The 72,089-nt window shown below is 36.6% G+C and overlaps 1 protein-coding gene and 2 pseudogenes across 1 annotated transcript; 1 reads left to right on the forward strand and 2 right to left on the reverse strand.

Moving 5' to 3' along the window:
- Nucleotides 1–6,686: 6,686 nt before the first annotated feature.
- On the reverse strand, nucleotides 6,687–7,589 carry LOC101418196 (BTB/POZ domain-containing adapter for CUL3-mediated RhoA degradation protein 2 pseudogene; annotated as a pseudogene).
- Nucleotides 7,590–11,991: 4,402 nt separating this feature from the next.
- On the forward strand, nucleotides 11,992–16,436 carry LOC101417761 (cyclin-dependent kinase 1 pseudogene; annotated as a pseudogene).
- Nucleotides 16,437–19,908: 3,472 nt separating this feature from the next.
- On the reverse strand, nucleotides 19,909–37,536 carry ANXA1 (annexin A1). The gene is made up of 13 exons (XM_023590669.3): nucleotides 37,424–37,536; nucleotides 30,453–30,532; nucleotides 30,259–30,367; nucleotides 29,267–29,361; nucleotides 28,308–28,421; nucleotides 27,821–27,911; nucleotides 26,042–26,121; nucleotides 25,790–25,846; nucleotides 23,699–23,792; nucleotides 23,198–23,293; nucleotides 22,661–22,719; nucleotides 21,175–21,297; nucleotides 19,909–20,258 (listed from the first exon to the last, which is right to left on the reverse strand). Exons 2-13 carry the CDS (start codon nucleotides 30,516–30,518, stop codon nucleotides 20,202–20,204), a joined length of 1,041 nt encoding a protein of 346 aa, XP_023446437.2. The 5' UTR covers nucleotides 30,519–30,532; nucleotides 37,424–37,536; the 3' UTR covers nucleotides 19,909–20,201.
- Between the last annotated feature and the right edge of the window lie 34,553 nt (nucleotides 37,537–72,089).

The raw sequence follows: 72,089 nt of genomic DNA on the forward strand, positions 1-72,089 counted from the left end.
ACAGAAGAGACGACACACCAAACGCAGAGGGTATTACCCCTTTTAACACTTCTGGGTTCCCTTAATTCTTTACCCTTTCCTTCTGTGCCCTTTCTACAAAGTATACCTAAGCCTGGCAGCATCAACACAAATGGTACTATTGAGAGCCAATACTTTTTGTGGTATTCTAGCCTCACACTTAGGCAAATTTTTGTCCTTTGTATCCTTTCACTCAAGCAATACCTTGATGTCATTCTGGACCTGTGGATACAAGGACATTTTTCTGATTTTTACCCCAAAGAAATTCTCTTCTCATTTGCCACCCTCTTCCTTTTCTTTACTGACAAAAGTCTCTCTACAATGGATGTCCTATATTTTACCCTCCCACTCCTCTTTGTACTAACCTCTCAAAAAACCCCTTAGCATCCCCTTACATGATGTGGGCTATGGGTGGGAGGCTCTTTGTCTCTTCAGAGATAACCTAAGCTGTCTGTCCTGACTTGTGGGTGTGGGATGGTAAGAGGCTGCAGTCCTGCCCTTGGTAACCATGGCAATGACTCCAGTTCCAGGAGACAGTTTAGCAATGCAAACTCTATAAACTTTAAATATTCAGGGAAAATGCAAACCAAATGTGCTAAAAGCTTATCTAGAATGTATAAGGTCCATGCTAAAAGCTTACCTAGGATGGGGAAGACATATGCTAATTCAATCCTATTGAGCACTGAAACAAAGAACAATTTAACCCTTCCTCTCTGTATAAAAGGAGCTCAAAATTCTTGTTCAGGGCTCGGGTGTGAAACAGAAAACACCCAAGTCCGGCTGGCCGTCAATAAATCATTTTTCCTTCTCAAAATCATTCCTGAGTCCTGGCCTTTCTATACACAAATAATTGAACCTCTCAACTTTTACAACATACAGACCCTATCCTCATTTCTTTCTTACTTCTGCTCACCCCTAAAATCAATCCTTTTATCCATTAAAACACTATTACTGATAGTATTGTTGACTCTCCTTTTCTGTCCTTATCTCTTGCAGCTTCTCATCTGATTCATACACTGAATCATACAATCAACAACTTAGGAATATGTGAACAGTGTCTTTTTGCAGGGAGAACAACAATACCACCCTCTGCAAGACCAGAAGCCAAAACCCACAGGCAAGATGGAAGAGAAGCCCTTTCTGCCACCTTGAGAGCAGGAAATAACCAGATTGAGTCAAAGTCCCAAATCCCCTCACCCTCCTGTTCTGCCCAGTACTACCATTACTCAAGTCCTTCATCATATATAGATATAATCAAAGAGTTAGGAATGGTAGAGATTTGCAATGATTAACAGGTCATAAGACCATGACCCAATTCCCCCATGACATAAGTTGAAGAAAGGCAGCCTGCAGCCATCACCGATTGAGCAAGCCATAGCCCATGGGCTAGGAGGCAGCCTGTCCCCTCCCAAGAATAAACAAAGTGGAGCAGATAAGGGCTTTCACCACCTCCAGGCTCGAGCACCACCAACCCCTCCCACATTCCAAGAATACCCTACCTCCTAGACTAGCCCACATCCTCCTAGCCATTTAACCCCAGGCTGTACTCAGTTTCCCCACCTATTGGTGTACTATGTAAAGTCATATCCACCACCCTCACGGGGTGGGCTGAAGCCTATTCTTCAGACTCTCTCCAATGGGAGAGCTTCCGAATAAAATTTCTGCCAACAATCATCAGTCTCCACATGCTAGTTAGTGCCTTTTGATTCTTCTGGGTGTATCCCTAGTAGTCAAATTGCTAGATCATATAGCAGTTCTGTAGTTAGCTTCTTGAGGAACCACCAAACCATCCTCCACAGTGGCTGTACCATTCTACCTTCCCACCAGGCAAATAATATTTAAAAACAAGAATATTCATTTAAGAATTGGGATGCTTTCTGCCTGATGTCTTGTTTTTTAATTGCTGAGTTTTAAGTGGTGTTAATTCTTATTGGTAGTTAAAAGACACCAAAGTGCTTTTGATTGTAAGTCACATCCCATAAAGCTAGTAAAAATTAGTTTTCTTTTGCTTGCTTACATTCCTAGATGATAAATATTGGCAGCAACCAGTGCCCTCACTACTGTGCCTGTGAAGTTTCTGGTAAGAGGTTTCCATGTCTTTTCTGTTTCTCACAAGCCCATTCACTTCTCCAGCTGGCACAAAATTCACTTTCTGAAAGTAAGGATGTGGTGAGTTACAGATCCCCATGGGACATCCAAGTGTTCATCAGGCCCATAGAAGTGCAAAGCTAGAGCTCTGGGAAGTCAGTGCTGGCAAATTAGATTTGAACATTATGAAAATATAAGTAGAAGATCAAAACATAAGAATGCATGATAGCATGTGACCCTTAGAGAACCAAGTATACCACCTTGGATAGACTTTAAGAGCAGAATAGACTTTAAGAGCAGATAAAGGAAGAGGAATCCTTGAATAGAAGTAATGGACTTAGAACCAGCAGGGAAACTGATGGTTAGGCTAATGCATTAACTTGGTCAGGTAATTGTGCCCAGTTGTTTGGTCAAGCAAGCACTGAGCTAACTGTAATACAAGGGCATTTATGGACTTTAGTCAAAATTGACTTTACTGCAGTGGTAACTCATAGATAGCTGATTACAATTGCATCAATCAGGGAGATTGTCATCAGCAATGAGTGAAGCTTATCCAATCAGCTGAATGCCTTAAAAGGCAAAGTGATTCCTGCACTGAGAATTTCCCAGCTTGTCTTTGGACAGCCAACATCGCCCAGAACTCATCAAGGACCTTCACTGGACTTTCATTGGAGCCCCTGGTTGCAGCCTGCCTGTAGAACTTGGACTTATGCATTCCCATGGTCATGTGAGAGACTCTGATAAAATCTCTTACTACTGACAGATATCTCTTGTTGGTTCTGCTTCCCTAGAGAAACATGACTGATACAGAAAGAGCAAACTGAAGCCATGGGAACTGAGGAAAACAGTAAGATAACATGTCAAGAGCCCTAAAGAGATTTACCTGCTTGAGACAGTTAATGGTACCTTCAGCATCTTAGTTAATTAACCCTGAAGTTCCCAGTGTGACTGAGATATACTGGGCATAAAGACATGCTGAGAGGAAGGCAGCTGAAAGGGACCCCTGATCTGCTGGTTGTCATGGCTTGACAGGCAGCTTCTGGATACTGCTATCAAGCCATGGAAGGTCCCAAGGACACAACAGTCCTGGAGGACTCAGAAGATCACTTTGGACCATCTCACAGAACTGGTGTTGGAGAAAACGGGTTCTCACTGGGACATGGAGACTGAGTGAAGGCAGAAAATATATTGGGAAGCTCTCCCAATGGAGTTGGTCTGAAGAATAGACTTCAGCTTCCCGCCGGCATGGTGGGGTCTAAAGAGAGACTTCAGTCCACTTCTGGAAAGGGGGAGTTAGAATTTGTACAGTACATTCCCAGGTGGGGAAATGATAGTCAGTGGGAGGGATTTGAAGGTCCAACTGAGGTGCAGGGGCTAATAGAAAGCTCTAGAGGTAAAAATTATCCTTGTATGGCTAGAGGGTAGTGGGTTAGGGAATTATGTTTTCTTGGAATGCTCGAGGAACAGGTGTTCTTTTGATTTGTAGGGAGTAAATGTCTCTATCTACCTTCATTCCCCTTTTCAACATGGTTTCTTTGTTCAACCTTTGGAGAAGTGCCATGTTTTCAGACACATAGGCACATATGGGGGGCTTGTCCTTCCTCAATGCTTGTCAGAGGAACTAAGTCAAAGCTTGTGAATTATTGCAAACCTAGTGAGATGGAACCCCTAACAGCTGCAAGCCCATGATGTGGGCTCCAAAAGACATGGTGATTCTGAGCATCACCCACCAAGAGTCCATCACTGCCAACAACTGCTCTACCTCTGCGAATTACAAAGTGGGTGGCAACTTCACCTCTAAGATGATAAACCACAATACACAGCTTGATGACTTGGGACTCATGAGATGCAGCATCCAGAACAGTAACTAGTATACATTTACCTTCCTTTCAATCCAAGTATCACAAAATTCTATTAGAAATTAGTGTTTGCTTCCATGACTCAGGCCGGACAACCAAGTGTTACAGTTACATGACAAAGGAAAAATTCTCTCTTGCCAGGACCTGTGAAATCTCCCTGGCAGGTCTGGGTCAAGACACCAAATTCAATAAAACTCAGTACTGATATGTCAAGAGCAGGCTTCCAGCTTTCTCAGAAACCATTAGGAAGGTTCGACTTTCACCCATGTTTTGTATTCAGGCTGCTTAGAGTTGAAATTTTCAAGGCAGCCAAAAGCTTCTTTCTGAATGGGACTGGGAAAAACAAACTAACAACAAAAACTCCTCAAACCCTTAACCTGCAAAGTCTGATCAAAGAAGCTAAGGCAAACTCGATGAATTCAATGTTGGTATTTTTCTTAAGACTAAGGAGATATCTCATTCAGAAAAAGTGTCCTTTGGTGGAGTCCCTGCCTACTGTTCTTTCTCAGGAAGAAAGGCCAGTTGCCCCAGAGACAGCTGAGGATCTGAATGTCCAAATAAGTGCAGGCTGAAGGGCAAGGAGAGACCAAAGAATAAGCAGTAAAATTCCTCAGTGGGGAGCTGGGAATTTGAGTAGAAAAGGCTTCCTGGGAGCCCTGAGGAAACAGGTCAGTGGACTCAGATGAAACATCGCAGGAACCTGTAAGGGCTTGGCATTTGCCCCTAAGCTTTGTGGGCACAGCTGCTTAGCTTTAGTAAGAATAGTCTGGAGGGATGAACTTGATAACCTCTGCACAGTTTGGAGCAGATGGGACAGCTGCTTTATCAGCTTGGCTGAACAGCTTGCTCCCTCAAGGCATTCCCTTGGAAAAGAATTTAGATAAGCTGATTCCCAAGCTCCAAAGCCAAACAAAAGGAGGGAATGGCAACTAAGGCACTAAGAGGAACTCAGACCTTGGCCCAAGGGCTGGTTCATTGCAACTCCGTGGTCAAGTTACAGGAAAGGTCTTTACAGGGTTAAGGCTGCACATCATCCTTTATCTGGAGACTCACCCCTCAGGAGAACCACTATGGAGCCAGGACACCAAGAACTGACTGCATGGATGGGGCAGGAGGGGTTATGTCTGACCAAGCAGGTGCCTTCTTTTTCCAGTGGCTGCCCTAGAGAATGCGAGAATGGGCAACTCAGCCTTCCCGATGTGCCCCATGCACCTGGTCAGAGCAGCTCCTGACCCCTCTAATGCTCTCTGGTGTTAGGTAAGTGAGGACAGCATGCCTTAGGGCCAAGGGCACTCAAGGACACAAGAATCAAAAGAGAACAGCCATGATAGGAGTCAGTTATGTGACTGTAAGATGTGTAGATTAAATGTGTTTTCCCAGACACACCATTACTGAGGCAGGTTAGTACAGGGTAATAGAGGAGAAGACATCCCACAACATGGCTGACAGACAACATGGCCAGCAGACTGCATAACCAGCAGACACCATTACTGCAAGACCTTGCTGGGACCTTGAGTTTGACCTTGAGGTCCCAGTTTCTCTTTCTGGAACCTCCCCTTGGGTCCCGGTATTCTAAAAAGGCCTCACCATTGGCTCCTACAAAAGGTAGGGTAACCAATAACTGCTGGGGCCCATCCACTTATCATTAGCAAGGGGGTGGAATAATTAACAGTTTAAAAAGTAATCACATGAGTCAGAGTCTGCTCTCTCTGCCTAGAGGGGCCTGCACCAAATCTTGGTGTGTATTTCCGTTTTTCTCATTTCTCAGCAAGCATTGTTCTTCCTTCATTTCCCAAATAATTTCTTTTTACTGGCCTAACTAAACTGGCATATTCATAAATTCTTCTATGCATCATAGCCAAGATCCTAGAGGAATCCAAAGCTTCTCCATCTCCATCCCAGCCATTGAAGGCATCCTCTCTTCCTTGGGGCTCTTGGGGCTGGCTACTTGGCAAAGCCAAAGCTGATCAGTTTGTTTATTGCTTCCTCTTTATCTCTCCCCTCAGACTGATTCTGGAGGGAAGAGGGGATTAGGTCAGAAAAGGAAAACATGGGTCAGGACAGAATACAAATCTGAATAAAAGTACAAAGTGCTTTAAAGGAACAGACCCCAAAGGCATCAGGAAGTCAAGGGTTCCACTTCACCCAGGGCATTAGCAACTGGAGGGGTGGCAGACAGGCCTAGTCCCTTCATAGTTGGACTTAAAACTAGTCTTTCCCTAGATTGTTTTTTAAAAATGAAACTCTCCCAAGTCTGTGTTTAAGCTCCTTTGGGAAAAAAGGAGTCCTGCCCTCTAAGAACCTGGGCTTCCACAGCACCGGAAGCTGCCTTTCTTGCAGAATGAAACCTGTTCCCATGGGCCTTAGCTGAGGCCTAAGGGTGGCCGTTCGGGAAAGGAATGGGGCCTCTCAAAGGGTGAGGGGGATGTTCCTAGCAGGAGGTGGGTGAGTAGGCCTTTCACCCATGGGGCCAAAGCTGTTCCCCGGCAGGCAGTAAGGGAGATGCTGAGCCAAGAGACAGAACTCAGCCATCTTGACATGTTCTGGGGAGCAGATCAAAGGAGTATTGTCCCCTCCCCTGCCCAGACTTTCTGACCTCCCAGGTATGGCCTGACATGCCCCTGTGTGCTGGAGCAGAGACTCAGCCAACAGCTGTGTACAGTAGCCAATGGGGCAGAGATTCAGAGGAGGCTTCCTGTACCTGACTTCCTGAGGGTCTAGTCAGTCCTGATAGGCAGACTGGTGGTCCAGCTGCAGGTGCTTGCCATGGATGCGATGAACTCGGTCCTGTAGTTCAAAGTTCTCCCCATCTTCACTGGGGAAAGTTTGGCTGAGGTTACAGCTTGTGGCCCCCAACAAGGAGCTGTCAGGAACTTGGGGGTTCTCATAGAGTAGGACATTGAGTGTGTCCTTATAAATTTGGTTTGCTGGAGATTCCATATTGGTCTGCTTCTTCTCCTTGGCCTACATGATGGAGATGCAGAACACCTCTGCCAGCTTAAAACCTTGCTATAGAAGCAGCAAGTCTCGTTGCTGATGACATCCTTCATGAAGAGCACATGACTGCTGAAACACAGGGATAGCTTGTCAAAGAGCTTAATGTTTTTCTCCATGTCAGAGTTGCTGGTGGAGGACTATTTGTTGTTTCTATTGCATAGCAGCTTCACTATGGTCTTGGTAGAGGCTTCAGTGAACTCCTCCTCCTTGAGGGATATGATGATGGAGGTGTTATATACAACCAGTAGGGTTCCTTCTTGTCCTGCAGGGCAGCATGGAACATGTTCGCTAGTCCTGAATGAAGCCGTATTTTGCTTCAGCCACCAGTTCCTTGATCTCTTGCTGGTTTTAAGGGAGAGTGAAGGTGTCATCTCAGAGGTAATTCAAAATGGTGTCAAAGTGTTCTCCTTATTGGGCTTTGGGGATCTGGCCTTCTTTGCCAGTCTTTGAGCACCAGCTGAACATGGCTTTGAGCATGGTGTCATGCTATGTTAGTGCCCACACTAGTGTGATAAAGAGAGTCACCACACTCATCTGGATGTGCTTGTTACCTGGGCCTCCTCCTTTGAAGCTGCTTAGCTTGGGCTTGGTCTCTGAGGCTGGGCACAGGCAGGGATCCCCCAACATCTCCCACTGCAGGTAGCTAACCACAAGACAGGAAACAGGCTTGGAAGGCTCTGCCATGGTGGAAGCAGTGAGTGGCCAGTGAAAACCAAAGCCTCATGCTCTCAAATTGTCTCTGGTGATGCCTCCCCTTATTTAGGTTGTGAGCCAACTCCATGCTGCCCTGGACAGTAGCTGCCCTCCCACCTCCCTAACATGCCTTTTTATATATTGCTAATTACTATGAATTTTGTTTTCATACAAATAGAAGAATAAGTATCTAAAGAAATTAAAGACTTCTCCAAAGTCACACAGAAGGAATTCCTAGTGCTGGGATAGAGCTAGATCATTTATCCTTGTTCTTTTGGTCTAAATGCCACTTTGTTCTTAGCAGAAGAATTGTTATCTGACCAACAGGGTCTCTCTCTGGGAAAATTCTTGAAAAAGGAGAATCAGGATTGGGATATTCCCCCCTAAGGTATGAACAAGAAAAATCAAGAGAGCTTACATAACTTCAAGTGAAAACATCCAAAATCAATATGAAAATTCTAGGCATCATCTTTGTGTAAAGTGTCTGCATGCTACTGGATAATGTCTGTGACTGCTTAGGGAGAAAAAGTTAAATCCTAATTGTATGCATAAAAAGGAAATGCTTGACATTGTTATATTTGTCCACTTATTGCCCAAACCACCCATTATTAACACGCGAAACTCAAGACCTACTGTGCTGTGAGAGCTGGAAGGACTTGAGTTTGTTTTGTTAACCGCAGCAATATCATTTGTCCCCGTTTCTGTCATCTTAACCCTCTCCATCAAACAAACAGTGAATGAATGAACAAATAAAAGAATAAGCACAAAACTCTTTAGCCTTATGGGACAAATCCTTTCCTCATCCATTGTTGTATTTGTAGCAGTCCTTGATTTAGCAAAGGTGCCTTTCTTATTCTAAGAGAATATTCAGGAAAGGAAAAATTGGAAACCTAAAATTTCAGAGTAAGAGGAGTTTTTGGAGGTGATGGAATTCAGTGTAGTTTGGGGAGTTGTGGGCATCTCCTCAGCCCCATCTAAGGTGGTCTGTGAGATCAAACCCATTTTCATAACAAAGCTAGACATTAGTTACCATTTTCACTGTCATTGTCACATGACACAGGGGAGTTCTCCATGCAACATTAGGAAGGTCTGCTTAACTCAGCGAACCAATCCTTGCCCATGGTCGATGCATCACTGGAAATCATGCAGGGTGAAAGATCCATTCAGAGTTCCAGTTATAGCAATGGATTTTAAAGTAATAGAGTATGAAAGTCCCTCAATAAAGTTTTAGACTCCATAGTGCATCTAACCTTTAAAAATCATGACTTGTTGAGTTTTGGCATGGTACCAAAGAAGAATATCCACAATTATCTGAAAAGGTTATTAAATATGCCTCACTCTTCCAATCAGATATCTGGGCAAAGTCAGATTTTCTTTCTATACTTCAAATGAAACAACGTATTGCAACCAGATTAAATGCAGAAGCAATATGAGACTCTGGCCAGACATTAAAGAGATTTGCATACATGTAAAACCATGTCACTCTTCTTACTGGTTATTTTATTTAAAATATAGTTATTTTTCATAAAAACTAGTCATGTATGAAAAAAGAGAGAGAGAGAGAACATGTCCAATGCAACAAAGGATCCCAGGAAAAAAAGGAACAAAAACGTTCATTTTATTTTCAATAAGTTCACTAATGACTTGACCAGAACCATTTCAGCAGAGGGTTCTGGAATAAATGAGAGTGAAGAAGTGAAAATAGTTCTTGAAGACTGTTCCTTCAGGATTTGTGAGCATATGGGGAGACAAAAATGATTTGAGTGATTTCTAAAAATTATGCTTCATTAATAATGTTGATAGATAATGCAATGTAAAAATTAACTAGGGGAAATGGATGTTTGAATCTTCATTAAAATTTCAAATAAAAACAAATAATATTAGAAGGAACCACAACCCTTTGTTCTACAATACAAATATAAAGAGATTTCCTAAGTTTGATCATTTCTTTTACTTTCTTTTTTTTTTATGTTCTGCCAGTTATTTAGGGCTTTATAAATTTCTCTTAACACTGAATTGCAGTTTTCTGTATACAAGTGCTTTACATCATTGGTTAAGTTTATTCCTGACTATTTGAGTTTTATCTATCATATTTTATTTTCACCACTCTTTTGACACTTTTCATTACTTTTATTGATATAATCTTCATTTCCAGACTCTCTTCCAGGCCCCTCTCTCCCATCTTTTCTTTTCAGGCCCTAGCACGCCCTCTAGTATTTCCTGAAAATCTAGTATCTTGCTTAGAAATTCTCTCAGTTTCTGTTTATCTGTGAATATTCTAATCTAGCCCTCATTTTTGAAAGACAGTCTTGCTGGGTATAAGCCCGGCATGGAGTTAAGATGGTAGCTACGGGCCTCTTTCTGGCTTGGACAGGCTCAAACCTCAGCTGTTCTTAGTATTATACTTCAGCCCGCTGAATTTACTACTCATTAGCTGAAGTTGGTGCCCAGCCGTCTCTTCCTCTCCTGTTTTTTGGAAGTGGAGCTTTCAATCCCAGCCACGGAACAGCTCCCGAGGCGACTTGTGCTTCCAGTAGAGGGCTCTACTTATGAATCTTCTCTGCAGATGAGCAGTCTCCTCTTTCCATTCCTTCAAGGATGTTGCAGGATGCTCCTCTGGCCTCTTGGAGCTCCCAAACAGGTGCTTCAGCTAGCTCCAGAGAGCTCTGGGTGTTTGCTAACTGTCCTGTAGCAGAAGCTGACTCTAGGAGCTCCTTACTCTGCCATCTTGCCATTGCTCTCTCATATTCTTTTAAAACTGTTTATCCATGCCTATACATATGTCTCCTTGGCTAGACTGTAAATTCTATGAAAAAATATAACATTTTGGCTAGTTTTTTTTTTACATTCCCTGCAGAATTCCTTGTATTTCCTGCATATAGAAAGACAGGTAAATTTCACCCAGTTAGGAGTACACTTAGGAGAAAGTTTTAAAAGTCTACCACTAGATGGTGGTAAATATCAAAAGTTGTGGGAAACAAGAGCAGAAAACTTCCACCATGAGTAATAATTTTGAAATGAATTATGAATTTGTACATTTGCAGTAGATATAAAAATTGTCTCTCCCATATACTATAGCTAAAATATGACCTGAACTAATATTCTGACATACTATTAGTGCTTAAAAAGTCGCATTTCTTGGCAAAGACAATATCGAAACCCCAAGATTAAAAAACATGACCTAGTAATGATGCGGCTGTTTGTATGACAACTTTGAGTTCCGCAATTCCCTAGAGACAAACTTACAAGCTTTATGCACACTATAAGAATATGCCTAAAATAGTAAAGTTCAATTCTGCACTCTCTATGCCAGAAAACATGCAGTTCCTGGAAAAGTCTAGCAGAGGAATTTCTTCATTTAGTATTTCAGCATTCTTTGTTCTAACATTTTCTTTATCTTTCAGTACCAGTTGACTAATATAAAAATATAAAACAGTATTAGGGTGGAACATAATGTTTATTGCCATATTTAAGTGTTTATGTTTTTTGTTTTTTGTATTTTTAACGTAAATTCACAGCTTCTAATTTTTGTGTGAGCATTTTATTTTAGAAAGGCTATTGTGTTCTTTCCACACACAGGCAGAAAAAAATTAACTTTGAGTACTATTTTGTTTAAAATCCAGCAATGACATACCTTCCAGGAAGAAATGAGCAGTCTTTCACATCTCAAATTAACTACTACATACTTTGGTCTCCAGTGTCAAGTACTACCCAGATGGACAAGACATGTTAGTCAACAGAATGGCCAGAGGACAAAAGGTCCAGAGACCTCAGTCCTTACCCTCCACAATGACACTGCCCCAGGCTACTCCAAGATTTTAGCACAAGTAACATATGAGGAAAGGTGGAAGAGAACCCAAGAAACACTCTCTTCATTCTAGACAGATGGGCGAGTACTTAAGAGAAGATTATAGGACAGACTAAAATCCACACCAGATGGCACTGAAAGGTAGTTTTTCCCCTCCCTAACCTGAGTGTGAGGCCTCATGAACGAAAATAGGCTAATTTTAGACAAAAGGAAGATGATACATTCAGGACCAGTTCCTCGCGGCTGGGGGAGTGCCAGTTGCACAGAGCCCCATGTTGGGACTTCAGAGCGCTGGATTAATGCTTTGCTCTGTCTGCCTTGAAAGGCTTACTAATTTGGGGGCAAGGGCTCCCATATTTTCGTTTTCCCTAGGCTCCACAAATTATGCATCCATGCCTGGAGACCTTTTATCTGCCCTTTCGGATTGTGTTGTAAATTCAGTCTGTGGTCCCACTGAGATAAATTAATGACTTTGTTTTTCTTCTTTTTTTCTTTCTGGAAACTAACTTAGAAGGTTTTTCTATGACTATGCAGGTAAGTTTTGTGTCTCTGATGCTTGTCTTCTGAGGTAGTAGATACAGAAAAACTAAAGTAGAGAACTGAATGTGGAGAATTTAAAAAGAAGAGACACAGATACTAAATAAACCAGTATAAATATATTTCAAGTATAAGCTTGGCGACATTTGGAATCAAGAGCTGGTTTGCATTTTGACAGCACAAACTTTCCAGTGGTTACAGACATGAAAATGGAATGAGGATAATTGTTTCCATTTAGAAGCAAGAGAATATAGTATTTGTTTCCATCAGACTGGCCAAAACCAAAGGCTATTCTTTCCAGATGGGTTGCTCCCTCTATGACTCAGCTTGGAACTCAGCATTAATTTACATGGAAATTTCTTTTAGCCTGGGGCCTAAAGAAGTCAGTGAAACTCTTGATGTATGGATATATTCAAGGAATTTTAATTTCCTTTTTTTACTTTCCTTTCCATTTTTTTTCTGCTGCTTCTCATGAACACTTGTTCAATTACTACATTTTATCAATTCATGGTTTCATGTTCTCAGAGAAAGACAGCCTTTAAATAGATTTTCCACTACTTAAAGACTGACATTGATAATAATCTGCAATGAGACCAAATGAAAAGAATATTATCCATTATTTAGTTTACTGAATGTGAGAAATCTTGTTCCATTTATCTATGCAATAGCCGAAAGTTATCCAAAGTTTCTGTCTTTTTAGGTTATTTCATAATACATTATCATATTATAGGGAGGTAGCAACAGCTACTATGAATTAATATTTATCATATGCTTCGTGCATGTCAGATGCAAATGATCTCATTTTAGCCTGCATCCCTACAATCAATATTCTCATTTTACAAATAAGTAAACTGAGACACAGAGAGGGTAAGAAACTTGGCCAAGCCCCACGCTCAGTAAATGAGGAGACTGGCATTTGAATCCAAGCAATCTGACTAATTCTGAATTAGATTGTGAAGATAATTTTTCTGAGTCAGTCTTCACAACCAAAAAGTAAACAGTGGTAACAATTGCAAGAAGGCACATTATTATATTATTCACACATCAAAGTTTAAAAAAAGGATTCGGTACTAGAAGGAAAGCTAAAAAATGTAACATGGGACTGTATAACGTAGTGAAACCTCATGTAAAATACAAATATAGTTGATATTCCATACTAGACTGTTTTTACAAAATACAAATACCAATAAACTACAGAGAAGCAAACAGAATAGCTGCTATGTATGGCAGGGAAAGCATAGATTGAGAGGTAATGCGTTTTGTTTGTTTAGTTGATTGGTTTTTGTTTTTTAGTAATATTATTACTGGAATAATGAAAATCCTCTGCTAATGATTGGGGTGATAAGGCACAACTATGTGATTATACCAAATACCATTGATTATACACTTTGAATGGATTTATGCTTTATTAATATGCATCAATAAAATTGATTTGTTTAAAAATATATATATATTTTTTCATTTAAAAAAGGTCTAAGGCAATGCTTCAATTTGGTTCATAAATTGTAACAAATGTACCTCACTAATATAAGATTTGAATAAGAGGGGAACATTTGTGTGAGGTTAAGGTAGTTGTACGGGAATTCCCTATACTTTTGATATAACTTTTTTGTAATCTGAAACTTCTCTAAAAATAAAACATAATAATAATTGTTAAAAAAGGGTTTGGACAATGGATTTCTTTGGCCACTGAACCAATATCCTAAGTCTTTACTGCTGCAAACAATTTTAAACCTCTTCTGAAGCAAAGGAAATAGGATCATTTTCCATATGAGTGCATTTTTCCTTTCCAGATACTACAAGCCATTTCTCTTCCTGTGTTCTAGCTTCAGGTGGCAGCAGGTACAATAACTCCTGAAAAATTAAAATTCACTCAGTAATATTGATTATTTGACCTCTCTTTACTAATTATCCTAGTATTCGGAAGCACTGACATTTTTCCCCTAATTTTTCTCAGGTGTTTTGATAATAGCTATTCCTCTCATTTCTTATGTACCTACTAACCTAAAAAGTCATTTAAATCTCCTATCTCTAATTTTACAGTAATTCTGTAAGGCAGATATTATTATTATTATTGTTATTATTTTATTGATCACAAAACTATAGGTTATAAAAGGTAATTACTATTTTCAGGGTAAATTAATGATGAAAATGTGATTTGAATTCAGATTTTTGGCTCATAAACCACTATCCTCTGCACTACACTGCCCCCATGTTATAACAAACCCTTAGCAAATATTTACTTAGTTCTTTTCTTTCCTTCTTCTCTGGTAGCAATGTTTCCTGACTTTCACAAAGAATAAAAAAGGTGATATATCTCTCACTTATCATTTACAAAGTACAATCTTCTATATGATGGAGTTGTGCCAAAAAATGAAATATGCCCTTTCTACACTCTCACAAAAGTATTTCCAAAAGTAATTACCTATTTTTCATATTTAAATGGTCAGATTAGGAAAACCATAACTTTCCTTTTTAAAGCAATGACATTTCGTGAACTTCCATAACCATTCAGTGGAGGATATTGAAAATGATGTTATGTGCAATGTAATGAAATGCTATTGTCCTACTCCTAGCAAATTGTGTTTTCTAAAAGTGGCTAAAAAATCTCTCTATTCTTTCTAAAATCATCTAGGTCCTTGACACTCCTCCTTTAAGAGGGAGAGTCTAATTTCCCTCCCCTTGAATCTGATCAGGCTTGTGCTAGGTTGTACCCAAAAGAATATGGCATATCATCATATAGGCTTCCCAAATATGCGTGTTTGCTTTGTAAGTTCACAACTTTTACTGTCCACCTACTGTTTATGATGTGCATGTATGTATGATATACTTCAATAAAATTTCATTAAAAAGAAATAAAAAAATATAAGAATGTGGAAGAAGTAAAGTGGTGTGACTTCTGAGGCTAGGTCATAGAAGGTGATGAAGCTTCTGCCTTGAGCTACTGTGTCAAGAGCCTTACTTCCTCAAGGCTGCCATGCTGTCTGGAAGCCCAAACTATTCTATGTGGAGAAATCAACTTGCAGAAGTTCTGAAATTATTATATGAAGAAAGTGACAACTGGATAACCATCAGCTGCTCCAACCCCCTCTACCCTCTCCATTTGTCCAACTCCAGCCAACTGCCTGCAATTGCAGGAGATTGCAGAACTTCCTCACAGGGAAGAAGAGGTCTGAAGACAGAGGGGGTCCCTGCCCAAGAGGACAATAGAGGTGGTGGACTTATGACTAGGATATTCCCATGATGCTCTCTTGATCTCTCTGGATACTTTTTTTTTTTTAATTTATAATTTTATTGGAATAACAGTTGTTCACAGTGAGATCTACACACATATACAGAATTATTATATTTAAATTCATATAGAACAATATTCACAATTTTAAATTGCACTTTGGAAATAAGTAGAGGAAGTACAGCTTAAGTTTTACAATAAAGAAAAAGAAAAATACAAGACAAAAACCCAGACAGGGTTAACAGTAAAAATATGACCGTCTCTTCTTGATAGAACATGTGGAAACTTTCTGTTGGAAAGCTACATTTTCTTTATCAGTTTGTCCAAATCATCAAAATACAGATGATTCAGTGCCATTTTGCCAAAAACTCATTTGGCAGGATCATAGACCAACATTTTTGAGAGCAAGTCCAAACCATTTTCATCCAAGTTTTGACATGAGATGCTAGGCTTCCTGGTTTCCACTTAGGAAATATATTCTTATAATCTTGTAAAGATTCCACTTCTGGCCATACCTCATTATTGGGGGCACCTAAAGCTCTGAAAATCCTGAAATGTTGATCAATCTCTGAATCCCGATGGAAAAGTGGTTTCTTAGTTGCTATTAATAATTTCACAAATGTAGTACCTATACTCCAAATGTCAACTAGAGTCGAGTAGCGAGCTGATTCCAGCAACACTTCTGAGGACTATACCAAAAGAGAGAAAATTGGGGAAGGTACTTATGGAGTTGTATAAGGGGAAACACAAGACTACAGGTCAAGTGGTAGCCATGAGGAGAATCAGACTAGAAAGTGAAGAGGAAGGGGTTCCTTGGACTGCAATTTGGGAAATTTCCCTATTAAAAGAACTTCGTCCTCCAAATATAGTAAGTCTTCAAGATGTGTTTATGCAGGATTCCAGGTTATAGCTCATCTTTGAATTTCTTTCCACTGATCTCCAGAAATACTTGGATTCTGTCCCACCTAGTCAGTTCATGGATTCCTCACTTGTTAAGAATTATTTATACCAAATCCTACAAGGGATTGTGTTTTGTCACTCTAGAACAGTTCTTCACAGAGACTTAAAACCTCAGTATCTGTTGATTGATGACAAAGGAACAATTAAATTGACTGACTTTGGGTTTGCCAGAACTTTTGGAATACCTATCAGAGTATATACACATAAAGTGGTAATGCTCTGGATACTATTTTACTTTAAATAGCTCTACCTCAGATCAGCCTAAATCTAGTATTATAGTGCAGAGGCACACAGCGGAGAGCTGTTATCTGTAGGTGAGAAGAGATTGAGTTAAGGCTGAGGAAGTGTCCTTGAGGCAGGAGAGAACATAATAAGAAGTAGGGACTGTAGAAGGTCGGCATGGGTGGAATGCAGAAAGTGCTTGAGAGCATGGTGAGGGAAAAGGATTTAGAGCTTGGGAGCTAGGGCAAACCAGGTCTTGCTGGTGTCCAGAAGAAAGTTAGCCTTTATCTGAAATGCTATGGAAACCATTGAAGGAGCTTTAATTTTGTGTGTCATGGTAGTAATTAGATTAGCAATTTTTAGAAATTCCAGTTTTATATTTCCATTTTTGCAATTATAAAATATTTTAATTGAATCTTGTTAATATTATTTTATGAAAATGAGTGCAAAGTGGAAAAAATAAAATGTTTACTAGTAAACAGTAAAGAATTCATAAACTTAATCCAATGGAAATGGAAATCCTTAATTGAGTAAAAATGTACAAAACTTTGGGTTCAACCATATTCTTATTGAACTAAAGGCAGCTGACTCAGTGTTCAATTCTGGGAATAAAGTTTAAACAATTGAAAAATATGTGCAAAAATCTGCAATTTTTGATACATATTAAATGCATGGCAATGGTTGGCTACCTATGAAAGTACAAAATACAAAATTGATCAAACTATTAGATACCTTAACTTTGAGTGACAAGTCCTGGGTACAGTCACTTTCTAACCTTGAGACTGTAAACAGACCATCCAATTCCTCTGAACCTCACTTCCCTCAAATGTAAAAATAGTGAAACTAACCCCTTCCTATCAGATAACTGGAGTTAATGTCTGTGAAAAACCTGTGAAAACTGTAAATACATGTATTTTTACACCCAGGATCTAAAGAAGAGTTACCTACATACGTGTACAGGGAATGGGGTGCAGGTGGGGGAGAGACAGGGAGAAGGACAAGGGTCCTAAGTCCTCCACATTTTGGGGCAGAATCACAAAAACAGAAAGGGCACCCCCTCTATGTCTTCTGTAGCTGGTCTCAAACCTGGCTTGTGAGCGAGAAGAGAGTCTTAGAGCAACTAGGAAGATCAGAAAAACCTTGGACCCTTACAATATCGAGTGTGGAATGAATAAAGCGATACATAAACTAGTTCATTCAGAGGGAAATGTATTTCCAGCAAAAAAGGTTGATAGGGACATCATGGGAAGTTAATCAGGGCAAAAAAAATTGATTTGAAATCCTCAGTTTTATAGTTATCACTGAAAGGGCATAGTGTCAGAGACTGATGGCAAAGGAATGAGAAAGAAAAACAAACAACCGTACACAGCTGGGACAATAGAGACTGAGCTTTGAGGAAAGTAATGAGTCACACTAGGAAGTAACTATACACTTTTAATTAATATAAATATAATCCCAGTGCTTACTTCATGCATTGGGCAAAATAATGAATGAATGAATGAACAAATGAGTAAATAAAAGAATAAACAAATAAATAACAGAAGTTCTCTTTATAATGGTGGAAGTGGTTAGGCTGGATAGTTATTAGACTTCCAATCCTCTTATCATTTCCTGACTTAAAAAGATGCAAACCAACTGAAAATCAGGACCATTGTGTTCTAACATTCTGCCTAAAGTGTACTCTGAGCTTGAGCAATGTTTCGAATATTTGGGAAGAAGGTTTGGTTGTACGGTGGTAAACAATGTTAGTTTTCTATTGATATCCATTCTCCCCTTATCTTTGCTTATAAAATCCCAATTTGGGGTCCATTGTGTACAGTATTCACTGATTGACTTGGACCAGGGCACTCTTGACATTTTGAGCTGGATCATTCTTTTTTCGTAGTGGTTGGCTTGTGCACTGTAGTATGCTTAGCAGCATCACCGGCCTCTACCACTAGTCGACAGTAGCACCTCTCACCCAATTGTAACAAACTGTCTCCTGACATTGCCAAATGGTTTCTGTGGAGGGCAAAGTTGATGCTCGTTGAGAACCACTGGCTTAGACTAAGCGTGACTGATAAAGTCCTATAAAGCAGTCTGCTAAGGTGAGCATGAAGGCAAGGTGTCTGGAAGAAAAAAAGATAAAAGAGAACAAATATATTTGGTAACACTTCTCTTTACTCTCTCTTATCTTCCTTTTCTTTCTTCCTGCCTTGAATCCAGACATGATGCCTGGAGCTCCGACAGCCACCCTGAGACCATGAGATAACCTCCATATGGCAGATGCCAAAAGAATCTCAGGGTTCCTGATACCATTTTGTTTCTGACTCGATGCCAGCAGGGGTCTTCTTCTGGATTTATTGTAAAAAAAAAATCCTATTGATTTAACCATAATTAGTCATATCATCTGTTACTTACAGAAGGACAAAACTTAACTGATGTACCCAAACGTAGAAACTGTCTCTGTGAATCCATTTAATCCATATAGGAACAAAGAGAGAAGAGGAAGAAGGGACTAAAGGTGAAAGGTGAGGAGGGGCTTAAAAGACTTCACCTGGAAATGCTGGTGACAGGCATGTTCCCTGAATAACCCACAAAGTATAAAAAACAAAGCGGGGGGGGGGGCGGGGAAGCGGCTGTGGCTTAATCAGTTGTGCTCCCGTCTACCATATGGGAAGCCCTGGGTTCTCGTCCCAGGGCCTCCTTGTGAAGGCAGGCTCACCTGCACGCTGCAGAGCTCTGCCCGGTCCCCAAGCACCATGGAAAGGAGGCTCAGCAGGGTAATACAACAAAAAGGGAGATAAGCAAAAAACACAGAAGAGCGCTCAGTGAATGGACACAGAGAGCAGACAGCAAGCAAGCTGCAAGGGGGGAGGGGAAATAAAATAAATAAATGCAGACCCAAAAAACAAAAACAAAGGGGGGGTCACTGTAATGATGTATGCTTTATTAATAAGAAGGAAAATAAATGAGGGTAGATAAAACCAATAAGAAGCAGGATGGAAATAGCTTGTGAGCCATGCTAGATGTAGAAAAGGTACATAGAATATGTGTACTGAGCACAGGTAGAAAAGGATGAAATGACCAATTATTAAGCTATGGGGCGAGGTGGGTATGCCATGTTAAATACTTTACTCTTATGTATGGTGCCTAGATTTATGCAGATTTTTAAAAATATGATTATTATTTTATTTGAGAACTGCATCATTGGCTGTATATAGTTTCTACTCCTCCATGCCAAAACCAGCAAGAAGATTTCTGTGTGTGTATGTTAAAATCACAAGAAATATTAATAATAAATAAAAATCACATAAGAAAAAGGGGAAATTTTGTTCTTCTGCAAATGGAAAATGTTGACTATTGATATTATCTTCAACTCAGCATGCCAAATTTATTTCATTAAATAATTGTAATTTAGGATTTAGGCTCCTATTCCTTGATGTCAAATAGAACCACTGCATTACACATGAAAAATAAAAATAATTAGAACAGAGGAGCCAATGACACACCAATTGTCCTATAAATTCATTTTATTTTCAACTATATAAATGTCTTTCTCAGGTATCATTACTAGAACAACTTATTTATGGGGTATTACAGTTTGGGATAAATAGGTTTAAAAAAAATTAGCTGTATCATACAGAATTATGGTATAAAAATGCTTTATAGGCTATATTTTTCCAAAAGCAAGCAGCTAGACTGTAATCCCACCAAGGAAACATTCCTGTTTAATCCTACGATATAGCATGAAAAAAATGATTAAAAGATCTTTTGGTCATACTGCTTGAGAACATCAAAGGAATGTTTAGTTTCCTCCACAGAGAGCCACCAGGATTTTTTCATAATCTCCCTTGGTTTCATCCTGTTGAGTCAAAAATAAAGTCCACTTAATGCTACCCATACCATGCACAATACATGATATTTTTAATTACAGGAAAATTATTATATTATTAGGTTTAACAATTATAGATCATACCTCACAGTGCCTCAAATATCAGGGAAGTTTGATAAAAATACTATTCATTCAATTAATGATATGCTTAGCAGATAATGGAATTTATTGTATAAGAAAAATTATTTTCATGATTCAAATTATAAACTACTCTGAATTAATTATGCATTATATTAGAGCCATTATTTTCCAAGAATCACATAGAATTAAATAAGCATAACACCAATATAATCTCATACTATGTGAGGAAATATCAGACTCACCAATAAAAGAGAAAGCTTTAAGTCTGTGATTTATCACTTTTTCTTGATAGATTTTAGTTACACAATATAAATAATCATTGGATTTAAATAATTATCTATCTTTCAATATGTTCAAAACATTGAGTTTTTTCTTCCTTTTTAATTTTAACATTCTAATGAAATAACTTGAACATGCATTTTATACATTTTATATATGACAAAATTGAGATAAAGCACATTTAGAATAAGTTCTAATCCTCTGACCAATATTCTGTGCTAAGTAAATGATGACCTCTATCTTCAGAAGCAGAAATTCTCAATTGTTTGTTTGCAAAATTTATGCATGGAAAACTAAATGTTTCCTTGACCTTGGTTGAAAAGTTTTCCTAATATTCCAGGACACAAATCACTAGTGAATTTTACCAGTGAAAGTTCAGTTTACTTTAAGTTATGCATCCTAATAGAGTGAATTGATCTTATATTATATATGAAATTTATGGATACAGTAAGTCAGCCCTTCTCTTTGAAGGGATCACAAAAAGTACTGTCACTTGTGGGGTAGCATTATGAAAATTACAACATACCAGAATGGCTTGGCAAAGAGAGATACCATACATCTTCTGATAGAATGCTTTGATGTCATTCATGTCAATTTCAGAACGGGAAACCATAATCCTGATCAGTGTCTTATCACGAGTTCCAGCACCCTGTTTAAAACAAAAGATACTAAGTGTCTCAAATTCAGAGTATACCCTTAATAAATCAGGTTATGGATATTAAAGTGAAGCCCTTCTGCTCACCCACATAGTTTCTAAAGATAAACTATCCTCACAATAAAACACAAATGCATGTGTACATTTTACACTGCGTTAATGAAAGTACATTGGCTGTACATACAGAAGGCTTTTAAAATCTCCTCATTGATCTCCCACCATTAAGTCTTTCCTCTCTCTAAACCACTCAGTAATTAGAAATATAGTGTACCTTCTAAATTGCAAATCTGATCATGTGACTAATCTATTTAAAACGCTTCAGTGGTCTGCTATTGTTCTTTGGGTGTGAACCAATCATTTTATCAGAGTTTACAATGTTCTGTCCAATTTTACAACTTCTTCCATTGTGCACTATCACTCCATTCATTTTCCTGAAAGTGTCATGCTATCTTTTGCCTTTAGCCTTTATACACATAGATTCTTCCTCCTGGATAACCTGGTTTTGTGTCCACATCTCTTCCACCTCCACTCCTGGCTAACTGCTACTCAAACTTCAGGTCTTAGTTTAGCTGATAGGAATGCTACATTGATTTCCAGTTCTAGGGCACACGTTCTTCTTTTGCCCTCTCATATTACCATATATTCATCATTACCCAACTAAATACCCCACTAGACAACCGATGACATGGTGCAGAGGCTGTAGTAGCCAATTGTCTGTCATTTCATGGATGCTCCTTAAAACTGGTTGAATAGTTAGATGCGTTCTTTGAAGACCTCCTTATTTTGGAGTTGCAAAGGAAAAAGAAAGACAACTGTACAACTTTTCATTTAGGGGCCTATAATATATATATACAGGTGGTCTCCTGTATAATACCATATTTGTTAGGGAGTAAAGTTAAAGTATAATGGTTTTAGTGGTATCTCAAATGTATTTTAATAAAATCTTCTACACTTCCGTAATCATAGAATGATGCTTTTAAAGATTCAAATATTAATCCATGGCGTGGATAACAGAGTAATAAAATTAAACTTAGAAATTAAAACTTACGACCTTAGAGGAAGTAAATTACTTAAATCTCATGCTAAAAGAGAAAGTTTATCTCCCTTACTGTGTTGACTCAGAGTTTAAACAAACTGCGAGTAAACCACAAATCAATAACCAGTTCACCATACAATCTTACCTATAGAAATCATACCAAATCTAGTGAAATTTTATTCTAATAAGATCATATATTGCTTCTTTATTGGACAGAACAATGATATTAAAATAAATGCAATTTTCAAATAATATGAGGTTTTCTGTGCTTCACTCTACAAACAATTTTCCGCTAAGAAAAGCAAGTAAGTGGAGTGGTACCTTCATGGCTTGATGAAGCTTCTCAGCAAAGAAAGCTGGTTTGCTTGTGGCACACTTCACTGTGAGAAAAGCACATTTTAGGTGACATATTATACACACACACACACACACACATGAAAGATGCATGTGAAATAGGAAATAGAGAGTATTCTACTTTTTATCTCTGTTCCCAACCTCACCTCCCTCATAGGGGATATTTGTCTTAAAAGAAGGTATCTGTGACTCCAAATAGTCGTATTGAATATTCTTTTCACTAACAACCTTCACTTAATGCTGTTAAACACATCTTAACAGAAACTTCAACAGCTACTACTGTCTTGAATATATTCTTTTTGGAAATAGGGAAACTAGTAGGTGGTAAAGACATGTTAGCATACAAATAATTACTTTCTTCACATTATAATTAAAAACACAACAGAACAAAACAAAAACCCTGTTTTGTTTTGATTTAGGTTTTCTTTTCTTATCTTTTTAAACTATAAGATAACATTGAAAACACAATTTCAAGTTAGAACATACTATTCCAGAATTACATACCAATAGCTGTGAGGCATTTCTCAATGTCACCCTTCAGTTCCAGGTCTAAAACCTTGTTCATATCATGCTTACTGTACTTGGTGTACTTCTGAAACACTGAAAATTAAATTTAAATTAAGAGGTGTACAAAACATCCTACTCGACAGCAAACCTGAGCAAAATCAAGACGACTGATACAAGGCATTCCTTGTGTTGACTGAACTTCAAGCCACACTTTTTAAAGCTATTTACTCTACTGCACTTAATATGCAGTATTAATCTTTTCCTAGGACTGTAAACAATTAACTTGCCAGCTACTTTGGTCCTCCTGTTTATTTGGGGGAAATTTTGCTAGTGTTGTCCATTATTATTAATGGCATATAATTGACAACTCTAACATTTATTATAGCAGAGCTGAGTAATGCTGATTGAGATGTCTCTCTTTCCTTGTTCATATTTGCCTTAAAAAAAGTTTTCATTTTCCATAAAGCAGTTCCAGGAATCAATTTTTTTCCTACTTACCTCTGCGAAGATGGGGATAGCTTCTTGTGGTAAGAATGGTATTGAACACATTCAAGTCTGTCCCCTTTCTTCTTTCTCCTGCTTCATATAAGGCCTGACAAGAAATACAAAAATAAACACTAAACTATCTGCTGAAATAACAAGAATGTTAGGTCTCCTCTGGGCTTTTCTAAGCAGTTGCTTTGTCCCCGGTACAGGGTCAGCAAGTTTAAGGTAGCAAGTTCCTTAAAGATAAGGACCATATTTTGTTTTTCAAATATATTTTATTCAAATATATATCTCTCATGGTGCTTGCAAACACTAGAGACTGAATATATGTTTGCAGAATAAATGTTTGCTGAACTAAATTGTTTTAAGTTTATGCTCTATATTAAGGCAACTCTAAGGGACTGTTTAAAAATATTTTTACTCTGTCTTTCAAATTAACAGCTAATGGTACTAATAAATCAGTAACTTGACAAAAACCTAGATCTTCAATTTTGATGTTAGCATTTCTGGATTCAAATTCTGATTCTGGACTTAATAGTTGTGCAATCTTAGACAAATTATTTAACATCATTAAACTAGAGTTTTCCCTTTTGTGATCGAAAAAAATAATCCCTACCTATCATCACTAGCACACTCTGTTAACTTTGAAATGTTAATTACCATCATTCTCCAGGGCTACACTAATCCATGTAACTTCCATAAAATATACATCTAAGAGCCCTGATAGTCTTAAAATGAGGGAAAAAAAATCAGATATGACAAAAGCAAACGTGATTTTTTTTTTTTATTATGGGTACAGCAATCTGAAGATGAATGTACCCCAGGAAAAAACACGTTCTTAAATTTAATCCATTCCTGTGGTTGTGAACCCATTGTAAGTAGCCCACCTCAGTTAAGGTGTGACCCATCAGTCAGGATGGCTTTTAATCCTATTACTATAATCCTTTATACCGGGAATGATTACAGAGAGAGAAAGCAACGGAAGAAGAAGCCAAAATCAAGGAAATCCTGAAGCGAAGTGAGGGAACAGCGGACGCCACCATGGGCCTTGCCATTTGGCAGAGGAGCCAAGGAACACCAGCAGTGGATCTTCAGGAAAAAAGTATTGCCTTGATAATGCCTTGATTTGGACATTTTCCCAAAACCTAACCATGAACGAATACATTCCCATTGTTGAAGCCGAACTATTTCAAGGTATTGGCTTTAAGCAGCCTAGGAAACTAAAACAATGGGCGATTATTCAAGTGCTAACTTCTGTTTGATAAGCTTGCACAATTTGTATTAAAACGATCAATTTTCCAAGGACCATATGAAGTTATTGTGGAATTTTGGAGCAAATTGATTTGGTATTTATGCATTTATTCAACAGTTAATGAATGCGTTTATGGGTAAGATAATGTGCTGGCACAGTAAAGGGGGTGGGGTGGAGAGACAAATTTCTATCTTTATTCGTTGTGATGAATTTAGTAATGCATATACAAATATAATGTATTTTTTTTAAAGAAACACTGGGTCCAAACATGGCATTATATTTCAAATGCTGCCAATAGACTAACACATAAATAACTAACATTGCTAACTGAAACTATCTATAATATATTTGTAAGTACATAAAGATATTATTACAATTTATTTTATAATATATTTTATAATATTTCAATTATACTTTTATGATATAAACTTATATCCATAAACCATTCCAATGCTCATTGTTGAAAGATTAGATTCTCTTACCCTTTCCTTCTCTTAATAACATATTACTTTTCCTCTTCTTATTACCAGGTAAATGAAAATTGGGAGTTTTCTCTAAAATGAATTCTTGGGACTAACAAATCAAATTCTCATTGTTCTCAATCAATCATCTCTAACTTTATGAATAATAAGATCTATTGAAAATGTGAAAGAGTACTTTTTTTCTTTCTCAGGCTCTTCAAATATAAGAAAGTGTACATCATTCAAGAAATCAAGATTAAGGAGCTGGTGGTCTCTTGGACAATCTTAGATTTAATTCCATCTGGAGGGCATTAACTGGTAGCTCCACCCAACATAGGAAGATTAGGTCTATCAATTTTGTAGAGAAAAAAATGATAAGCACTTGCTTACCCTGGCATCTGAATCAGCCAAGTCTTCATTCACACCAAGATCCTCAGATCGATCACCCTAAAAAAAATTTTTAAATTGCATTTAGTTTAAGTTGTCTTCTAGCATATCATCACATAATTTACTTAATTTTTCTAAAATCAGAGAAGTAATATTCTTTGAGAACAAGGCAGTCAATCACTCTTCTAAAGAAAGCTCAAATCTAAGGTTTTATTCTTTATAAAAGAGGTATTTCTTGACATATCTGAGGTATACCTTGGCAAGAGAAAGCAAAGCCTTCTGAAAATCTCCAGATGTGTCTGAGGTGATGTCTTTGGCCAGATCTCTCTTCAGTTCTAAAAAATGAGGAAAAAATTTTTTTCAGTAAACTAATAATAGTAATAATTATAATAATATCTGATATGGCTTTATTGGTTTACAATGCTACATGTTCAGTGACTTATGGAACACATTATCAAAATGTCTTTTTTTTAATAAAAAGAGATCAGAGCAGGTAAAATTTTGGGTCATCAGATTTATTTCTCTCAGAGTAATGGAAGCAAATTCGATAATACTCTGAGTGAAAATTTACAGTTATAAAGCTAGTTTCCTTTGCTAGGAATAATAAATTCCATAGGTACACATATTTATTATAATTCTGAAATATAACATACCAGATATTTAAGCAAGTAAATAGAATGAATACAACAGTTTTTTAAAAAATAAAATGATGGCACTTGATTAAACACAGGCTATTTATATATTTTTTAATTTATAAATATCTTAAATTTATATGTGTGTGTATGTATATGTGTCGGGGGTATATACACATACAAGACGTTTTTTGTCTAAACTTAACTGTGCAAAATAATAATGGAATAGAAAAAAGTATGCTAAATTTATAATTGGCAAGAAAACAGGGCAATTTAAAACATAATCATTGGACTATACCTTGGTTATAACAGAGAAATGTGGGTATTTACATTTGTAAACAATAATATATCAAATAACTCTCTAATGTTAATGCTCCTTTTGATTATTACACTGATAGCTGAATCTAAGCCAAACATTGGTAATGATATAAGAATTGCAGAAAATGAGGTTTAATTTTTTTAATTTTTATTTTATCATCCTTGCTCTGAAAAACAATATTCAAAGATTGTTCTGGTCCCTGTGATTGATATGAGGATGAGGTTGATGGACCTTGTACAGTGTCTTAATGTCAGGGAGTAAGGAGAAAATCTGAGGCTTAGGAAAAAACAGAAAAGAATGGCAAAGACTCAGCACTGCCCAGTACACATACAGTCTCAGCTACCCTCTTTTAGGTGCTGAGCATAGCATTTAGATAACACTGTTTCACAAAGTTGATAAAGTAAGCCATAGGTGGTCTTCTATCCCCATGGCTCTAATTAAAGATAAAGAATAAGTGAATCATTTATGTCCATAATGGTAGAGTGAAGATTCCCATCAGAGGATTATAAGAATCTATATCATTACCTTTTCAAGGACTAATGGAAAATATTTTGTTTGGAGATTTCTATTTGGTTGTTATATACTCTTTTCAAAGTAAAAAAAAACTTTTTTAATCTACTCATTTTATTATTTATTTATTTATAAACAAACCAATTTTATTGATGCATATTTTTAATGAGCTAAATCTCAGAATAATGCATTGTTGTTTTACACATGATCTTAGCTAAAAGGCTGAGAAGTGATATGTGCATCCTGTTTTAATTCTTTAAATTTGAATGCTCTGAATCGAGTTTTCCCTTATAGGAATACGTGGCCATATGTCCAAGAGGAGCATTTTTTATTAAAGTGCAAGCTTGATGAGGGCTGGGACACTGTCTACCTTGTCAGCACCCTAGCAACCTGAACACGGTCTGGTAGCAGGATGGGAAATCAATAGACATGTGCCAAACAAGCAATTAATATGCATTTTAATATATAGAATTTCTAGAGTCCCCTGATTAACATCCACATTCAATTTTAAGAACAGTATATCAGATTTCATTTACAACTGAAAACACTTGGGCTGTGGATATTATGACCTACCCTCTCTGTAGACTCTGTTTATGTCTCTGATTTCTTTGTTAGATCTTGATACCAAAATTTCAATCAAAGTATCTTCATCTGTTCCAAGACCCTGAATTGGAAAAGAAGAAAGAAGAAATGTAGGAAAATTTTTATTCAACTAGTTTTTGTTTTCCAAGATTTGTCTGAACCTGGCATTTAGTAAAATTTCACCCACAGTATATATTACAATAAGTTCTGTCATATTGCTCTGAAAACAAAATGGGTTTACAGTCAACATTTTAGGTGCAGATATATGAATCATGCAGTAACATCACAAGGAGAGCGGATGGCAACACAGTCCTAGCACCAACATTCATTTATTCATTTATCTGTTTGTTTGTGTATTCATTGAATTCCTGCTGATTCGCAGTCACTGTATTAGATGTTGAGTATATAATAGTAGGCATAAAGAGACTTGACCTACACATTCTCCTGAGGAAAGTTTTCCTTAAATCCAGTGGCTTACCTTCATGGCAGCACGGAGTTCATCAGCATCAAAACGGGCTGGAGTTTTTAAAAGAGCTATAGCAACTTCTTCGAGGTGACCTGTGAGGGCTTTCTTCAGAGCTTCATCCAAGGGCTATGAAAAAGAGATTAAAGTCAGGGCTTCTAAGAAGTTCTATGCTAAGTTATACAGCAATGAGGTATTCCCTGATCACTGGGTAATCTTACTATTGATCCTTAACCTACATCTTTTAGTGCTTCTTTAATATACACAAAAAACTAAAGGACATTTAGGAATGCATTCTTAATCTTTTAGATCTAAGGTGATTAGAATAAAACTACTGAATGTATTTGAAAATTTTTTGAAGGATAGAGCTCTTAATCTTGTATGCATGGATGAAATCACAACATAGAGGACCATGCACTAATACAGAAGGAAACAGTAAAAGTACTTAAAAAAAAATGTACTCATCACATTTCCAACTTTTGAGTTTTGCACTGTACAAAAGAGCAATAAAATTACATACTGACATTATATAGTCTTCCAATTGCACGGCTTAAAAAACAATCCATTTATGATGTAAAAGACTAGAAACTTTCTTTTATAGCAGAATTAAGAGTACATTTCATAGTGGGTATTAAACAGTTCAGATTAAATGGTGGCAGAAGACAAATTTGCATCAGAAAATATTCCTCATCGCTTATCATAATCTCGGTTATGTTCAAATTATAGACTTGCCTCTAATACAGAACACCAAATCTTCAGAGAACTTACATCAAGACAACCAATGCATTAAGTCAGTAAATTGCCTAGAATTGATCCAGTTGAAAGAAAACGAATGAATACTGCAATTGCAGTCTTAGGTGTAATGGGAAAACAGTGACAAAGATTCAGGAAATTAGAAAGCTGTGCTTCAGAATCCATGTCTAAACATGAATATTATCAAAATGAAATATTTAAACTTCACCACTCTAACACACCTTTCCTTTCTCCTGGAGGTAGGCTGCTTTGATGTCCTGGCGCTGTGCATTGGTTCTCTTAGTTAGAATGTCAATGATGGTTGCTTCATCCACCCCTGAAAATAAAAGGCCAATAAGCTTTTAAAAGAGAATTTGTTTTCATCACCAATCATTGACATAAAATAATTCATTATCAGGTCATTCATCTGCCTGAAAAGCCTTTCCTAGCACTTTTTTTCCTCTCTGAATATTTATCTACAAATGTGTCAGATTTTCTTCCAAAGAAAAAAATTTAAGTTCAGTTTCTGAATTTAAACTACACCAAAGGGTTATTAAATATGAAATAGTCACATTGATCAAGGCCAGAATTAATTGTTCATTCCTTTACTTATTTTTTCAAAAACATTTTTGGATGAAACTTCAGGCTACTATTACAAAGTTAATTCATTATATACAATTTTGCCTCAATAAACTACTCAGCCCCTATGATTGAAATTAGGTTTGGGAATGACATTTTCCAGATAAAATCTAGGTTAGCCTTGAAAAATGCCCCAGATAAAATTCCTGACAAAGAAATATAAACTGTAACAGACTAGAAAACATAATTAATTAAAAGACTAGTGCACTCATTTTGGTGGGAAAGGAAGAGGCAGTTGCTCCTGGTCTTCACTGATGCAGTGTTTGATCTTAGTTCTAAACTTAGATGGGAACAGAGGTGTTGATTTCAGCACTAAGTTTCTACTAAAAGGGTTCTGGGTAAGGATATAAGTTTTTGTAGCAGCAGAGGTCGCACTGATCCGACCAACATTTCCTAAGTTTGAGAGAGGAAATATATCCTCATTTGACCAAAAAATAATAATTGTTTGATATTCAAAATGAAACCGACTCTTTCCATTGCAAATGTTTGTTTATCAAGAGGCATTCAAAGAGCTGTTGAGTCCAGGAGTCATGAGTTTAAGAGTTGTTATGACTTAAGAACCCAGGAAGGGACTGTTTTGAGGAGACATAATTACCTTTAACTGTTATCGCTTTATGCAAGGCCTCCACGTCCGAGGATGGATTGAAGGTAGGATAGGGACTCACAGCTGATCCAGGACCACCTTTGGATCCTTTCACAGTTTTCTGTGGTGAGAGGGAAATAAATGAATGTCCATTCACTTGGTATTTTAATATTGGAACTAGTTTGCTGTATAGTCACTTTACTTACAACATATTCCTGCTCTTCATTATCAATAAACCAGGCCTGCTTGAGGAATTCTGATACCATTGCCATTTTTAAAGAAGTATCTGGAAAGAAAACAGGGAGATGCCTTTACAAAACATAAACCTGTCACACACACACACACACACACCCTTTGCATACATACCATCCACCATTTAGGGTAGCCTTGCCCTTACTTTCCAGAATTACAGCTAGGAACAATAAAATACTGATAGCGAGGTTTTTAAAGAAGGGCTTACCCTTAAACAGAAGCCCATAGCTTCCACTCAGAAGCCTGACTTTTGGCATATTCAGTCCTAACCCTAGGGGGTCAGATGGCTACTACAAGAAAACATGTGCTGGAGAAGGGAGCTGGTGCCTCACTCCGTTTTCTAATGTTACACTCACTATATGCCGGGGACTGAGTGTGCAAAAAACTACTGAAACACCATCCCTTGCCTCCAGGGACTTTGAGCTGGTGAGTGTGGGTTTTCATGAAGAAACTTCCCAGCGGAAGTATGGGCTGGTATGCTGAGTCTTTTGAAATGAATCAAGAGTAATCTGGCAAAAAAAAACACAACAACCTGGGAGAACAAAAGAGAGAGAAGTTTGTCACATTTGGGAAACTGTAAGAAGTTTGCGGGAACAAGAAATGTTGGCAGAAGTCAGAACAAAGCTTTGGGAAAACGTTCATGGATTTTAAGTAAGAAAACAGCATGATTCCATTTATACTTCAGAAAGCTGACTGCGCCTCTAACAGAAGGATGAGCAAGATGGAGAACATGAGACCATGTAGGAGGCCGTTAGAAAATCAGTGTAGGATTAAGGAGGCCCTGAACCAAAACAGTGGCTAGAGAAAAAGCGTATGTCCACATTTATGAGGTAAATAATCCTGTGACAATCTGCAAAAAAGGTTTCAGGCTTAAAACTCTACCTATCAATGTCTTAAGTGATATTTATTAGCAAATCCCTGTCAGTTCTGGGATTTTTTTCCCATTCGAAGGCATAAAATTTCTTCAACATTTGGAATAATTGTCACATTCACATTTCTAATTTGAGGTGTCTAAATACTAATCCTACATGGTTTTCCTCCCACCAAACAACGACGACAACAACAAGCCAAAACAGGAGTTTTTACACCAAATTCTTTACTCTAACAGGAAACACTGGGGTAAAATCGCACTGTGCAAGCACTTTTAGTAAGCCCTATCCTAAAAAAATTTGTGATTGGTATCATGGTTTGGCAGTGTTTTTATTTTATGAAGCATGTAGATATTTTTTTAAATCCTAAAGTATGTTAAAAATGAATGTGTCTTCGTTTTAAATACAGAAAAAGCCAACAATGATTCTTTTTTGGGGATGTGTTTTTGAGTGCCCCTTGTCAAGGTCTACTCTGATTTTTCTCTTCATATCCTTTTATTTTATCCTGCTAGAGACTACTATCATGAATACATGTGCGGGAGGTTGGAACACAATCTGGGACAGTTTTCTATTCTTGATATGAAGCTAAATGACCCATGAGGACGAAAACCCATAAACTGATTCCTTAACAGCATGCTCAAAGTATTTCAAACCATACCTGCTGAAAAATAACAGCAGTTCCAAGTAATGAGATTAAATACATGAGGGAAATAATATCCAAAATAGAAACTATCTTCACTTAATTATCATGGGGATTTTTCAAATTGCTCTTCTGTCATCTGTGAGAAGAACAAATATATTTCCCATTCATTTAAAGTAATCCCCAGCAATCAATAACTTTAAAGTAAAGTCAGGAAATTTGATATGAGGTTTTAGTCCCCATAAAAGTTGTAATCTGGTGTTATTGCTGTTGCCACATGAAATTTGACATTTAACTGCTTAATTGGCAAACTCAAGACTTCATAGCAGGTCTGGCAAAGTTTCAAGTATTCTAAATTTCCGTTTTTATCATCTCATCTATGCCCTTGACAAAGTAGCATCCTTAAAATGAGTGACATGACTTGTCACTTAGCAAAATACTTTTCCAACAGTTAAAAAAATACATCTTCCAATAATTTCACTCTCAAATAGAAAAGAAAATCATCCAAAGAAATCAAAGCAGAGCCTGGAGATATTGCCAGATATAATATTTTAAATGAGTCTGACAATTTCAAAATAAGTTTTACTGAAACTTTACTATACCTTACTAACTTTTTCACTTAAAAAAATCTCTTGCATAATATATCAATTTCTTAAAAACAGAACAAGAACCAAAAAAACTTGAAAAAAACCTAAGAAGATAATGACATTGCTATATCAATGTCACAAAAAATAACAGACAAACAAACAAAACCAAAGTAGAGTAAATAATTTATGTGGCACAACAAAGTGCCCAGAGAGGAGTCAGCATTGTTTAGTCTGAATCAATTTGGATGGTCTAGAAACATGATCTGGAAGAGAAAAGCAGCCAGAATGGAACCTTTCTGAGGAAAGCAATTAGAAAACAGAATCTCAATTACCCGATTAACATCCTTAAAACTTAAAACTCTTTGCAATGTTTAAGGACAAGGATCATGGCAGGATGAGAGAAGTTGCTCTAAAGGAAACAGATTTTATCCCATATTGCTAATTAAGTTCCCACAGCCAACTAACTGTACGTATTTACAGAACCTCTGAATAGTTGCAACATGCCTTACAAATATCATAGAAAAAATATTTTGGCTAAATTTTATTGCTAAACCATCCTGTCTGTTTAACAACTATACTGTGTGTGAAAACCAGCCTTTTGCATTTGCCAACTTGAAGGTCGCACTTGCTGAACTACAAATCAAATAATAGCTGCAAAAGTGTTTTATAGACTGCCACATATTACACAATGAAAGATATTTTAATTCAGAGAGTAACGTTAGGCTAGAAAATAGAACTGTATAGTCAGTATAGGTCATTTAAATAAATCTGAGTTCACAAATGTTTTTGTTTTTATCTTTCTTTTTAACTGCAATGATTAAAGATTACACTAACTATTTAAGAGCCTATTTTATTAACTTATTTGGGATCAATATATATTAAGTTAGCTACCAATGAGCTCTAAAACCAAGTTCATCTCAGTGCTAATAACAGCTAATTTGGAGATGAAATTGGTCATTTATACATAAGCTTACACATATAGAAATTTAAAATAGTCTACATTTCTTTTAATTTCTTCTAAGAGAGTCCTCTTCATTCTATGCAGCAACAGGGATTAAAGAAGATAAATACTCATTAAAAAAATATGCACAAAATATTAGGAGAGGAATCCATGCTTACTGAGCCATAAGATAATGCTGTTTCAGAAGTAGTATTTTATCAATTACATACATTTGAAGCCGGCTAGTAAGATAGGAAATCAATAGATGGATCTGGAACCTGGCAGAGAGTCCACATGGACGTCAGTAACCCCAAGATGGCTGCTGGAAGACCTTCCCCAAGATTCTGCTATCCAGTAGAGGATTTCCTCCAGAAGCCAGGAGAAGCCCCGGATATTCCTCAAGGACTTTATCACTGGAGCCTCATGGGAATTGGGGGTGGGGGTGGGGGTGGGGGTGGGAATCAATCAAAACAGCCAACAGCTGGAACTCCTCCTATGCCATTAGCAAAGGGATGGAATAATTAACAGTTCAAAACACCTTTGGACCCCTGTTTCTGCCCTCTGTACCCTGCTCTTGCCAATTGTTCTCCTGCCATGATGGCCACGCAAGTAAAACCTGGGCATTTAAGTCTATAATGGGGAATTGTAGTCTGTCAATCAGCCCATTTTCTCATTTTTCAGCCCCTTCCTCTCTACCTGGGACCCCTGATCTGTTTTCTCCCATTTCTCGTCCCTCCCTACATGAATAAAGTACTGGCCTAACTCACCAGACATGCTCTTGAAATTCATTTCTGCAGCATAGTCAAGAACCTAGACAAAATCTGGTAACACATCTGAGTAGTTGGGAACACTAAAGGCTTACTGTATCAAAGTTAATTTCCTAATTTTTATAAATGCACTGTAGTTGTGTAAGAAAATTCCCTTGTGTTTTCAGAAAAAAGTATTTACAGGCATATTACAGAAAAATTACCTACAGGGAAAGAATATGAGAGAAGAGAATGAGGGTTAAAGTAAATGTGGAATATCTTAGCAATTGGAGAATCTGGGTAAAAAATATATGGTAATTGAGTGTAACATGCTTGCAACTTTTCTGAAGGTTTAAAATTATTTCCAAAAAAAAGTTATCGTTTTTTAAATCTCAGCTTGCTTTATCTTGCTTAGTCTCATGTAAGGCTACTTCCAGAACTGGTGACAGAGGACATTGTATTTTATGGTCTCCCATGACTTCCTGGTTACAAGCTACAACTACTGAGTTCTACCAGAGCTCTACCATGATAGCGCCAGCAACTGCTACCCCTTAAATAAGACCACATTATTATCCCCATTTTCTAGCTGGGAAAATGAGAGCATAATTTTCAGGCAATCAGGCAAGAACCACAACATAAAACCATGCCTTCTGATTCCAAACTCTGCATATATTCTTTTAAACTAGTGACCAAAACAAGAGTGACAACATCAGTGTTGTGCGTAATAGTTCCCACTTGGGAATCAAACTAACTAACAATCACTCCATGGAGACTATAGCAGGTTTCTCCCCAGCCTTAGGGAATTTATTTGAAAATGCTTTGGCATTTTTCCCCTCATATTTCACAAGTCTTGAAAGAAGGCAATTAGACTATACAAGGTCAACCATGGAGAACCACTTTATGAAAGGTAATCTCCCGAATATTTTGCTTCCAGGCTTTGGCTAGGGTGTTGCCTTTGCCTGGAGTGCTTTCTCATCACCAACATCCATTTCCTTTCACCTAACTGCTATTATTAAATTGGAACGCAGCATAGACGTCATCACACCTTCCAGAAAACTTCTTCTTGGTTGGATGACCTTCTGTGCTCTCCAGAAGCATCCTGCCTGTCCCTCTACACTAAACCTTTCATTCTGTATTATTGTTTTCTGTTTATTTATCTATATCCTCCAGCAGAACAACAGGAGGGCAAGGTTCATATACTATTCATTAGGTACCTCCAATTACTTGCAAAATGCCTTATATTTAGTATTTTAATAAGTATTATTGAATTAATAGATGGTGTAACATTGCTAATGTTTTAGAAAGTTGTGGTTTCCACATCTATAACCCCCCAAACATAGCTACACTAATTTAACACATGTTTTCCACCCACATATATAGGCTATAACAATAAGAACGGAGGAGTCTGGGGTCCTATGATGGTTCTCTTTAACTCTCTTAGGAAACATTTCACTTCTCCAGAGGGTCATCATTTGTAAAATGAGTGTTGAAATAAATAGTATCTAAGATCCATTAGAGCTCTGAAGTAATATTAAAAGTGCCAATCTTCAATTTCTCCTTGAGTGGATGGAGGTGGGGAAAATTAACATAATGAGGTAACCATTATATAGATTGGATCTGAGATGATCTTCCTGATTAAAAACAAAACAAAACAAAACAAACACAGTTCCATCTTAAAGAAAGAGGAAATAGTTTACTCTAAAAACTGTTTATTATACTTTTATCACTGAAAAATAACAGCTCTAATAATTTAGCTCTTATTTTAAATGTGTCTAAATTAATTGATCCAAGGGGAATTAAAAACCAGATCAGCCAACTAACATGCTGAAATCAATCTCTGCAAAGGTTATGATTGAAAAAGTACTTAATAAGCATAAAAACTCTAGCTGATTCCTTAATGTTATCATTAATATTTCCTTAAAGTCCATCAAATGTTGGATATCTACCAGCTATGGCTGAGCCTGGGGCTAGGGTTATAACATAACTTCTGGAGAAGAGGCCATTTCAGAATTATGAAACTAGCTTGCACAGCATTTGAATCATTTGCAATGTGCCTTCTCACACAGCTACCAAAATGCATTCCTGTGGGCAGAGGAAAGCACTGCTTTTCCAAAGTTCATACACAATTTTAGACATAAGCAAGACAAGAAAAAAACATATCTTTCTTAATCAGCTAGCATTAAAAGTTAGAAATCAGACATTTAACACTCAAAATGGTATAAGAGAAAAATTCTTGAAGGAACATTTTTAATGAACAAAGCTAGATAAATGGCTACAATTGATAATCTCTCACTTCTGTATATTTCATCACCACCATTAGAATCTCTACTTTAGATCTGCTTTACACTTTTCTAAGTAGTTGAATGTCTTTTAGCTTACTCAGTAAGCAGGATCTTGATGTTATTAAATAGAATAATTTTTAGGGGGTCATACTGGCATTCCTGTGGGATAAGTAATCTGACACCACCCAGGAAATATTTTCTTTCCCTTAGGTTTTCAAACAGCACTTGAAAAGCTGCTCATTACACAGAGACTACAGGGAAAAGAATGTGGCCACACCCTCTTTAAGTGAAATGAGTAATAAACAGTCCCTCTTATTTAAACTGCATAGGTAAACCTAACATTAATTTGGAAGCATTAATTACAAAGGGCATGATTACCACTATGAGGCCTGCACTTATTTAGTCTTCCCTACAAAGAAGAAAATAAATATTGACAGTACTGAGATTTGGAAGCAGTTCTCTGCAATCCACCTCTGCCACTTCTGTTTCCCAGCCCCCCCCACAAGCTCCTACCGGCTATCATCATTTTCATGTAAGGTATACAGGGCTTTATAGAAACTCATAACTTGTCAGAAAAAACGTGTTCTTTCCTTCTCTCTCCAGGTAATGCACCAGCAATCCCATAAACCAGGATTAAACAAACTTTACCACATTTTAAAAACTGTACTTCTTAACTAAGCAAAACAAAACAATAAAATGTATGATTCCCAAAATATATACCCCAATGCAATTTCACAAAAGATTGATCAAAACCAATTAATGCTACTAGTCATTAATCTTACAGAAGCAGTAACATTTAACATAGTGAGAGGAAAAGTTTTCAAACAACCAGAACTAACTAAAAGAAAAGCCCAGACTTACCTTTTTTCCCCAACTTTTCCAAAAGCACTAAACAGCGTCTTCTCTGGCCCTTTCACACTAGAAGAGGAGCCTGTGGCGTCTGACTTTATAGGATCTGAAAGAAGGCCCCACCTAGCAACCAGAAGTTAGTAACTGGCTGCTTTTGTTTGAAATTCATGCCTCAGCCCTGTCCGGAAACAAAGTGAAACAGGCCTTGCAAAACCACTCACAGAGCCAACTCAGAGCTGACAGCACGAAGGAAAAAAAAACGGAAGGACAGATTTTTTTTGTTCCCTTCTTTACTTGGCACTTTTTTTTTCCTGAGTGGGTAGACTATAATAAATTTTCAAGTATACAAGTGCTGTCCACTCCAACTCTACTCACAAGAACTGGTATTCATGATTAATGTATTTAAGAGATTGCAGGATAAAAAGTGTATCAATGTATCAATTTTACAGTGATTGGTGTTCTTTTTTAGTTAAACAGGCTAACAGGTTGTAGGATAAGAAGTTTATTAACTCAAAATGTTTAAAAAGGGAAGCAGATATGGCTCAATGTATAGAGTGTCCGCCTACCATATGGGAGGGTCCAGGGTTTGATACCCAAGGCTTCCTGACCCGTGTGGTGAGCTGGCCCATGTGCAGAACCGCTGCATGCAGGGAGTGCCGTGCCATGCAGCGGTGTCCCTGCGTGGGGTTACCCCACGCACAACAAATGCACCCTGCAAGGAAAGCTGCCCTGCATGAAAAAAAAGTGCAGCCTGCCTAGGAGTGGTACTGCACATGCGGAGAGCTGACGCAGCAAGATGACATAACAAAAAAGAGATGCAGCTTCTTGGTACCACTGAGGGTGCAAATGGACACAGAAGAACACACAGCAAGTGGACATACAGCAGACAACTGGGGGGAAGGGAAGATAAATAAATAAAATAAATATTTTTTAAAAAGTAAAAAAATAAAAATCCATAAATACTTTAAATCTCAGCTCCATCATTTATTACTATGTGACTTTGTGGACACATTTAACTTCCTTGGGCTTGTTTTTCCTTTGTAAAATGGGGGTTATATCACTATTACCCATTAGAATTTATGTGACAATTAAGAAATAAACTATATTTGCAAATTTTAACATTATACTATGCTGAATAACTTTGTTTGTATTTCATTGGCATATTTCCTTCCTTCAAAATGAAAGAATTTTGTACTGCATATAGCTTGCTGTATACATAAGAAATATAAAAGAAACAAAGCTCCAGATTGGCTAAAAAATTTGAACAAAGTTAGTACTAAAAATATGACCATTAGGACACTCTTTAAATGTACTAGTATTAGAGGAAGGCCTAACTATTTTAATTCTTTTGTACAAATCGGATGTATGTAAACTTCGATACAAATAAATTATTGACATTCTAGAGATGTGAACAAAAAAAGAAAGAACTAGAACTATAAATTGGAAAATTTAATGGAATAACAGCTATAGAAATGACAGAACAGGTATTGCAAGGAATTTCCCAACTGATGTAAAAGTGGGAATTGTGTTCTGGTAGTGGTAATGGCAATTCATTTTTATTCTTTGTGAATTCTTGCAAAATACCATATTTCTATGGCAAAATACTATATAGTTTAATATTTCTATTAAACCGTCAACAAATATTGAACTCTTTCAGAGCATAATGGCTTAGTTCATAATGCATTTTAGTTTGCTCTTTTTCTTCTTTTCCTCATAGATACCACAGACAATTATATAACAGGTTTAGAGCAATCAGTGAAAATACTTTTAAGAGTATCAGTATTTTTATAAACTCTAAATTCTCAATGGCAATTTCAAAGAAGTCAACGTATCTTTAAGCAGGAGGGTTACATAAACTAAATTTCTGAGGAAGCACCAATCTATATTTTTGGCATATACCATAGGTGAATAATTAATTTGCTACTAATTAATTACTTTATTGCTATTATTGTGGATTGATCTCAACATATATACCTTAGTTTTTTTCTTTTCTTTTTCTTTTTTCTTTTTTTTATGTTCTGGGGCAGGGATTGAACCTGGGACCTCATATGTGTGTGGGAAGCCAGTACTCAATCACTTGAGCCATATCCGCTCCCTAGCGGAGCTTTTGAATATCATATTTATCTTGTTAATTGAGAAGGCAAAGGATATTTCAATAAGATCTCATTTTCTTTCGGCATTTGTATTCCTAATTTTGTTCAAAGAAATTCTGGACCATGTCTACACAGTAACACTCTTATTATGAAATGAAGACAAATTCCATGTACTTTTAAAAAATATAACTACTGAAAAGAAATACATAGTCTCATTTTTTGTCTGTTGATGATTACCGGGATCTTAAACCCAAAAGAGCTGCTTTATATACATGTATTTGTAATACAATAGGACGACCTATATTAGCAGCAACATTTTTAAAGTTTGAAGGACATTTTTCCAAAACTAACTTCCAGCTGTACTGTAAATGCAAGTCTTCCTTATTTTCAAGTGCAACTCCCAAACAGAAAAGAAAGTCATTAATCATATAAGAAATTTGCTGTGAAAAATCTACTGGAATATTTTCAGACAAGAATAATGTCAAGTGAGTTTGTGAAAATGAAAGAAATGTCACATTACCAGCTCAAGAATAATCAAGGGTTATTCATTTTATGTTAGTGAAATGCCACATACTAAAGAACTCCAAAGGCGTGACTCACCAATCTTCCTGTTTCTCAAGATGATGATTCATTAACTCTACTTACTTTACAGAGAGAGAGAGAAGAAAGTAAAGAAAGAGATGGAAAGAAAAGAAAAGATAGTTAAAAGCAACCACCAACAGGTCACATTTTGACAGCATGTTTTTCTCAATCCTATAGTGCGGTTAATGAGAAGGAAGAAGAAACCAAAGTGTGAGGCAAAATATGGAGTCTTTCACAACTTGTAAGTTAACAAAGCAAATGTATTTGCTTAAGACTTAATATCCTCACAGGGCCCACTGGATGGAATGGAGGAGAGTATGGGCCATGATGTGGACCATTGACTATGAGGTGCAGAGGTACCCAAAGATATACTTACCAAATCCAATGGATGTGTCATGATGATGGGAACGAGTGTTGTTGGGGGGGGGGGAGAGGGGGGGTGGGGGGGTGGGGTTGAATGGGACCTCACATATATATTTTTAATGTAATATTATTACAAAGTCAATAAAAAAAAAAAGACTTAATATCTGCTTAAGCAGAACTTCTGATTTCAGTCAAGTGGGTTTTTTTTCCTCTTGCCTTTATGTTGAGTTCTTTCCAAGTATTACTTTGCATATGGAAGAAGAGATGTATTCAGTATTATCAAGAACAGAGTTACACTCAGAACCCGAAGTCCTCCCACAGCCTCCTGACACCCCCTATCCATAGCCAATTAAAATTGATTTAGTTTGTATTTCTCATGTATACATGCTTTAAAGCATTTTGAGAACTAGTGTTTTAAATAGTTTCCTATTACTCCTACAAAAATCAAATTATCTGTTTCCCTCCCTTTCTGTGTCTCTCTCTCTTAACGCGCACACACCCATAGCACAAAGCTACAGAGATTATTATCATTGTTATTATTATTATTCCTTGATTATTCTCAACATCATATGAAATAATGAGATAAAGACAGAGAAAAAATATTTTTTTAGTTTTCCCCTCTCAAGCTAAAAAGTAGTCAAATGGATAGGTAAAGCCAAGAGAAGGCATGTTTGTTGGACCTCACTTCAGGAAACTAAGATAATGTATCTCTGTGTTAACAAGTCGAAGGAAGGAACTTTATCTTCTTTTTTGAAAAATTTTTTGAAGTATATCATTCATACATAAACATATATAAACAGTGTTATTAAAATTTGTGAATTTAGCAAACATGCATATCATCATACAAGACTCATACATCTCCCCACCACCAACCCCTTGCATTGTATTGAAACATATGTTACAAACTATAGAAGAGCATCCTCAAAATACTACTACTAACTATAGCTCATATCTTACATTTGGTGTATTTCCCCCAAAATGCACCCAATTATTAACAACCAATATTAATATTATATATTTATCATTCATGAGAAAACATTCTCATATTTGTCTTGTTAATCACAGTCCATTATCCGCCACTGGATTCCCTGTGCTACACAGTCCCATGCTTTGTACATCCTTTCAGAGTGTACACTTAGTGGCTCTCATTTGCATCACAGAGTTGTGCTGTCATTACCTCAGTCAATTTTAGAACATTTTCATCACTCCAAAGGGAAAAATCCTTTACCTGCTTATTCCCCCTAATGTTGTCCCTTAGTATAGAAATATCTTCTTGCCATTGCTGTAAAACATTACATTACTAAATATCATCCTTAAGTTAAGTTACAAGAGTTATAATTCTCCCATGTATCACCATATTCTTAGCACGTTACAAAAGAGCATTCTTATATTTACACTGGTAACCACAATCTTCATGCACCACTGAAATCACTATGATACCACATTCCCTAGCGTGTTCTCTAGTTTCCTTTCATTTGACTTTTATGTCCACAGCCTACCCCTTTCAGCCACAACCACATTTGTAAATCAGCAGTGTTACATTCACTATAACCTGTTACTCTCAACTCTAAACATTTCCACCCTTTTACAATTAACCTTATTAATATTGCTACATGCATTGAGCATCAGCTTCCATTCTCAGTCCACATTCTATTCCTTAGTAACCGATACTCTAGGGTTTTACCTCTGTGAGTTTACTTATTGTATTTAATTCATATTATTAAGACAAACAGTATTTGTCCTTTTGTGTCTGGCTTATTTCACTCAACATAATATCCTCTAGGTTCATCCACATTATCAATGCATCCTGATTTCATTTCTTATTACAGCTGAATATTACTCTATTGTATGTTAATACCACATTTTGTTTATCTGTTCAATGGTTGATGGACACTTGGGCTGGTTCTATATTTTAGCAATTGTGAATAATGCTGCCATGAACATCACTGCGCAAATGTCAGTTCATGTCCTTACATTCAGTTCTTCTGAATATATTTCTAATAAGGGAATTGCTAAATATAAGGCAGTTCTATAATCAGAATCTTGAGGTACTGCCAGACGGTCTTCCACAAAGGCTGCACCATTCTACATTCCCGCCAACAGTGAAGGAATGTTCCTGCTTCTCCACATCCTTTCCAATAGTTGATGTTTTCTACTTTTTTATTAATGGCCATTCTAGAAGTGTCAAATGGAATCTCATTGCAGTTTTGGTTGGCATTTCCCTATTAATTAGTGATGTTGAGCTGTTTTCTTCAGATGTTTTTGGTTATTTGTATTTCCTCCTTGAAGAAATGTCTATTTAAGTCTTTTGCCGTTTTATTAACTGGGTTATTTGGCTTTTTATCATTGAGTTGTATGATCCCTTTATATAACATGGATATCAAACCCTTATAAGATATGTGGTTTCCAAATATTTTCTCACATTGAGTCAACTGTCTTCTCACTTTCTTGACAAAGTCTTTTGAAGACCAAAGTACCTAATTTTGAGGCAGTCCCATTTATTTTTTCTCTTGTTGCTTGTGCTTTGGGTATAAGGTTTTAGAAACTACTGCCAACCACAAGATCTTTTTTTTTTTTTTTTTTTCAGGTACCAGCATGGGTGATTGAACCCAGTACCTAGTATGCAGGAGGCTGGTGCTCAACCACTGAGCCACACTGGCTTGCCTTGTTCGCTCCCTTGTCTGTTTGCCCATTGTTTGCTCATTGTTTGTTGTTTTCATTTTTGCATGTTGTTTTTGCTCCTTGTCTGCTTGTTTTCTTTAGGATGCCCTGGAAACTAAACCCAGGACCTCCCAAATGGGAGGCAGGCATTCAACTGCTTGAGCAATATCCATGCCCCTGCAAGATCTTGAAGCAGTTTTCCTACACTTTCTTCTGAAGTTTTATGTTTGTAGCTTTTATATTTAGGTCCTTTGTCCATTTTGAGTTAATTTTTGTACAACGTGTGAGATAGGGGTCCTCTTTCTTTCTTTTGGATATGGGTATTCAGTTCTCCCAGCACAATTTGCTGAATAAATTATTCTGGCTCAGCTCAACTTTGTCAAAAATCACTTGACTGTAGAAGTAAGGATCTATTTCTGAGTTCTTGATTTGGAATCTTTGGTAAATCTATCTATCTTTACATCAACACCATACTGTTTTTACCACCTAACTAAGTAATAATGCTTCAAAGTCATAAAGTGATAATCCTCCAACTTCTTTCTTCTTTTAAAGACATTTTTGGCTATTTGGAGTCTTTTACCCTTCCAAATAAATTTGATAATTGGCTTTTCCATGTCTGCAGAAAAAGCTTGTTGGGATTTTTATTGGGATTGTGTTGAATCTGTAAATCAGTTTGAGTACAATTTACATCTTAATGATATTTAGTCCTCCAGTCCATGAGCACAGAATATTCTTCCATTTATTTATGTCTTCCTTGTTTTCCTTTAGCTATGTTTTAGAATTTTCAGAATGCAGTTTATGTTCTTGGTTAGGTTTTTTTCTAAATACTTAACTCTTTCAGTCACTAATATAAATGGATTTTTTTCTTATTTCCTCCACAGATTGCTCATCAATAGTGGATAGAAACACTACTCATTTTTGCATATTATCTTATATTCTGCCACTTTGCTGAACTCATCTATTAGTTCCCATAACTTTGTTGTGGATTTTTCAGGATTTTCTAGGTACAGGTTCATATTGTCAGTGAATAGCTGAAGTTTTATTCTTCCTTTCCTACAAGGGTGCATTTTATTTATTTATCTAATCTAATTGCTCTAGCTACAACCTCTAGCAAAATATTGAATAACAGTGGTGATAGTGGGCATCCTTATCTTGTTCCTGATCTCAGTGGGAAAGCTGTCTTTCACTATTGAGAACAGTGCTAGGCATAGGTTTTTAGTACATGTACTTTACCCTGTTTAGAAAACTTCCTTATATTCCTGACTTTTGGAGTGTTTTTATCAAGAAAAGATGCTATATTTTGTCAAATGCCTGTTTTGCATCAAACAAGAGGATCATACTATTTTTCTTCATTTATTATTAGTGGTATATTACACAAATTAATTTTCTTGGCTTGAAAGACCCTTGTATACCTGGGATACTGATATTTATGTCTTTCAAAAGGGTTGGGAAGTTTAGGGTCATAATTTCCTCAAATATTCTTTCTGTCCTTTTGCATTCTCTTCTCCTTCTGTGTCACTGACAGTATATATGTTTGTGAGTTTGTTATTGTCATTCAGTTCCCTGAGACCCTGTCCATTTTTTCCCATTCTTTTTTCTGTCTGTTTTCCTGTCATTTCAAGTTCAGGTGTTCTGTCTTCAAAATCACTAATTCTGTCTTCTAGCAATTCCAATTTGCTATTAGGTGCCTCTAATGGATTTTTAATCTCATCCAGTGTGCATTTCATTCCCATAAGCTTTGTTACTTTTCTTTGAGCACTTTAAAATTGTTCTTTATGCTCACCCAGTGTTTAATATTTTATCTCTTTAATCACATTTTCCCTTAACTCTTTGAATTGAATTAGGAATTTTGTATGAATTTTGTGTGATTGTCATTGATTAGTTGTCTTAAAATATCTATCTTTTCAGGATATTTGGTTTGTTCCTTTGGCTAGGCCATCCTTTCCTGTTTCTTAGTATGGCCCCCAATTTTTGCTGATATCCAGGCATCTGAGTATATTAATGGATTTACTCTTTTGGTCAGTTTCTCTCTCTTGCCTAGTGTTTTTTTTTCCCCATGAATCTTCTTTGATTTTTGGTTTAACTTATTCTGATTCTTTATATCTGTCCAGCCTAAGTTATAAAAGTCAGGCAGGGACTCATGTGTGGGACCCAGATTTTTTTCTCAGAGGTTTGGGATGGAAGAAACCTAAAAGCAGTTTTTCTTCTTGCAGTTTCCAGGCCACCCAGCAGATTTTGCCCATGAGTGATCCTTTCCATGGGGGAGTTTCTTTCAACCCTCACTTACCGTGCTTCTGGTGTGGCCAGAGCTGAGATTCAAAGTGGGCTTTGCTGGCCAAATTCACTTAAGACAAGCCACTCTCTGCCTTCCACTTTATCCTCTCTCTTGCCAGGGAAGAAGACACCTGTTTCCCTCTCAGGCAGCTGCAGTTAGCCATAGGTTTTATCTAGGCTGCACACTCTGAAGGTGGGGGCTATGGCCCTTTATTGGCTGCCACAGAGGTATAGTAGCTCACAGATGTTTCAGGTTCTTCATCTCTCTGTCCCTTGCACTCCTGGGCATTGTACAGCATTGTTTTGGGTCTGCTGAGCCCCAAAGCAATCCCTTGGATCTTTCTGCCCTTTCTCTGTTGTTTTTTGTGAAAGAGTAGATTCCTGCCTTCTTACTCTGATGCCATCTTTCTGGAAAGCCCTCTTTTAATGTGTTGATTTGATGAATTTGATCTTTAGTATAAGAATGGATAGATAAGTGGAAAATAATAATAGAAGTATAAATAGATGCCAAAATACTTAATAAATTGATATATTTAGGTGATATAAGAGAATAATTTATTCAGTCAATGGTACTTGAACAACTGGCAATCCATCTGGAAGAAAATAAAACTGGGGCCCCACCTTATATCATCTGTAAAACTATTGTTCAGATGAAACTGCCACCTACTTACCCACTATTCCCCTGAAATAGTGGCTTTTCCTGGCTTGCAGATGCTTCCCTTTTTTTTGTTTGAGCTCCCACCTCCTCATGTTTATTCAGAAGAAGTTTGCGTCACTGCAAGATAAGTTCCTGTATCCTCTCCCTTTGCAAAGCCTACTTACTAATGCCAGTTCTGACCAGTGCTAGTCACTAGGGCACATATAGTCAGGAGAAGCCCTGAACTAAAATCGTCTTTGCCTAATTATAATAGTAAAAATCATACCCACTGATCATGCTAAGCTGCCATTTTTGAACATGAAATGCATGACTTGGAACTATGCATGCTCTACTTTAGCTGACTCCATAACCCACACCATCTCATCCTGTCTTTAGTCACTCACTTAAGGCTACATTCCTCAAACACTTTAAGACTCCCAGACCCCTTCGCTCAGGGAGAAGATCTGAGGCTTGCCTCTTGTCTCCTGCTGGGTTGACCTTGCAATAAACACTTTATTTTCTTGAAGTCCTGGTGTCACAGCAGTGACTTCTGTGCACATTGACAACAAGCTCACTTTGGGTGGTAACACAAATGGAACCAAAGACATAAATGAAAACTAATATATAAAACAAGAAAAACTCTTCATGATGTCCTAGAAACAACATATACAATCTATGGGTAAGGTGACTTTTTATCCATGGATAGAAATCTAAAATTATAAAAGGAGAGAGAAATATTTTTATATATTTAAATAAAAATCATAATATGGGAAAGCATAAAGAAACAAAATTCTCACCAAGGTTTAAATTATTTTCATGCATTATCTAAGGGCTGATGTCTACATCATAGCAGCCTTACAAATGTTCAAGGGGAAAAAAAAAACCAAGGAACCCAAATACAGCAAAAATGGGTGAAACATGAATATGGAGAGAATCAACTCCAAATGGTCAAACAGGAAAAGTTGTTCAAATTTACAAGTAGTGAGAGAAATACCGTTAAAAGGAACAATGAGACACCAATGTACACCTATTAGACTGGCAATGATTTAAAGCTTTCTAAACACTTTTACAAGAAGGTTATTAGAAAAAGATACTCTCAGACATTGTGGTGCATATATGAAGTATCGTGGATGGTTTATTTGCTTGAAAAGCAATTTGGCATCAGTTATTGAAATAAAATATGTAGAGAAGAGGATTTTCAGTGCAGTAAGGAGCAAAGAAAAGCAAAGAAAAGGCAAAGAAAGAAAAGGCAGAAGAAATTGTCAAGAAGAAGGAGGCAATAATATTATCAAAAACTACCAGAGGCCAAATTAGGATGATCAAAATGGAATTTGGAATTTTGATGGCATCTCCTTGAATTTGGAAAAGAGCAGGGAAATGGGAGCTTTATGGAGAAGAAGCATAGTGGAGGGAAGTGGTTTGAGAAGATCATAGCTCTGAGAAGGTGGCAACTCTCAAATACACATACACTTTCACGAAATGGTGGGAAAAGGAAGGAGAGCAATGAGGTACTAATATTTAGATAGGATTAGAGAATGGGTCTTACAAAAGGGGGGAGCCCTAAATTATGCTTTCGGGTAGAAGATAAGAGACTATTAAAGCGCTGTAGAGGAAAAAGACAGGAGCAAGTTTCTGAGTGATTTGGGATAGGAAATGAACCAGGAGAGAGAAAAATGAGGAATATGCCTTCTTCTGATGATCACCTCACATCTTCCTTCTGAAGACTTGATAGGAGGAAATAGAACACCTAGTCCCCTGGTGGGACAAATGTAGTGAAGCCAAGGGGCACAGATTGAGAAATAGCACCTACAAGAAACTTTGCCTATATTCTGGGATGCCCTTTGTTAAATGCCCCTATATAGACTTAAAACCCCACAAAGACACTCCAAATAATTAATATTTTCCTTATGAGAAGCAAATGGATTATCAAATTGTGAGTGTTGACTATTGCTTCTCATAAGTCCCATAAAAATTTGGAGGGCAAATTTCCAGAGATAAAATACTCATATATTACAATGGAGAGAGGATATCATTCATGTTGAGTTTTTGTGAGAAGTATCTCCTAGAAGTTTCTGTGGTCTTGGTGGGAACAGGGGGAATGATGGGTAAGAATTCCTCCCCCATGATGCAGCTACCTTTCCACCGTGGAGGACTGTAGCTGAAGACTGACAAAAAATCTCTTGGTGCATAACCCCAGAGAATGTGTGGATCCAGAACTGTTTCAGTTGAAAATGTAATTTATCTCACTGATAGAGAGTAAAGACAAAATTTTGTTTGCACTGCTTTGGATAAAGAATAAGGGGATGATATAGCAAAACTTTGACTGATCTTTGTTTCTTAATGTCCTATAGTACTGAGTACTATGAAAAATTTTTAAAAGATTTTGCCTTCAGTATATGGTTATCTCTGGTTATTAGCAACAGATTTTATTATCATGTTGAAAAATAAATGTAATTGTAATTTCAGGCTAACATATAATGACTGAGTTTTGCAAAAGCCCACCGTATTTTTCCTATGTGCATAATGATAGTGAGGGAAGTAAGATCAATTTTAGTACCCAAGTAATTCAAAAGGTCTTGCAATATCATAATTGTACAGAAACATTGAAAGTTACTGCAATACAGATAGCTACTATATAGAAATTATTCTCTTAACTTTTCAGGTGTTTTATATTTTTTATATATCCATACATATGGAAGATCATAAAACTACCATAAAATGAGCATCAAAATAGAACATTAAAAAAGAGGGGAGAGAGAAGCTGCAACATTTTATAACTAAGATTATCTTTAAGCTCAAAGCTAAACATGTAAATTCTAACATTTTCCCTAAATCTGATACATAACCAGGAGTCTTTTGGAGAGACTAAAAATAAGCAAAATATGAAAAAGGAACAATTCTAAATTCCACATATGTTAACCACATCCAGAGGAACCCCAAAAATCTTATATTCAGCTAATGGATTCACAGGCGGCAATCCAGAGAATTAACAGTCCTTGCACCTCATCAGAAGCTCTTCTTCCTATTTGAAACTATCCCATTGCCTGGTTAAGGTTTTGCATTTTTAAAAGGCTGTGGCAGGTGCTGGCAATATGCACATTTCAGTTTAATTTCCATTTGGGTGAACAAGAAGTCAGCTGCTTGGAGCTCAGGTTTATTTGCTGTGCACACAGGTAAATTTGTTTAAAGTACTCTAAGTGTAAAGAGAATAAGTCTGGTGAAGAGGGAGCACAAAAAACTCACTGGGATTAGAAATGACGGGTTAGGCAAATATTATTTATAGCATTTGATATTTGCAATATGGAAATGAGATTCAGATCAGAAGACATGCCTCAAATGCCTTAAAATGCAGTGTCACCTAAACCTGCATTAAACCAAAACATCTAAGTTACATTTCTATGTAGGTAGGAGTATACTAAATTTAATATAACTATGAAATGTTGGTTTTCTTTAAAACTCTATAGACAGGGTTTTGTTGAAAAACAAGTACTGAATTGAAGAAAACTATTGTGCATTGACTATACCTACCTAGAAGAACATTTCTGAGAAAATTAATGAAGAACCCACTTTGTGAACAAAGTTGTTTGGTAAAAAGAGTTTTAGAAACTCAGGATGTTTAACTGTGGTTTGATGACACATAACATTACTATTTGCCCTAGAAGGAAGAAAAGGGAAGGGAGAATCCTGAGGGTTGCGTAATCGCTGCTGAACCTCGGTCATGGAAGATAACCGCATTCCTTTTCATTTGCTTGAAATACCTGCAGATTTTTCCAATAGGCAGTTTAACTTTACCTTGGCAGATGCCTAAAACTGAAATATGATCTCCCCGCCTTTTTTTAAAGCTGTTTTTTCCCTAATAACTCATTTAATTTTAAGAAGTGGTAGAAAAGTCACATTTTTCCCCATGTCAGAGTAGTGCTTAATAAAGTATAGTAAAATTATTTCAGCTATTGAGACTATTATTTTTTATTTCTGCTTGGTCTCAGAGAGACTCAGAAAAGAGTTCAAAACTGATTTTTTAGGTAAAGCATTCTCTGACTTCAAGCTTCTCAATATTAAAATCATGTCCATATTTCAAGACCAATCTTAAAAGCCAACTCCACTGCAGCACTACTTCAGAGTTGCTTCTTCTGAAAGCAAACAGCATATCGGTTGGCTCTAGAATACAAAATTCTTTCGGTTGAATTTGAAGTGTAGCTAATTTTATACTGTCGTTTTCCCATCTTAGACTAAATTTCTTCAGGCCAGATTCTCATTCATACACACCTTTTCCACAGGCCTTGCATATTGTAGGTGCACAAGTGAAAAAAATATCAAATATTTATATAACTATTTAGCAAAATGATTGAGCTCTACCCAGTAACTATGTGTTAGCTCTCACAAGAAGTGTTAGTAATTGAATATACTAGATGTTATTCCAGGTAGTGGGTACTCTATGGTAAGTGGGATAAAAAACTACCAACCTCACAGAGCTTAACATTCTAATGAAGCAAATTGTTGCATTATGTTTTAGAAAATTCACTATGAAAAGAAAGCTTACTTTTTTCTTCCTATGGGATTTCCAAATGACCTACTCATAAATAATGCAGAGTTTGAAGTTGCACTTTTGCCTTATAAGGTGCTTGCAGCCAACAGATCATAAATGGAAGATTGTCTGATGGCTTATGTCATTTTCTTACATTTACAGTTAATATTGCCATTTAAAAAAGCAAAATTGGAATAGGTTGATAACATACAAGTAGTAATAAGTGAAGGTGTCTTATTCAGTTCTCTGCCTATGGTCACGATACAAGGATTATATCCTCCATCCATAGTGTGGATCAGGAAAAGGCTATGAGAATAGAGGGCCTTGGAAAAGCCGTCATCAGTCCAAGAGTCAAAGTCAACTTGACAAGGAATGGCTTGTCTGCATGGGCCAATAAAAGCAGGAGTACGCAAAGGCAGACTCAATGCAAGTCAATGAAAGCCAGCGGTAGTGGCTCTCAACTGCAGAGCAACGACTGGAGGCCGGACTATTTACATTCTATGTAAAGGACCCAGGACAGGATGGATGGTCTTAATTCATTACTAACATTTATGGAGTTCTTGCAATGGGCCAGGTAATGGTAACTAGACTGTACTAGGGAAGAGGGTAGAGGAATATGTTCCTGACAGAGAGAGAAGATTTTGGCAAGGTAAGCAATGCAGAAGCATCCAGGAGAAAAGGACTTTTGTAGCATGGGCAACTTTACAAAAAACTCATCTTGGTTTTGCTAAGTTAAAGTAACCTCAATTTAATATAAATAGCATCTGTGGTATTGTTGATTTATGTCAATCACCTGTATTAATTAGGATTGCTAGTGACAGAAGTTGAACTTTAGTAAGCTTAGTCAGAAAGGTGAAAAAATGTCCTGGAAAGACACTAAGTTATCTCTTGTAACTCAAGGATGAACCTCGCCCTCAGAATCTTTTGAAACCAGAAATTTGAATGTTGCTGGAAATTTCTTTCTCCTCTTCCCTCTGTACTTATCAGACTAGATTTTCTCCTGAAGGTAAGAAACATGACAGCCAACATTCCTGGTAATGCATCTCACAACTTCACTACCAGAGAGACACTGTTTCTTCTCATGTTTTAGGAAAAAAATTCTGGGGTCATGTTCTGATTGTCCTGCCTTAGTCAGTGGTCAACCCACTTTGGACAGAGAATTAAGGTACTGAGATTGGAAGATTTCACTAGAACCAGTTGGTTGGTTGGCACTGGGGGAAAAATATTTATGCAAAAGAAAACCGGGTTTTTCTTAGGATTAGTGAGGAATGCTTTTAGACAAATATGTCCATGATATTGTTTCAGAAAGAGAATCCAGTTTTATTATCTCTCTCAGTTTTATTATCTAAAAGATTAGAATCCTTAAACTTCAATTTGAAATGAATTGTCCTTGTTTTTACTTTGGTATAGCTGAAAAAATTTTTCTATGATCTATATGGTAATTTAAGGCTAATATGGAATTTTAAAAGTAGGTAAAATTTTAGTATATTATTTCCATTAGGTAACACAACTAGCCAGAATAAATTCTTCCTTTGGCATTGACTAGATCTGAAAAAAATCAAATCCCTCTTCCAGCATAATTATTATCTCATGATTATTCTATCATTAAAATTTAATTAATATAATACTTCATGTATTTGGTGTTTTTGCAAAAATGGTAAATCATGTAACCACTTGCCATGAACAATTATAACATAGTGAAAAAGGAAACATATAAGTAAGGTATGTTTTTTCACAATTGTCATTGTACCTCATGTCACTGATTTTTCAACTTAGTGAGATATTGTGAATTATTTTGAATTATATTGTTATTATAGTCCATGTCAAGGCACAACCATCAGTGTGATCTTTTTGTGGAGTTTTTATTACACTAATCACAATCCTTTCCACTTCTTTGAATTCACTTTTTATGGAAACCCATTCAACAATTCTCTCATTTTATCATGATTGTACCAAGTGCTTTTTTTTAGCTCACCTCAATCATACCGTAATGTAAAATAATATTTGTGTAGATTGACTGACTTTGAATAAGACGTGATTTGTTAGTTAGGGCCACTAAGAGGCAGAAATAAAATTTAAAAAAAAATTAACACTGAACTTTCCTGACCTTCTGTAAGATGTACATTCCACTGCATAATGCCCAAATGTAACACATTTGAAATAATGAAAATTTATTTTAAAAATGTTCTTTGTTAAAAATATCATGGCTGGTTTGGAGGATGCTCTCAATCTATGCCAGTTTACTGTTTAGGTTGGAATACTTAAGCTACATTAAAATGTACTAAGAACTACATCACATGTGGAATCTGAGTTACGTGTTCAGGTGAGTTCTTAGAATCTGCACTTAAGCCAGTGCTGTCTTTAACAAATATACCAATTGAAATCATATTGTGGTTATAACTTTAAATAATATATGTGCTGTTGATGCATCCAGAAGATATTATGATCCAGGTGCTGGGGAATAAAAGCAATTGCCCAAAGCTTTGAAATTTTGGTGTGCAATATTACATTTAGATCATCTATAACAAAGTTTAAATTAAAAAAATTTACTTTAAGAGATCAAAATGTGTGTACATATGTATATATGAGTATATAAAATTTATATGTTCATTTATAGATGTATAATCTGTTCCATTTTCTTCATACTTTAAATACTATATTAGCTCCTTCAATGGTGAGAAAACTCCTAAAAATGTTTATAGTGAAACAATAAAATCATTACTATTTCTAATTGACCTGTTTAAACAATAGCCATCTTTGTAAAGAGACTGCTGTCCTTATTCTTTACTGTCCTGCAAATGAAATCATATTTTACAGGTTCAGAGAGAAACTTCTTCCCTTGATGTCATTTCTGTAGAAGAACACAGAACACAACCTTTTAAAATAAGAATATAAGATATTTTTAACATCTAGAACTATTTTAAAAAGAAAACATTGTTTAAACATTTTTAGTTGTTTTGTTTTTTCCCTTCCAGTCTATTGTTAAGAGTTATGAGGGAAAGAAGCTGCTATGGCTCAAGCAGTTGAGCTCCTGTTTATCAAATGGAGGACCTAGGTTTGATCCCCTGGGCTTCCTGCTAAAAAAAGAAAAAAGATGTCCCAGACCTGCTCAGTGAGGCGTAGGCCCCCGTGTGACAAAGTGACACACTAAAAAGATGATGACACAACCAGATGGAAAGAAAAAAAAAAGAATTATGAAGGACTTCCAGTGTATGAGGTTGGATTCCATCTCCAGTACCTTCTAAAAATAAAAAATAAAAATAAAATTTTTTTAAAAATTTAAAAGTTATGACAGTGACAAATGGCTTTTTCTTCATCTTTTGCTTCACAAAAATCTTCAGCCTAGCAAAACTTATTATACTACTGTTTCCCAAACACTGATTCCCACCATGCACAATTGCTCATCTTGTTCTCAGAAAAGATGTCCCCCTCTTTTTCCCAATAAAGCCTTGCATTCTCAAAGTCCTGCTTCAATTCCTTAGCTGTCTGAATCATTCTTTTGAGTAATCAATCATATTCTTGTTTATATAACTATTTAATTCTTCTATAGTCTTATAAATAAACCCCTTCAGATCAGTCACTGTGATTTAATGCCTTTTTAATTTAAGCCTAAAAGTAATCCTGTTGAAGAAGTCATTACCATTTCCATTTTTCTGGACTCACAGAATTTCAGACAACTTTTTTCCTTAAGAAAAATTTAATTGGGAAATATTTGAACTCAGCTAGTCTGTTTATGACAACAAAATTTAAATTCACCAACACATGGCACTGGGCTCAATTTACAGCAGGGGTGTGAATTAACTGTTATTCACGAATTCCCTCTCAGATTTCTAAGAAAAGCAATTTTCAAAGTATGGATATTATTTAAGAGAAAAGTTGCTCTGAAATTCTCTTTAGTGAATGTGTATAGGTACTCATGTAGTAATCTGCGTAAACATTCGTTTGCTGTATAGCTCCCCCGACAGACTATAAACTGCTGATTTATTTCTTAGTATAGTCACATTTCCTAGCAAATTGGTCTGGTATATAGCAGACACTTAATAAAAAAGATTTATGTGGATAACGAATGATGAGATATCTCTGTACAGAATGAGTTCATTTGTCCAAGGATTCTGTCATAGTAAGTAGTCAAACAGGACAATCTGGTTGACCCTCCATGACTGGGAAACCCATCTTTCTCTTACTTTAGTACAAAAGGAAGTCTGCTAGGAGTGGCTGACAGCGTAAAGGTGAGCCGATACTGACCTGTTTACTCATTCAACATAGGTTCTATGATTGAGCAATAGTTGGGGGAAATTTGGATCTGTGAAACCCACTAGTTTTAGTTTCTGCATTCTAACTTTCCTTTTTCTCCCTTTCTTCACTTAAAATGAAATCTTTCACGCTCAATTGATATGGTGATAATAACCAAGAATGGCTTTTTTAAATTTTGTTTTATTTTGAATGAAGCTTTAAATTACATAAATGCTACAACAAAAATATAAGGGATTCTCATATACTCCACCCCTTCTCCCTCCTACAATTTCCCACATTAACAACATCTTTCCTTAGTGTGTTACATTTGTTACAGTTGATGGACACTATTAAAGCATTGCTACTAACCGTGGCCTATAGTTTACATTATGGTTTACAGGTTGCACTGCACACTTTTATAGGTTTTGACACAATGTATGATGGCCTGTATCTGTTATTGCAAAGTCATGCAGGGGCAACTCGATGTCCCAAAAATGCCCCATGTTACACTGATTCTTCCCTCTCCCTCCCCCCAGAACCTCTGGTAACCACTGCCTTTATATCAATGCTATAAGTCCTTCCATTGCTAGAATAATAAGTCTACTTGCTTTCTTGTTAAAAAACCTGTGGTAGATGTGTTATTAACAAGCAAAATTTGGAGTAACCAGAATGGGATTTGGAATGAGTTCATTGTAAAGAAAAATACATACAACTTGTGTGCAATTTTTAAAACCAGTCCTGGAGGTGGAGGTGAAGTTCAGTACAAGAAATAAAAGATAAAAGAAGCACTGTTTATACATGTCCTTCCTGGTAAGTTCCTTATTAAATACTTTGCACTGGGGTCAGTGCTGAGCCATTTGAAATCGAGTAAGAGAAGGAATTAAATCCACGCTTATAAACCCAACTTAATACTCTTTGTTTCCTTGATGCCCTGGCAGTTGCTGATTATGAAGCATATCGCTGTCAATCAACAGTCTTTTTCTCTACTCATGACTCTGAAACTCTGAAACACAAAACTGCAAGGCGTCACACCTGGGTGGGTGGTTGGCAAGGTAAATGATATCATTGTGCTGATTTATGGTTGGCTAGCTGAATCCATGTGGCTTAAGACTGAAACTAGACAGCTCCCACCTCTGTGAGCACATATCTCACATATTGAGTTCCCTCAAGTAAGCTTAAACATTTTTGAAAAGAGCCAATGGAAATAAAAAAGGGCAGGGAGAGATGTCAGCATCTCCTAATCTGTCCCTGGTAACTTTCAGACTTTCAGAATATAATGCCTCTACCCTTCTCCAAGGTTCTCACACAGAGCAATCTACTTGGTTATAGAAGAAATATCTTCTCTCCTATAACAAGCTTTGATCATAAAGCTATAAAACTGGATTGATTCTTTTCTGCTGGGTGTGTGTTTGTGTGTATGGGTGCACAGCTGTTCAATATTCTCCTTGTCAAGGTTCCTAGATAGTAGTAACTTAAATCTTCTCAATGTCTTTGACCAAATGATAATTAGCAGCATTTTATTTGGGAAAATTTAAACTCATGAGAGCAGTAGACTCTGCCACTGGATCTGGATCAAAGGGGACCACAGTGATCACATTATGTTTATGTTCATTTTATTCTAATACCTGTATAGAAACTTCAAGATCATTGGCACTTCATTGAGCCATATTGTATAGGTTTTTCCAAGCATAATAAGGCAAGTAATGATTTATAAATATTGATCTGTGGTCACAATTCAATATGAATCTGTTTTAGCTTAAAAGTACAAAACCAGAATTGTGAATTACTGGAACGAGAGAGGGTATTTATTAATAATTCCCTATATTTTTAAGATATCTCAAACAAAAAGTCTTGCAACTACCTTCTTTGTTAAATGAAATAAATGTATTTATAAATATGTGTGCTGATTTTTGAGGATATATGGACCTGATCTGGTAAAATCTACACTGAGGAAAGGAACATTGCAAAGTTTCAGGTATTCTCATCTTAAAAATATAATTATAGTACAAAGTCTTTTAAACCTAAGACACGGAAGTGAAATTCTATCTGCTAGCTCTGCAAAGTGGGAAACTTTCTATTAGTTTAACACTTTAATACTTACAAGGCCTTTTCACATATATTTAATTATTTCATTCTTACAATTAGTCTAAGGGGAAGGTAGAGCAGGTGATATAACTGTACAGATTTCAAAACAGAAGCTCATTGAAGTTGGGATTTAGCTAAAGTCAGTGGTTAGGAAATAGGGGAGTTAGGAGTTGAATTCAGGAATTTTACCTTCTTTTGAGTACAGAGTTCTTTACACCAGACTATGGTGCCCACCATAGCTTAGATACCTGGATGCCTAAAATGAGTTAGAGAGAAAATAGGCTGACAATGAAATCCAAAATGGAGGCCAGGATGGGAGGACTTCAGTGACTATGAATATGTATACGGCTACCTTGTAATACTGAAATATCGTATGGAGATCTTCCATATCTATAGTCCCATTCTCAGAGTACATAGAACCACAGGCATCCACTTTGCTTCCCCTTTTTCAGAGAGTGTGGGAGCCTCAAAAGTACACTTTTGCTTCTGATTACTATATCATTATTCAATTTCCTGTATGATTCTTGAAAAACCAGCTATTCTGGAGTTAGCACTCATGGTGTGATCATACTTTTCAAAAGTTTCTTTCCTTTTGAAAATTTTGCTCTTCTCATTTTTTATACCTAACAGTTGAAACAAAGCTAGGTGATGAAGTAATGAGGCAGCTTGATTTATTTGTTGTCTTTATCATAAAATGAATGAAATGCAAAGGCATCATGCTTGCCTGGTCTTTTTTCCATTTGAGATCTTTCTCTGGGCTGATTTATTTTTATTTTATTTTTTATTTTCTTGATTCTTTTTTTAACTCTACTATTTTTCATAATTTTTTATTACTTAGCATCTGAGTAAAATTAATTCTTTTAGTTCTTGAATTACATTTTACCCAGTGTTCCTATGTTGAAATCTCCTTTCATTATATCTTTGCTTCTATTCAGTGAAATAATTCTTCATAAATAGATTCTTAGATCCCAATTTGCTCTGAGTTTTTCAGAAAATAATTAAATAAGTAGACTCAGACAACTGTCTTCATATTTTTGGTTTAAGTAAATTATGACCCATGCAAAATGGCCACATATAAATTCTATTGATTACAAGAAATTTAATACAGTGCCATTATTCCATCTTAAAGCAAACCAACCTAAAAAATACTAAAGCATGAACCAAGTCAGCTTACTCTAATCTCATGTTTTAGAAAGTAATGCATGTCAATGAACTTATGCATGTCCTGCCACACTGTAGCTGAGTTATGTATTAAATAATTGATGTCACTGTTTGATTGGAATTCATGTTTTATTCATTTTGTTAGAAATTTTTTAAAAATTGTGATTTTAAAATGCTTTTCTTATTTCAATAACAGGAATGATGTAATTTGGGAGAAACTTTGAAAACTTCATCTTAAAGACCTTGCTAATTGTTGAAGAAGAAAATTTAAATATTTGATTTTCATCCTTCTCAAACTGATGATGTTATATATTTGTAAAAATTATCAAGATGATGGCTCTGAAAAAAAGAAAAACCCTACAATTTCAACAGATTCTGAGCTTAAAACATTTCAGTATTAGTAAACAAAGAAATAATCTTTAGGAGATTCTATATTTCTTAAGAAAATGCCTTTGGGAAAGAAAAAAAGCAAATCCATCATGAGTTTATCCTTTTAAATAAGAGCAGACATGGAAACTTCTGATGAGTAGATCTTTTTCAGTAGACTTTTTTTTTCCCTAGGAGTGTGATCACTGGCTTATAACAAGTAAAGGAATAATGCAATCAAGAAATGTTCCAGGAAATATCCTGTGTCATCTAACATGATACATGGCTGGTGTAGGGTGAGGTGACTTGTCTCTGAGCATGTAATAGGACATATGCAGTAACTCAGGGAGTATCTGCCTGAAAATATCCTTTGAAAGTATCTGGATGATGAACAGTGACACAACACTGAAATCTGCTTTGGTAAGCAAGAGGTGGAACGCCTTTGGGTACAGAAGAAATGCTTGCTACAACAGGTTCACGAGGGTGGGGTCATCATAGTTAATCAAGGAAAAAAGTACATCACACACACAATGCAAATATCAGGTCAGTTGTTGGCCAGAGTTCTTGAATAGTTTATTAAGAAGGAAATAACTTGGCTCAGTATAGAGTGTATATCGTGTGAATCACAAATGCTCATCAGGATGCTAATTTTTAGTGGCACTAGGTTAGTCAATAAATTACTGCTAGAGTTTAGGTTGTTTTGCTTATGGGAATGTACAGAAGAACTCATTCACCCAATAACTAATTTTACCTGAACTCTAGTGTAATGAAACCTCAGATTATGAAGTATTTTTTTATTAAACTATTTTTAATGTTACATAAAAACTAAGAGTAAGGAAAACAAAGAAAAAACACAAACTATTTCATAAAATGAATCATAATCCAATTTTCAAGAATCAGTTATTATAAAGTAAACCTACAGATTATACAATCAAAAAATGGCATTAGGTGAGGATTTAATCTAGTATTAATTAAACTTCTTCCAATAATACCCGTTGATTCCTTATTCTGGCATTTCTCATACATACTTTATACATAGAATCAGAATATTTTCCACAAAAAAATACTCTTTTCCATCCACAATCAGCTTTCACATATTTCTGTTTTCCAGTTTTGCTTCAGCCTACCTTAAGTAGGAGGGAAACCTCTAATAACCATTGCTTACAGAGACATCTTGGGGCACTATGCAAAGTTAGTAACAAACATTGAGAAATTATTCTCATAATAATTATACAAGCTCAATAGCTTGTTATCACTACTTTATGTGAGGTTTCACATTGGTCAAATAACTAGCTGGAGTTCTCACAGCCCGTAAGTAGAAGAACTTGAACTTAAACCCAGGGTGATTAGACTCTAAAGTCCATGCCTTGAAATACTGTGCCATATATAATCCATATGCAAGATTTACTCTAAAAAATTTTATATGTATTTCATTTTAATGCAGTTTATTGTTAAGTGAACTTCAAATACTAACAGTATTTGAATAGTGAATTTAACCAGAGGTGTTAAAATCTATTTTTTACCATATTTTTTTTTAATTTTTTTACCATTTATTTCATAAGTCCTTCAGCAAGTGATTTTATAATGGTTTCCTCATTCATGAAACAGAGATGAGGTCACTTACATTTTTGCACTCATGGAAGAGATGCCAAAAAAAATGATTGTGTATATAGTTTAAAGATAGTAATACACCACAAAGCAATATAACATAAGAGATAACAGTAGTTTCTAGAATCTAATTGCTGAAAATCAAAATAATTTTGCTACTTACTAGCTATATAAATTTTAGTGGATTTCTTCATCTTGCCTCAATTTCCCATCTGTAAAATAAGTATTCCAAATGGTACTTTATAGTTGTTTGTGGATTGTATGAGATAGTCTGTGTAGAAAGCTTAGCATGGTATCAGTTATATAGAAAATTCTCAGAAAAATAACTTTCTTTGCTCAGAACAAATGACCTAGAAACTAGTTTCTGTAAAAGTAAGAATGATACTGGCCCCTTATTAGACAATATTAGGGAAAATATTTTTCTGAGATAAAATTGAGTTGTAGAACAAAACAAGTCTAGATTTTCCTTAGGAAACGGTCATTTTACCATTTTGAATTTTTTCATAGTGGAAAGGAGTTACTTTGGAGAGGGGCTTCAGTTTTCTTTGTACTTCTATGAGGTTTCTCTGAACTCCTTTCTGTGTTTGTAAAGACACATGATCCAATTTATCTTCTAAGGGTATGGTCTTTAAGGAAAATAGACTGAAAGAGGTCTTAAGAAACTGAAAAAAATTTTTTTTAAGTATTATTCTATTTCCCCTAAAGGTGTTTGCAAATTGCCCATCAGCACAAGCAAAAGGTTTATCATTTCACCAGACAATACATGTCATAAAATAAGAATGATAAGTGTCATAAGAGATCCTACGAAAGAAGCAGCAGCAACATCCCAAGTTAGAGAAAATTCCAAAGACACTGTAGGAGCAGAAATAGTAATAATACTGGAAACCAAGGAGGAAAGAAAGCCAACAGCAGCAAGGGCTTCTGCAGCTAGTGTTGACACTGGAAACTCGAGGAGTTCCAAAGCACTGTGGCTGAGCTCTGAGCCTGTCACAGCATGTTTTCCTTTTGACTCTGTATGTTTTCAAGGTACTTTCTCAGCTAGTTGCTAAAGAAATAATTATACTACATAATAACTCTGAGAATTAGAATCAGATGTATGTTAAGGTAGAAACACTGTCATCTTTGCGCTTGCTCTCATTAACTGTGAGATTAAAAAGGGGATACAATTTTTGAAAAGAGCATCATCATTTTTTATTTAAAATTTTAAAGTGTGGGTTTTCTTCTTGTAATGAAGTTTATCATTTCAACACAATGAAGCGGTTAAGTGAGGGCTATACACTCAAGTTCTCTGAGTAATCAGCAAATGATAGGGAAAACAGGAAGCCAAGGCCATTGTGAAAGCATGACTGATTTTAATCAAGAAATTGAGGGTAAGTATATCACTGAAGGGGTGATATCCTTTAAATTATCTTTTTAAGTTTGTAGCATGTGCCAAGATGTCACCACCTTGAAAAACAAATACTTGAAAACTCAAAGCCATCCTTGTGCTAACAACGTATTCACTTTGTCTTCCTTTCTTTTCTTGGAAATTTTTTCTTGTGCAGTTTATCAGATATTAAAGAAGAGTTCATAAGTTGTATATGCATGCACATGCATGTGTGTACATATTTATATACACATACTTATATAAGGTTTATATATACACACACACAATATATACATATTCATATACACATACACAAAATTTAATGGAAAATAAATAGTTAACACAGACACAAACACTTACCTCAAGAAACAGAACATGGTGTCCTCCCAGAAGCCCTCATGTACTTCTCCAGTTATCTCTTCCTCCTCCTGCTGAAGGTAGCCAATATCCTGATGTCAGTGATCATCTTTATTTACATTACCACCTATGTATTTATTTATAAACAATATATTAATAATTTATACTTCCCTTTTTTGAATTTTATATAAATGGATCATAATATAAATAATTTGTGAATTCTTTTGTTCAACGTTATGCTTGAAATTTTAATTCACATTGTGCATATCTGAATGGTAAATTCACATTTAGAGTTAGAGTCCATCTGGAAATGGTATATAGTGTGAGGTGGAACCACCAGTTGTATTTCCATTTGAAGATCCAGTGGTCCCATTTCTATGCTTTGAAATGTTCATCATTTCCCCATTGACCTATATAATATCATCCTTATCATAAATCTAGTGAATATATGTGCGCATAGGTAAACTCTATATTTTCTCTGTTCAGTCCCATCTAACTACTCATCTTTCCTTTCACCAGTACCACAGTATCTTAACTGCTAAAGTTTTATAATAAATTCTGATATATAATAGTTTATCCCAACATCTTCTTCTTCTTCAAGTTTCTCTTGGGCCCAGATACTTTGATAATTTTCAACAATTAGAAAATAGCTAGTCCCATTTCCCATTTAGTCATGATAATGTATGGAAAGGTCCAGGGGTATAAAAGTGACTTTATATTTACTGCAAAGTAATAGATGAGAGAATCACATTAGGTACTAAACTACAAGATCAAGAATCTTTTCTACAACAGCTGTTAATTTCCTTTGAAAAATCTGACATTGAAAACTTATAATTCCAGTTTTAAAAAGAATTTATTCTACCTGTATACCCAAGTTAATCATTCTGTATTAAGAAATCCTGTGTAATTAAGTTAGTCTCAAAGCTCTCAAGTAATTAAGTCAATTAAGAATATAAGATAAATATATGGGCATTAAAATATTTGTATGCTAACAAGCAGTGATAAACAAGTCAATTCCAGGTTCAAAGAACAGAAGGATTTAAAATGCTAAATAGAAAATCCTAACTAAGAATTAGGTAATCATACAGCATCAAGATCAAGTTTTGGGGGATAAGATACTAATCCTGCTTCCAAAGGTCTAAAAAATTTAGTTGGAAACATACTATGTGTATATATATTAATAACCACTCAAGACTGAATATAGTAAATGAATTAAAAATGGGATAGCTCTCTGGAGGAAGTTGTGACTATCAAGAATTGGAGGTCATCAGGGAATGCTTTATTATAGCCTTAAAACATACAATAGCACCCACATAGAGGGAAGGTACAAAAGGGTATAGTGGAGACAGGAAACATCGTCAGCCAAGATAGAGACTAGAAGGTGCATAGTAGGCTTGCTGATAGTGATTTCAAATCATAAAGGAATTATATGTGAAATGTGTGAAGTTATACATACAGGTCTCTACTGCATATTCTTGTGACATTCCAGGGCCCATCTATGGATCTGAGAACTGGCTCAGGTTTTAAACTGGAGAGTAATTGATGTTCCATTGGTGCCAATGACACCAGGCTTCTGCTATACCATTTTTGTTCAATTTGATTACATAAAGCCATGCTCTTATTGGCTGCCCATCTATTTTTCCCTCTGAAACACCTTGGTCTATTATCCATCATTATAACTCCCACTTGAGATTTGCTCTTCTGGAATCCTATCATTCCCTCTAACAGCAGGGAGCCAGTTCTCTAACAATTTTTTCTACCATCAACCCTGTTTCACAAAGGGCAGTCAACACTCATCTTTTCTAAAATATCACTACTGGGGAAGCAACTGTGGCTCAATCAGTTGGGCTCCTGTCTACCATATGGAAGGCCCTGGGTTCGCACCTCGGGGTCTCCTTGTGAAGGCAGGCTCGCCTGCATGCTGTGGAGAGCCACTCGACCTGCAAGCGCCATGGAGTGCCGCCCAGCCTGCATGCACTGCCGAGTGCCACCCAGACGCAAGATCTGCAAAGAGCCAACTGGGCAAAGTGATGCAACAAAAAGGGAGACAAGCAAAAAAATGCAGAAGAGCACAGCAACGGATGCAGAGAGCAGACAGCAAGCAAGCTGCAAGGAGGGGAGGGGAAATAAATAAAATAAATACGGACGCAGAAGAATGCACAGCAAATGGACACAACAGCACGCAAAAAGTTGCAAAGCAGGGAGGGATCAAAAAAAAAAAAAAAAAAACCATTCCCTCCATCACAAGCCCTTTCCTTATTTTCCTTATCTACTTAGTGATGAGTGTGCTCTAGTCCTTCCAATGAACATAGAGAACTGGCAGGTCCTCAGGTCTTAGACAATAGAACCATTCTAACATGCTCACTTCTCTGGGCATTTTGATCCCTTCCTCAAAACTATGCCAAGGCAGCTCTGTCATTTCTACCAAATTTGATATGAGCATGTTTTTTTTCTTTCCCCCACAAATTTTCACAAACCATCCCAACAATGTATTAGGAAGATCTTGAGGCACTCTTTCCAGTGAGTTTAATCCTTAGTCATGGGAGAATGCCCCCTTATTGACAATGTTTCCTTTATCCACCCCAGGCCAGCACACCCATGTCCTAAATCTCCTTTGTTGAATAATGCCTTTTTTACCTTTGGCAGGGAAGTACTTTTCTAGTTGTCCCATGATGAGACTTGACCCTGGTTACAGGCCTAGTAGACAGGAGAAAAACTATAGTCTGAATACATACTATGTATTGCCAACAGGCTAAATGTCCTAATTAATACTGCTAGACTGTTTAGATTCCTAATGAAACACCCTTAATAACTTCACACCTTAATCACATAGTCAATACCCAACACTGCCTAGGTCCACTTTTCCTTTCTAATTTTAATTCTGTATATGCTCTATTATAAGCCTTTTATTCCATATATGTTGATTTGTTTGCTGTTCTTTTATGTGCTTCATGGTTTCCTTTCTACCTGAAATGCCAACTCACTGCCTTAGTACCAAAGGCATACATCCACACTGCCCATACTCCAATGTCTCCTCTCCATGATCCTTCAGCTGAGATTTTACCCTTCTATGAACTTTGTTATTCCTTTTCTTATAGAACTTACCACTTTCTACCTTCTAGTATAGTTATATGTGTACCTACCTTATATCTCTAATAGTAGAGTGTGGTCCTTGAGGGAAATATCTATAGCTGGTTCATATATATATATATATTCCCAAAGTATCCCCAGTGAATAAATATTTGTTGACTATATGAATGAATTAGTTTTTAAAGTCCTTCAAAAGGGAAAATCAAGAAGGTTAAATATCAAATAAAAATATTTTACTACAAGCCTGGTTCTTAGTCAGGGAGCTGCTGATTTGATTTGTGGTACAATTTCTGAAACAAAAAGGATATAACCCTTCCCCAAAGTATCTCCCAACCTCCAATATTCTACCAGTAGAAACCTACTAGATGTTGATATTTTTAGTCTCCCTGGTGACTCTGTTTAGGTTTCAAGAGAAATGCATTAGTCGAATACATTTTGATCTCTTCCTCATTTTCCTGCTGTACCATAGAATGTGAAAGAGACAAGGGAAGGTAAAAAAAAACAAAAAACAAAAAACAAAAACACTGAAAAAGATGCAAAAGGCAAACTCTGCCTACATTGAATTTTTTATATAGACGATCCTGTTATAGTATTTGGCAACAATCTAAATGTTCCGTGGAATGTGTCATAATCTACCTAACATAAGGAAGGTTACTAGCAAGTTCTAAGAACCTGCCCGGGGCAGAAGTAAAGGGTGTAGCTGAACCTGGAGATAATTTGGGGATTTGAAGGCAGGCATGAGTTGATTTGTAGCTGGGAATGGCAGGACCAGGAAATAGAAAATGGAGCTCGAAGAACTCCCGTTGCTTCACTCATGCAAATTTAGAACCCTCTGTTGTGTCACACCAGTAACAAGAAGTCACAGTACCCTGGGCCAATCCAGGAAAGCAAAGGAAACAATTATGTTAAATCAGGAACACAGAGTTACTGAAGCATGTGCAAAAAGGGAAACAACTCAAGTCATACCGGGGGAATATTAGCAGATGCGAAGTAGCAAGGCAGGGCATGAACGAGCCCCTCCTTACATTGTGAGACAGTTAGGCGCGGTATTGCTCCATCCCATTTATACTCCTGTCTACTCCTTAGATAAAGGCATTCAGGGTACCTTCTGGAGTTTTTATACTTATGACATATTATTCGTGCTGCCCAAATATCTCAGATCTCACTGACCTAAGACTATAGGAAAAACAGTGAAATAGGACTTTCTTTTTTATTCCTAAATCATGATGGCAGTGGACCCTAACTTAATTGTTAGAGATTATTGATCATGAAAATGTGAGGCAACTAAAGAGTGTCTCATATGCACCCCAAATCACTTTTCAGCCACAGTCACAGTGTGCGATCTGTGGCCAGTGATGTGCTGAAGTAAGTTCCTACCAGCCTGTAAGAATCAGTCATGCACATTTCTTCCAAATCGGTCCGAAGTGAATTTATGTTGGTAAGCTTGAAATCGGCTATGGTAGCAAACACTACATGTGAACTACATCCAGCACTGGAGAGTTGATTTTTAAGCATTTTACAGCCCTGGTTTTCCAATGCACCAGCTCTCCTTGGTTTATTTCTACTGCCCATAAAGACGTTTGGAGAAACCCCACCACTGCCACTCCTCATCATGAGTTTAAAAAAGTGCCGAGAGTATTATTTCAAGATGATTCAAAAACTTCCTGCCTTCAGGTTGCCAGAACATTCCTAGATTCCATGCAGGGTTTGTGAGAATAACCTGCCTCAACTCTTCATTTTGCCATCTGGGCACTAGAAAGCTCTTTTTATTCCCATGGTTTCTCGATGTCTCTTATTGACTTCTCCGTGGTGTCTCAAAATAAACTCAACAAACCCTGTAGGAGATTGACATTATTCCAACCCTTCTGTCATTTATAATGTTTTCCTCTTTGTGGGTCTCCTCCCAACTACTAAAATAGGTGCCTTCTTCTCCAGTGACAAAAACAAAAGCACTCACGGAATTAAATTTTAGGGTGTGTCATGACTGTGGGAAAAGAGAGGAGATGAGATGTTGTCCAATGACAGGAGGAGCATATGTTAGCCAAAAAAGTATGCATGCCATTTTATATTTATTTTTAAAATAAATATGCACTAATTGTTCTAGGTATTTTCTTTTCCGTCCCTTTCCCAGATTAACTCTACATCCTTTTCCACCCTGCCCTGTGTCCTGGAAAGCTGGCATTTAGAGACTACCATAATGGCTCCCTTGTTCTCTAGTTTCATGTTGAGTTCAGCCAAAAGAAGATGCTAGCAGGAGACTTGAAGGGCTGGAGGAAAGGGAGGATGAGTACTTGTGCCCTTGGATGCCTCCCTGCTAAAAGACTATGGGTTGACCAATCCCTCTACAGAAGACCTTTTGGGTGCCTTCTCCACATTTATTCTCTTTCCAGGTTCTGATAACTGCTCATTCTCCTCCCCTCTTTAAGTCTATGGGTAATAACAGCTCCCGTTGTTGCTAGCCCCAGGATACAGCACCATCCTTTACTGTTTTCCTAAAATCTTGCCCTATACCTTTTTTAAAAAATGCCTATATGAACATCTCAATATTTATCCAGTTTGAGTTTGCTATCCTTTATCCTACTGGGATCCAGAATAGTAAGCCAATGAACTAAGTTATAACCCACGTATTTTAATCTTCTCCTCACTAGAGGCATTTCAATTTGGCATATTTATGGATCATAAACTAATGTTATGAGAAAAAGCTCAAGATCATTCTGCCAAAAATAGCTGTTTATTTGACCTTAGTTACTCTATCTTCATTCAGTCTCAATTTTTTGAGATCTTGTCAGTTTAATATGTTCTCTGAATCCATAACCCCTTTTAACATATATAGATTTCTGAGGATAAAATCAAAGACAATGAAAGAACATTGAGGCCACTGAGTCTTACAATACACATAAAAACATTAATGTGATGTATATTCGTATGAAGATGAAATCTAGCAATTTTATTATAGTATTAAATACACAGTGATGGAATTGAACAAATGGGTTCCATCTCATTTAACACATTTTCTGGGTTCAGTTACATTAAAGTGAAAACTTGGTGGTACAAATTTGGTTTAATATAGAAAATCTGGTCTGATGCTGGCGGAACTTAAGTTTCACATTATTTGGTTGAGTAGGTATTGGAAAATTATTTTCCTTCTCCTTTATTCTCGGAGAAATAACCATTGAGTAATTAAAACCAGAATACATTTTAGGTTGTTCTAACTTTTATCCCCCAGGTCACCCTTGATCTGTTATCTAAATAAGATGCTAGGAAAAAGCTAAAGCAGTTTCCAGAGTGAAAGTGTTGTAATGATATGTTTACTTGTAGTTAAAAAATAATGTGAGCACATGAAGGGAAAGACTAAGTCTCCCCACACACCCATCCATCTCCCAAAGGGCCTACAATAATGCATTGACCATGCACTTATTTATTGAATTTAGGTAAATAGAAAATGAAAAGTGAACTTTTGCCCAGTCATCCTCTTGAATTATCAGAAAAGAATTTCCAGCTCAATCAAGGTAAAATGAATTTTTCCTCACTGAGAAACTTTAAGGGTCTGTTTGTTCCACAAAATTTACAGGTGGAATTCAAGGCAGTACAGCAGGCTCGGAAGCTTCCATTTCTTCCAAGCTCCAACCTTACACTAAATATTTTGAGGGATAACGATGAGACTACTGGGTTTGGAGATATTCTTAATGATCCATCACATAGTGAAACAATGTAAGAACCATACTTGATGGTTGAATATAAACTTGGTCTACTCTAATCCAGTTGTGCTCCTAATGAACACAGAGTGACTGCATCTCGTTTATAGTTGTCTTCCTACTATAATTTAATGTACACACATTAAAAATACTGACACATGAGAAGAAAATAAATTGAGTTTATTTTAATAAAGCTAAAATCATTTTTCTTATTTCTGGCAGAAGTGTCAAGCATTTGTTTTTCTTTCACATAATGGAAAACTAATCTGTTTATAGATTTTGGAAACTCTAAGAAATCCTGTGACTCTCTCAAGGAGTTGAAGATTACCTAAAAGGGATTGGCATCTGAGCTATGACACAGGTAGTCATTGTCCCTGATATGCCCTTGCCCGGAACTGTTTCTGATGAAATGCAAGCTTACACACCCTGTGTGACTAAAGGTATTAAAAGCTATGAAGAATATGGAGAAGGTAAGCTATGATTCATTGTTTAGTGTGATGAAACCCTAATCCAAAATATACACAGACTTTGGTATTTAATGCTCATTCCATTTTTGAAAAATGTGACCCTGGAAGAACAGACCTTCAAAACCCCTGGTTCAAATATATTCTTTTACCTTCCTAACAATTTCCACTCATGAGCTCCCAACTCAATAACGGCAACAATTCTAGAGAATAAAGTAATCTAAATAATTAGGTATAAACTTTCCCAGACTGTCATATGTATCTAGAAAGCACAGTTTTTACGAGATTTAATTATACAACTATTTATTTAGAGCTACCTATAGGTCCATAGGTTAAAATACGTTCTTGCTTCTCTTCAACAATTAGAAGACACATTCCTGTATGGGAGCACTGAACTGAGAAGTCCCAACACAAAGCTGAGAATCAATACAGAGCCAAGGCTGTAGCATTAATTTCTGATAAATCTGAGGGAAAATTCTAGGATAGGAATAGTAACATTTGTAGTAAAATTGGAGATTGGGTAGGCAAAACAGGAACGAAGGTATTTTTTGCCCAATTGTATTTCTTAGGATAAAACAGGTTATATCATGGTAACAAAAGGAACTCTGAAATTTCACCAGTTTGAAATTTAAAAATGTATTTCTCTTTCACTTGAAACCCACTTTCTAGAGCAGCTCCCTTCCTCGTGGTACCCAGGTGTCCAGGCTACTTTCTTATAGCGCCACCATCTGATATGTGCGGTGTCCAGTGTTGCTGTTCCAGAGGATTGTGTCTGGACTTTTCACTGCTACAGCCCCTAGGTAGCGTGTGGATTCATAGAACTCACCAAATATTCCATGTGCTTTCCTAAATTTCTCAGACTCCATGCAGTTAGTTTGAGGTAAGATGACTGGTTTCGGCCAATGGGCTGTGAGTAGCAATGACATGTGTCACCCCACTGGCATGAGGCGTTTAAAAGCCTGTGTAAGTTCTTGAAGTTTCTCTCCTGCCATGATGACTGCAGTTCCAAATGGCATAGCTATAAGATTAAAAGTAATAACACTTGATTCCCATGTCACTGTTTGGCAGGAAGCTGCCCTAGAGAACCAATGGGCCCATGGGAGGAATTTATGTGGGAAAGGAAGGAGTAAAGCATAACCCAGCCTGTCTCTACTGATATTTCAATTCAGAAGAGTGCTTCAGAGCCAGTTTCTCCAAAAGAGGAGTCTCTTGAGAGTCTCAGTTTCATGGAACCCCACTATTATTGAAAGATGGGCATTGCAACTGAAAGTAACAATGTTACATGAACTGGTGCAACTCTTTGTGGTCTGAAATGTATCTACCCAGTTTAAAGGCAACAACGTATTTTAAATCATGACAGTTAATTCTTCTAAGAACAGACTTTGCCTTACCTGTAATTATTTTCTTTATTTTCTCCCTCAGGATCCATTAAACCCCAACTGAAGTTGTTTTTACCCCATGGCTAGTGGATGTTTCCATAACAGTAGCTATTTCCTCAACTATTTGTTTTATTAAAATAGATCTCTCTAATTATATGTTCTGTCATGCCAAAATTAAATACATATAATTTTTACTTGGAAATGATAGATTATACAAATTATTAATTCATACTACAGAAAAACAATAAATCTTTTTAAAGTGAGTTTTCAAATGGATTTTCAAATATTCAGAAGTAGAAAGGCCCCAACTTCCCTCAAACTGGAAATAATTCGCATTATATATTTCGAACAGAAGCAAGGCTATAAAAATTATTGTTAAAAAATTGTACATAGTTTAAAATTACTTAATGGGAGGTGTATATCCTTGCCTGCAAAAGGGCCAAACCTCATAATTAGAAAATTATAGTCAGAGAAACCATGAGTACATATTTATGTTTTTGCTTAGAGTGTTGTTTCGTTTGGTTTCATTCAAGATGGATGAAGTCAGGTTTATGACTAAGAAAGCCACTTTTCCCTCTCGTTCTATGAATCAGAGGGAATGGCCTATTAGCTAGAGCTAAGCATAGTTTAGCAGAGAGAGTTGCTTTTAAAGGAAATAGTCTCCTTTAAAGCCAAAAGGTCACAAAGGAGTCCAGGTGTTGCTTTTAATTTATAGGACCATACAAAACTCACAATTTTCAATTCCTAAAGCCACATACACAAAACAAACTTTAAAGCTATCTCTTTATAACAGAATCTGGCAAACAATATATTGTCATGTTATAAAGTGATTCGTAAAAATATGTCTTCCCTTGTCTGTGTTTCTTTATTACTTACTTTTAAATGTATCAGTCTTTGAGACATTTTACTCTTTTTTTAAAGATTTATTTATTTCTCTCCCTCCCCCAGTACCATCCCCACCCCGTTGTCTACTCTCTGTGTCCATTCACTGTGTGTTCTTCTGTGACCACTTCTATCCTTATTAGTAGCACCGGGAAACTGTGTTTCTTTTTGTTGTGTCATCTTGTGTCAGCTCTCCGTGTCTGTGGCACCATTCCTGGGCAGGCTGCACTTTCTTTCGCGCTGGGCGGCTCTCCTTACGGGGTGCACTCCTTGCGCGTGGGTCTCCCCTACGTGGGGGGCACCCCTGTGTGGCAGGGCACTCCTTGAGCACAATCAGCATTTTACTCTTTCTTGTGGTACAGGGGAAAAATGACAGGTGAATATTCAGAACCTCTTATATCTCTCACATACCAGGAGAATGTTTTCTTTGTTCACATATTTTGGGGCTTTGTTGTCTGGCCTGCAGTAATGAGTGAGGAGGGACACTTTAAGAACTATAAGTTGAAACCCACTTGATTCTTGCTGCTTTAGGGTAAAGAACTAAATGTAGGGAAGAAAGTGGGAAAGGGCAAGGACAAGAAAGGGAAGCAATTGGGCTGGGTTAACAGAAGAGATTTGGGGCAGATTTTAGAAATAGGAGGAAGACGAACTGAGCTGCTAAACTGTGATGAGTGAGTCTTTAGGGCTATTAATGGGTGGGTGAGGAGGATATTTAAAATGAGGATATTATGCGTTATAAATGGAAGCCTTTTCTTGTGAAGGCTTCAGTATAAGTTATAGACATCCCTTCTGAAAGTAATACGATGCCAAAATGGAACAAAGAGTGATCAGCTTGATCTAGGTCATTCTGAATTTTA

This window comes from Dasypus novemcinctus, chromosome 8 (genome assembly GCF_030445035.2).
Source record: "Dasypus novemcinctus isolate mDasNov1 chromosome 8, mDasNov1.1.hap2, whole genome shotgun sequence".
Lineage (NCBI taxonomy): Eukaryota > Metazoa > Chordata > Mammalia > Cingulata > Dasypodidae > Dasypus > Dasypus novemcinctus.

Bases quoted from the DNA above. Each gene is read 5' to 3' on its own strand.
- ANXA1 (XM_023590669.3), bottom strand. From the start codon at position 30,518: ATGGCAATGGTATCAGAATTCCTCAAGCAGGCCTGGTTTATTGATAAT. The intron at 28,422-29,266 runs GTGTGTTAGAGT...TCTTTTTCATAG, and splicing joins ACCTCCAGGAGAAAGGAAAG to CCCTTGGATGAAGCTCTGAA. The intron at 27,912-28,307 runs GTAAGCCACTGG...TTTCCAATTCAG, and splicing joins AACTCCGTGCTGCCATGAAG to GGTCTTGGAACAGATGAAGA.